Source organism: Rhagoletis zephyria, unplaced genomic scaffold, assembly GCF_001687245.7.
Source record: "Rhagoletis zephyria isolate East Lansing unplaced genomic scaffold, Rhagoletis_zephyria_1.1 Rzeph_scaffold_00368, whole genome shotgun sequence".
Lineage (NCBI taxonomy): Eukaryota > Metazoa > Arthropoda > Insecta > Diptera > Tephritidae > Rhagoletis > Rhagoletis zephyria.
Genome location: NW_016157452.1, coordinates 165,564 through 237,652, shown reverse-complemented (window position 1 = coordinate 237,652; position 72,089 = coordinate 165,564). Strand labels below are relative to the sequence as shown.

Sequence of the window (72,089 nt, the reverse complement as noted above, 5' to 3'; positions counted from 1 at the left end):
TCCCCAAATCGAATGGATACGTACAACGAGAATGCTGCAATGAAACCGCCCCCCATAAATAAGCCTACTGAGCCATTCCAAACCTATTTGCGTCCCGACGTCAATAGCGTTAGTGCGGAAGATCCCTTTGGGCAATATCTTAGAAATACGGATCCACTTCTGTTGAACGACATGGACGCCAAACAATCATTGGATTCTATGAAACAACAAACCAGCACGCTGGAGACAGTTAGTTACCCCAGTGTTGGTGATACTGGCTATCCCAACGATCATTATGGACCGAAAAGGAAGAAAGATACTGAAAATGATGATATCGTAGATGCACGAAAACTGAGTAACAACATGTCTGCTGAGGAGAAAAAGACTGCAAACATGCGCAAAAATATACGTGAAGTCTTTGACGAAAACCAATTGGATACGAATACCCTAGCTGCCCAGCGGGAGGAATCTGAGCGTTTGGCTCGCGTTGCGGAACAACAGAAAATCATACGTGAAACTCAACGTCAAGCGGCAGTAAACAGAAGTTTTGTGCGCACCCAAAATAAAGTACTTTCCCTACTACAAAGTGGCACAACTTTCGCAAAGGTCACCAGTGAAACCCCATTCGAAGAAATTGATACACCTTCAACTGAGTCTGAACTAAATGCCAGCTCACAATCTTTATCAAACAGCGTTGGCGATAAACTGACTAATAAGTTGGAAACTGAGACAGTTTCAAGCAAGGAAATTGCACCAATATCAACAACACCAATTGATGATGAAGATGCTGTGAAGCCTGCGGAGGAACAGGTCATCAGTGATGTAGTTACAATAGAAGATAGCTCATCTGAGGATGATTGCATTATGTTATCCGACGATGAAGAGGACCTGGAAGATGAAGAGGAGGCAGATGATCCAGGCAATAGTGGTTTGCACGTAAAAGATGCGTACAATATTCCCGATGAGCAAGGACGCGTCTTGGTCAACATCGGACATCCAGAAGGTGAAGATGACATTTTCGTGGCACCACAAATAGCCCGAACTATAAAACCACATCAAATTGGGGGTGTACGATTTCTCTTCGACAACATTATTGAATCAACAAAACGTTTCAAGAGTTCCAGCGGATTCGGTTGTATTCTATCACATTCAATGGGTTTGGGAAAGACGCTTCAAGTGATTTGTTTCTGTGATATCTTCCTGCGGCATACACCCTCCAAAACAGTCCTCTGTGTGATGCCTATTAATACTTTGCAAAATTGGGTATCTGAATTTAACATGTGGTTACCGAAATACTCCGACAATCCCGAAAATGTACGACCCCGCCAATTCGATGTTTTCATACTCAACGATCAACATAAAACTTTGACCGCTCGCGCTAAAGTTATCCTTAAATGGGCCGAGGAGGGTGGCGTACTTCTAATCGGTTATGAATTGTTCAGACTGCTTGCATTGAAATTAATGACAACACGTAAGCGTCGCAGCAATAAAGCGGTTAATTGCGAGAGGAATGGCAGCGAAATGAATAGACGATTAATGGAAAGTGTACATCAGGCACTTGTCAAACCAGGACCGGATTTGGTTATATGTGATGAAGGACATCGCATTAAGAATGCACATGCTGGCATATCACTCGCACTTAAACAAATACGTACACGACGTAGAATTGTATTAACTGGTTATCCATTGCAAAATAACTTACTCGAATATTGGTGTATGGTTGATTTTGTGCGTCCAAATTATCTTGGTACACGCAATGAGTTTTGCAACATGTTTGAGCGTCCCATACAGAATGGGCAATGTATTGACTCAACGCCCGAGGATCACAAATTAATGCGTTATCGCGCCCATGTGCTACATTCATTGCTGCTCGGTTTTGTGCAGCGGCGTTCTCATGTCGTACTGCAACAAACACTACCTAAGAAGTTAGAATATGTAGTACTAACGCGAATGACATCGTTTCAGCGTCAACTTTACGATACATTCATGAATGACATAGTGCGCACCAAGTCTGTTCCTAATCCGTTGAAAGCATTTGCAGTTTGTTGTAAAATATGGAATCATCCAGACGTTTTGTATAGTTTCTTAAAACGAAAAGAAATTGATTTAGAATTAGAAATGGAGGAGACTGACGTTATTGGCGAGCCGCCTATTGTCCCGCCTGTACTTCCAGTCGCGGTGCCAGGCGAAGCAGAAAAATCAATACTGCCACAAGAGGATAAATCAATTGAATCTGCTAGTACTGACCAAATGGGTCCAGATATCATGCCAAAAGAACACACATCCTCGGAAGCTAATTCGCCAGCACCTGAGTGTAAGATGTCAGGACAGCAATCACCAGCAGCGTGTGAGGTGGCGCCACACGAAATCCAGGCTTTAGTGGTGAACAAACCGAACACTGTATTTTCCAATTTGATGAAGAGGTAAGTGGTCACACTGTTTATAGAATGACTAAATAAATTTATTAAATCAAGTGTCGCTCATTTGTTGGAGAACCAGCATAATAAAACAATAAACAAAACTTAGTTTAGTATGCGGAAATTTTCTTTTGTTCTAAATGATATCTATCAATTGGGTCTGATATAACAGGAAAACTTTTCTTTCTCACAGCTATTATATTTTCCGCTAAAAAGCAATCACCATTTGATGAAAAAAGATACCTAAGTAAAATTTGATTACAAATTTAGCCTTTGGATTAAATTGTATTATTAATTTTGTTTTTGATATGGTAGCAGCAGGATAACACTACTCTTCACAGAGGTGGTTGAGCCTTGGAACGGGAAGTGCGTCGCATGGTTTGTCTTCGTCGAAGGCTTTGGAAAGGCTAACCTCGACGAGGACTGTCCTGTCATAGTATTTGTTGTATGTTATAATTTTTTAGGTATTTATGATTGCTCAATGAGGAAAACATAACCAGAATCTTCAAAATCCCTTTTATAGCATTTTGATTTTTTGAGTTATGGCGATCTTTCAGCAAAGGAGCGATATGAAAGTTTATGCATTATCTCTAAAGGGTTAGCATGCGTTTTATTACAAAAAAAAAGAAGAAGTAATAACTGAAAACTTGCATACTCCTTTCAAACTAAAGGTTTAAATAAAAGTTATTCGCGAATAATTTCTTTTCACTTTTACATTTTGGCAATATTTATTGCATATCGTCGGTGATACTGCAAAACAGTCTATGTCTATTAATACTCTTGACACTTGGATGGTCTCTTACTTGCACCGGAATGCATCTGCAAATCGTTACACCATAATAAACAAATGACAAAACTGTTTACCTTTGGCTGATGAAGATGAACGATTGCCAGAAGCGATCAGATACAGATAACAGATCAATTAAGCACCAGAGGTAATAAGTGACATAGAACGTTTTGCAGTATCACCGACGATATCACGTATTCTTACAGTTGCATTATGTTGCTGAGGGGAAACTAATATTTTGTCTTTCTCCAGCTCACTTTTATCAGATCCATACAATCAGCAGCAAAACGATGACCCTTCATACTTGGGTGGACATGGCAATCATTATTGGCAAGAATCTAATGTTAACTATTTTCCCTATCAATCTGTTACCGATAATATTGAATCCTTGTCAAAGCCCAATTACGTTGGCATGGTACCGCAACGAGCTGAGGAAACGCCGAACGAAACAAATGAAGGCGGTGGCTCCTCGCAAATTGTAGATTTGGATACGAAGGAAATAAAAACTGTAGAGACGGACATCGACATGACACTTTGTCCGGTCATTAAAAATGAGGCACTGCAAGGAGATAACAATTCATTGTTAACAAATACAAGTAGTGATGGAACAGGTATTACCAGTGCAGATTCTTTGATAGAAGATGTTAAATTGTTGACTAGCGCAAGTACATTGGGCAATGAGAAGGATGCCGGAAAAGGAAAAGCTGATGACGCTACATTGCATGAATGGGCTATGGACTTAATGAAAAAATACCGACCCGGTTTGGTGGAAAATTCACCAAAAATGGAAATATTCTTTTGCATTCTAAATGAGAGTGTCAGGCTTGGCGACCGAGTGCTCTTGTTTAGTCAAAGTCTCCTAACATTGAATTTGATAGAGACATTTTTGCAAATGACGCGTATGCCGGATTCGGATATGTTTTGGGGACGCGGGCTGTCCTACTTTCGTAAGTAATAAATGTTATAAAATTTATGTAGTAATAAGTAATTGTTTAGTTAAACTTAAAATATATTTTAATTAACTTAAACAAGTGAATCTTGAGTCACCTTATCAATGAATTACCGATCCTTTTCTTCAGGTTTAGACGGTTCCACAACTTCACAAGAACGTGAAAGACTCGTAAATGAGTTCAATTCAAATGCTAGCATCAAATTGTTCTTGATATCAACCAGAGCTGGATCACTGGGTATTAATCTTGTCGGCGCCAATCGCGTTATAGTTTTCGATGCTAGCTGGAATCCCTGTCACGACACACAAGCAGTATATAGAATTTATCGGTATGCCTTCACCCTTTTCAACTCAGAAATCCATTAGACTCGAACTTTTTATTTTTTTCCATTTTTTAGATATGGTCAAAGAAAGCCGTGTTTCGTTTATAGAATAGTAATGGATAAGTGTTTAGAAAAGAAAATTTATGATAGACAAATTAAAAAGCAAGGAATGTCCGATAGAGTTGTCGATGAATGCAATCCGGATGCACATCTATCCATACGAGATATAACCAATCTCTGTCATGATTACGATGATGATGAAAAAATTCAATCGGAAGTGCCAGAATTCACAACACCGCTCGAATCATTTGAGGATGTTCTAATACGCAAAATTGTCGTTGAGCACAAAACTAGTTTATCCAAGGAACCATTCTTCCATGAAAGTCTGTTGATTGATCGAAAAGAGAAGAAATTGTCACAGGCTGAGAAAAGGCAAGCTCATCGTGGCTATGAGATGGAGAAAAAGGCCAGCGTTAAGCAAGCATTTTGTGCACCCGTTAAGAATCAGTATCGCATTGTGCGTAACGATGGCAGTATTGTAACGCGTCCTGTGGCATCGGTAAATATTAATTTCATATATGTACATATATACTTATGTCCATATGTACGCATAAATGAATGAAAGCTACTTTTCTTTAATAAAATAATGTGATACATATTTATTTTCCAGATACGACCAATGCAAACAACCAAAACTATGCCTGCAACAAAAAGTGGCGGCATACGGACAACACGTTGGATACCAGCTGAAGTTTGGCAGCGACAAGGCATGACTGCACAAGAAATGACTTTGCCGCTAGGTATGTATAATTTTACCATTGCCTTTTCAACCCAAAAAAAAAAACAACTACCTTTTTCTATATTTTAGACGTCGTCATACCCACTCATTCGAATGACAAATCGAATATTATATTGAAATCCGGTCAGCGCGTTATGGTATTAAAATCAGCGAAAGGAATATATATGCAATTGGAAAGTGGGAAAATAATTGCAATACGAACGTCCAGTAAAGCGACAGAGGTAAATAATAAGACGGATAAAGATGAAGTTATTGATATAACAAATGAGGGCGATACCACATCTGAAAAGAAGAGCGAAGAAACAAAGACGGATAATGCAAATCAGAAGGAAAACGACAACACAGCAAAAGGTAAGTGAACTTTTTATTTATTTATTTCACATTCATCATTTCATTGCTTTGAAATATTTGTGGCCAATATGTACATATTAGCATTGCAGCAATAGAATTGTATGAGTTACATATAAGCAGCTTTCATTGAAAACTTTTCAAGCCTTCAACTTGCAATGAAAGCTACCAAAATTACAAATGTATGTGGTGATGACCAGAGCCGCCAGGTCGGCACTAGTGCGTTAATTCGAATTTGGAGGCGATCGGTACAATTTCTTTCAAGGCGCTTATGGCTGTTGCACCAAAAATGTTAAAATAATAAGATTACAACACATAAGCATTCTGTTGTTAATGGCCTATTATTTATGTTATCAATGATTTCATTGGATATTGTTGTCATTACATTCTTATCGTTTTTAATTGTCGGTATTGTGTTACAGTTTAATGCTCTTAAAGCATAAAATATTCATAGCATAGCCAATTTTTTGGGGTATAAAAAGTTGTGTACGTATGTATGTATTTTAAAGAGACTTCTATTAATCTTAATACTTGATGCTTTTTGAAAGAAGCTACATATATTTATTAAATATTTTTCGAAAAACGCAAACACAACAGTTATGCTTAAAAGCGGTTTGATTTTAAAACAAAAATGGGCGCACGTACTTTATAACAAATTTGTTTTGGCAAATACCAACAAAGGAACAGCCGACTGTCAAATATGTAAGTGTGAATGCTTCGCTTTAAGCATCGTTTTGTAGCTCAATTACATGTTCTAGGGAAAAAAAAAAAAATGCCCACCACTGCTCTAAAAGTTTGAAAGGTGTCAAAATCTATGTTATCATCACATAAGGGCACTGCATATTTTTAGATGGATCTGTTTTTATAGGGAATGGTTAAATCTGACTGTGGTTTAAACTTAGTTAAAACGCTCGAGCAAACTGGTTTAAACTAAGGTTAGTGTAGATAATATGGGAAGCACGATGCCGCCGGTACCGGTGAAATTTCTTCACACAAACTCCATTGCACTGTCATGTTCTAGCTCTTACATAAGAGTTATGTACGTTTTTTTTTAACAAAAGGCAATTTAATTTAAATTATTCATTCTTCATAAGGATCTCAAAACAGTTGTACTGAAGTCACCGAAAAATCAACTGGTGGCTTTGACAAATGCACAGCCGACACTAATGCAAAGAAATCACTGGAATCAAGCTCAGCTAAAAGCAAGGAATTCCCGCAGGCAAATCAATATAAGGCAGATTTGCAAATGCCAAAGGATGATATCAATACTAAATTTGATAGCTTGAAAAAGGTTGAGCATAAACCGAACCCGATCAGCATCGAAAAGGCTTATGCATCACATATAAACGATAATACCACCAAGCAAGAGTTTGCAAATACAGCGAGAGGTAGCCAAAAATTACTAGCACCGAAGCCACAACAGCAGCAGCAGCAACAACAAAACCAACAGCAAATAGAAGAAAGTGTTGCTTTGAAAAAGAATGAGGGAAATCATCATCAGCAGGATCAACATCATGAGTTGGAGCAGGGAAAGAAAGAAGCAGTTTATCCTTTAAAACACAGCCTTGATAAGAATAACCCACCACAGACATCACTTATGAATCAAGTAAGTGTTGCTTTGAATTATTTGCTCGAACAAAATATCTTATAAAAAAATTGTATTCACTTCAAACTCTGCCGCAGAAATGTCTACCACAATATACTAATAAACCAATGGCTGAACCAGCACCATATCCCTACAAACAAATGGGTAATTATCCACCATTTTGTGGTCTCACGCCTCCCGATCTTTCGAAATACACGAATCAAAGAGGTGAGAAAACCCAAAGGCCTTGCCTAGATTCATATACATACTTATAATATTATATTATTAATGATGAAAAACTTTACTCATATCCCTCCTAGGCGACATGATGACACCGACTGAGTCTTTTCAGACTTGTAATTATAATAAACGAAAACTACAAAAAGAGATGCCAATATCTACTGATTATACACCTTCGCCCTCATCATCATCTTCGACAGCAGCCGCCGCAGCGGCAGTAGCAGCCAGCGCAACTGCCACAGCGGCAGCATCATCGTCATCTTCTGCATCGTCCTCATCACAAAGTCAAGCACTGAAACACAGTCATTTAAATGCTGCACATTCATCACCATACGCACCATCGCCCTATTCATCACTATTCCATCAACAGCAGCAGCCAAAACTACACCTGTACGGATCAAATTATAATATAGACAATGAACATTATAGTAATTTAACGCAAAATTCCCCTCATAGTACACAAAATTTAAATCAAAATCATAGTCTTATCGGCGATACATTCGGTGCGGTGCAAGATAATAGCAGCACAGGCCTTATGCATGCAGGCGGTGGCCAAAATGTGCCCGCGCCGTGTGATTATTCGACACATTTTCCCGACTATGCTGCCTATAGTTCATACAACCATCCGCATTATTTTTCACCTTTTGCCAATTCGTATGGCAATGGTTCGTCTGCGCCAATCGGTACGAATCCCTACCAAATGCATTGGTCTCCATTGATTGGACCAACATCTATAAATGAGCAATGTAATCCGGTACACTCGTCCGTTTATCCTCAGAATGGTGCACAACATAATCAATGGCATCACAAATTATAAATATTGTAGTTATTATAAGAAAAATGTAATATCATCGTACAGCCACAGAAAGGTTTTAAATTAATTAATTTAATTGCATGGTATTATCCGTAAATTTGAAATATAGAAATATGCTAAAAACAATTAAACTAAATAATATGCATGGAGTTTTATTTCAGTAGTGTTAGGTTAGGTTTAAAAGGTGCGTGTTGCGACTTCATACTTTCACTCGGAACGCCTTCTGTAAGCGAGAGCCATAAACTGGGCGGAGTAAACTATACAACTTTTTATTACTAACTTGCTGTTTTTTTTTAATCTGGTATTACTTAGAGGTTAGACAGACTTAAACTTTTTTTACGTGTAATTAATTTCTTTTATAATACATTTTTTTACTAATCCGTGAATAAACCACATTTTTTTTATATTAAATAAAATATGCAATTATAAATTGCCAAATTTATCTTTCAAATTTCCTAATTAGTCTGTTCTATGGGAGGTTGCAAAAATTTTGATTAACTAAAAATTTTTTAGTTTTTCAATAATTATTTTAACTAGATACTACTTTTTTTCTATTTTAATAGATATTAGTACCAAACAAAAAATGAATACAATTTTTTATGGGTCTATACATGAAATAAGCTAACACGTATTCAATGATTTTTTTTTCTTTTTTTGTCTTCGGAGATATGATCTGTCAAAGTTCGTATTTTTTGTGATTCTGACTAATCATGTACTTCCGCTCATCGTAGAGACTTTATCTTAACGTCGTTTTAAAGTTAAAGAAACGGTCTTAACATTCCTATATATAAGATGATTGTCCTAAAGCTAACATAGCTGTTAACAGTTTATTTTTTTAAATTTTCATAGTGGGGAGACCAGTTAATTAGGGATCTAAAATTACACTATTAATTCTTGTTTAATTCTTTATAAAAAACATGTTTCAGAAAAATGAGCGTTTTTCTAGAACTAGTTTTATATTTTTTTTATGACGAGATGGTTTATTTTGTGAGAATCGACAATTTTTTGTAATTGGTTTTCGAAAACTTATGATGATACATACATATTTAGCATAGTGTTAAAAATCGGGGTTTTGCAAAACTTTAAATTTTATTGCTTTGATTGCAGGACTAATGTTAACAAAACGCAGATTTTATTGAGGATTTCGGCAGAATATCTATATTAATTATTGTCGTAGTACGGCGCTTACCACACCTTCAGAAACCCGATAATTAACAAAATTAAAAAAAAAAATCGCTTAACTTGGAATGTCACATAGCACATATTTTGGCCTAGTTTGGCAATAAAAAACTGTATACTCAAAATCCCAAATATAGCTGCCCTCAAAATTTGGATTTAGGATCAAAAACCCGTTTTCGGGGGTCTCATTGTATTTTTGCCCATAAAAAATTACAGCCGCACAACTTTTTGACAAGTTTTAACATAATTTTTTTTTTTTTTGATATTTAATATTGGTTAATTTTTTATTATATTTCGGCAGGCAATGGCAAATCTCCGAGTGTGTAAGCGCCAATCTATTATTATTATTAATTTTATTTTTTTTTTTTTTTAATATAGTTTATTCTTCAACAAAACCCGTGTAAATCCAAGTTTCAAACTTTATGCCATATTAAAAAGAAATCAAACTTTTGTAGAAATTTCGAGCTTTTTTTATAAGATTTACTAGAAAGATTGTGAGTATTCAGTTTTTTAGCCCATTGAACTCAGTACTAGTTTCAAATGGCTAAAAAATACGGTTGATTTTTTAGAATTAGATTTTAGAAAAATCAACGGAATTTTGTAGCCGTTTGAAACTTGCACATCATTAGACTAAAATTGTATGGGCTATAAAACTGCATACCCACAAATGTTCTAAAGATTCAGATTTGAAATTTTGATGGAAAATTGCTGAATTTTCTTAAATTTTTTATAAAGTTTGAAACTGTGATTTATATGCTTTTGGTTAAAGCTTGGATAATATTTTTATAGAAAAATAACATAACAGAAAAATATTATGGATATTTAAAAAAGGTCAACACGGTGTCATTTGTTTTAGTGCCTGTATATAAAGACTAATATATACACCACCACATCCTAGAATTTCGCCCTTCTATCCGTACATATTAGCTTAAAAAATAAAAATAATAATAAAAAGGGGATTTACCATTAGTCCTTGTCACCCAAAAAAAAATATATATATTTTTTTTAATTTCTACAGACTTATCTTTCATTTGGTGCCTCTATTGGCATTTTACATAGCATTTTTTAAATAATTTTTTTAATAAATCATATCTTTGAAAATTCAAAATTCTTTTAAAAATCTACTGACGTCAGAGAGAAAAACTAAAAACGCAGTTTTCCTATATTTGGGCCATCGTTTTTTTGATTGTTTCGTGTGTTTTGAAACTTTTTGATTTAAAATTTTTCTAAAAGTCTGGATTGTATATAGAAAAGTAATTTCTTAGGTTTCCCAGGTTGGCGATTTTAAGTGTTTTTCTTTTTTCATATGAAGTTAATCGTCGCAAAGTAGCATTTAAAAAAATTTAAATGGATTCAAAAGGCCCTGAGAATTTAATTTTCTACTTACAAACGTATGTACCCTTGTGGTCAGCTTATTAAGTTAAGTGTGGCAAATTACATAACCAGCATCACACAAATCGACATTTCAAACTTCGAACAAAATTTATGAAAATTAAACAAACTAACAATTACACCCAAAAATTTTGAGCTTTTTATTAAAAATTTAGCACCGTCAGCAAAAAAAAAATAAAAAATCATCGCGATTTTCTAGCGATTTAAAATTTGTACTTTAACCTACTAAAATTTAATGGGCTATTAAACTGCATACCTAAATTTTTTTACAAAAATTTGAATAAAAAGTTTAAAATTTTTTGGTTTAATTATTAAAGTTCGTTGAATTTTTATAATTTTTGTACGAAGTTTGAAATTTTGATTTATGTGGTGCTGTTTATGTAATGTGCTAGACTTTAACAAAAAAAAAATATTAAACATGAGATAAACAAAAGAAAAGTAACCAAAACTGGACAAAATGTCACTTAACTTAATCAGCTGACCACAAGTTTACATATAATATAGACTTTCAGAAAAACTTTGTTTCACAATTTTAATGATCGAATTTTCCTAAGTTTTGCACAAAGTTTGCAGATTTTATTTTTATGTTTTTTGTTGTAGTATGAACAATATTTACCGAAAAAAACTTTGCGAAAAGAAATTAGAATAAAAAACTTTGCACACATTGCGAAAAATTTTCTGTGCCAATACTTTTGTTCGTCACTGTATGTATGTAGATATAACAAAAGTACCGAAAAAAGTTCATACTGTCATACTGTACCCAATAATAGCCTACAATTAAAAATACGTTACAAAGAGTTGAAATGTTTTTAGCAGACTTCCAAAAAATTTAGGAGGGGTTATGATTCATCGGAATATTTTTGTTTATGTATGTTGTGAACCACATTAACCGATTCCAAAAAAAATTTTTTAAGGGAAAGGTGGTACCTGAATTAAATTTTTATATGAGAATTGAAGTCGGTTTGGGTTTTTGCTTAGGAATTACTTGTTTTTTTTTTAATAAAATATAAGATTTTTACCGCCTTTCTTAAGAAAAATTAAATTTTCTTATGAGTTGCATTCTGATTTGAGAAATTTTGATAGAAAAAAATTTATTTTCTATTTCTTCTGTATCATTTTATATGAATTTTTANCTGAAGAAGCAAATTTACGCGCATTTTTTTCTTATGAGTTGCATTCTGATTTGAGAAATTTTGATAGAAAAAAATTTATTTTCTATTTCTTCTGTATCATTTTATATGAATTTTTAGTTGTTTTTTGAGAGCTGCAGACAGGCCTTTAATAAATAAGTTGTTATACATAGCTAAAGTAATTGGTGTCATAGAGCCGATTAACTCTGCTTCAATATATTTATAAAACTTAATTTTTTTAATGAATATCTAGCGTATTTTTATCATAAATTTCCCACAATACGTTAACATCGGTCTTTAACCCTACAATGCATCGCATTTTTCATGCGGAAATTCACCTACGAATACAACCCTGCATTGACATGCGCTCACCACTAGTTCCATTATTATGTACATGCTCTCGAATTGGTACATTGCGAAGTTAGTATCCTATTCTGATTGGATGTATTATATTGATACACATTAGATTAAAAAAATATATATATGTATTTAGATATAAATTTCTTTTTTGTGGTCAATTGAATAAGCTGTGCTGTATAATGTACAATTAATTTATCCTATATGCATATTTGTGATTTGAAATAGTTTATGTGAAAAGGTGCAATACTGAAAGAAATATATGTACATAGTAGTGTGCACATATGAAAACAAAGAATTGGCAAAAATGTAAGGCAATGCAACGTCTTTCATTTGTTGGGAGATCGTCGTCGTCGGTACCATTTCAATAGGTACGTTGTTGTGTTCGTATTCGTAAATTTTTTAATCGGAACTGTGAAAAGAAAGTGAAAAGGAATTTTTAGCAAGTAGATTTGCATAGTACACCTAACGAAGGAACCGAGGTCCAACGCACAAACATGGCGGATTTGGAAGCTGTGCTGGCGGACGTCAGCTATCTGATGGCCATGGAGAAATCCAAATGTACACCAGCAGCCAGAGCTAGCAAAAGGCTTGTTTTGCCCGACCCCAGGTACGTATGTGTGCACACACAAACATGCCTACTATTCCATGTATATATGTATGTATGTATGTCATAGGTATTCATTTGCGATATGAATGAATGTATGTCAGTTGGTGCAGGTTGTATTCCCCCAAAAACGCCCAATTCTGCATGGCAAGATTTTTATGTTTTTTTTGTTTTCTTTTTATTTATTTAAGCCAAACAAAATATGTATGCGTATTGCTGACTAACTAATCGAAAATTTCAATTACATACACACTTACCTACTCTTTTGTGTTTCACTTTTTTATTTACTTTTTTTCCATTTTCTAGTGTGTTTTGCTTTGAATTGCTATCTTGCAATTAAAGTTCTATCTCTGTTTTGTATTGTGTACGAACAGTTGGAATGTACGTATGTCCATATGTATGTACATATGCACGTAGGAAAATGTAAAAATAGATATGTATACAATTGTCCAGTAGTTGATAATCGAAAACTTCAGAAGTTCAATGGTGTGTAAAATGAAAAAAAATATATATATGTATATACATATATACGGATGCGCATACATACACAGGGCTACCAACTATCCTTAGCTACGAAGTGCCATATTGAGAATAAAAAGTGCCAAAATGTGCCAAATAGAAAATAAAAGTGCCATCCTTTTTAATTCCTTCCATTTAGCATTACAATCAGTGTTGCCAAGCATGAGCTTTTCCTACCTAGGTTGGTAGGCTAGATTGGATTTTGGTAGGTTCCGCGACAATAAAAGTTATTTGCGAAAAATATAAAATATGTACAGTATTGACCAATACAATAGCACCCCCATTTCAAAGTTATATGGTTTCCCAATCATGTTTATTTATTTTTAGGAATTTTAACGAAACCCATATTAATCCAAGTTTAAAACTTTGTAGAAGAAATTTTCACTAAAATTTCAAACTTTTTCCTCAGAAGTGTTAGAATTTTTTTGAGTACACAGTTGTATAGCCTATTCAATTTTAGTCTAACAATGTGCAAGTTTCAAGCGGCTAAAAATCACCGCTGATTTTTTAGAATTTTTTTGCGGCTTTCTTCCATACAAAAATCGTATTAACTCGTTATATGGAAGCAAGTGTGACAAGAAAAACTTCTAAATAATCAACGGTAATTTTTAGCCAATTGAAGCTTGCACATTGTTAGGCTAAAATTGAATGGGCTATAAAACTGCGTACTCAAAAAAATTCTAACACTTCTGAGGAAAAAGTTTAAAATTTAGGTGAAAATTCGTCGACTTTTTTGTAGTCTTTTACAAAGTTCAAAACTTGGGTTTACATATATGGAATTTGTTTGAGAATGAACTGTATTTTAATCGAAAATTCCCAAAAATTAATACTTAAACATATGTAAGTGGCAATATCACTTTGAAATGGGGGTGCTATAGATATGACCAATACTGTATATCCAAACATTTTAGAAACCTTGTTTACACGAATATTTTACTGGAGTGTTCGTATAGCGGCGACCGTAAAGATGTAAATATACATACCTGATTCGTAAGTAAAATATTACCGATATACAATATGTACATCCAAGGTATATGTATACTTTATGTGCCTAGAACTTCAATCGAACTCAACTAGAAACTACATATCTATGTACATACATATATGTCCTGTCCACCTGACAGAGACTTCATGGTAAGACTTGGGGGGAATATGACCAAAACTAACCTAATCGTCTTTCAATACGGTAGTAAGAGCCTGATGGCCAAAAGCTAAGCAAGTAAAGGTGTGTGCCACCTTGAGCAAGCTGCGCCGACTGGTCAGTGTAGCCGTCGCAGGCGACATGGCTACCTGTCCAACGGATGCACTTTATGTCAATACAGGCATTCATCCTTTGTTCATTCTCAGAATTCCTCAAAAGGACTGCTGTGAAGTGATAACAACTATGATTGACGAAGGGTCCCAAGTATGGTGTACCGACGGATTAAAGATGGACGACGAGTGTACTGGGGCAGCCGTATTTGGACCATGAATCATAAAAAGTCTGCCCATTTCCACATACCCAACTATATCCCAGGCTGAAGTCTTCGCAAACGAGCTCTGTGTAGAAGGACAAATGGGGCCAAAATAAATATAATGTCGGATATTCAGGCATGTTAAAGGCCTTAGACTCTTAAAATGGCATCATGCTTGTGGACAGCGTTGTACAGCTTGAAAGCCCATAATAGCGTAATGCTGGGGTCGGTTCCGGGACATGAAGGGTTTGAAGGCATCGATAGGACTGACTGTCTCCAAAGGCTGGAAACCCCAGAGCATATTCTATGTGACTGCCCACGTCTCATAAATAGCAGACTGATACACCTTACGGAACGATTCTCTTCTTCAACCAAAATTTGAAATAGCCTAAGGTTGGAGTGATTACAAATAGGGTTAAGCACAATAGATCTTATTAGATCGCAGCGCGAGTATCCCCGACGTCGGATGTAAAAGTATGATATATCGATGTTCTTGTCTCGGGGAATAAGTTCATTGACTGCAAGTAACCCGTTCTAGTACTTACCCACCAGATCTCAAATTCTTTCACACCCTAACGTACCACGCTAATATCCGTAAGTTAAAGGTCGCCAAAAGTCACTAAACTTTTGCTAAAGAAGTATTTTAGTTCGAAGGCAATTACAATTTTTTTACGCACGTGTAATAATAATAATAATATGTATGGATATGTAAAGAGACAAACATGTGTGTAAGTCGGTACAGTAAAATTAATTGTTATACTTAGTTAAGTTGTTTGTTATGTTATCTACATTTTTAATAATCTTGGAATTGGATAAACAATTTAAATACTTTAAAAATTTTTGGTAGGTTTTGGTTGGTCTTGGTAGGGAAAAAAAAAACTAGTTCGTGGCAACACTGATTACAATTAGAAACACTTTCCTAAAACCAAAGTCTAACGCAAAATAAGATAAACCAATATAGAAATTGGAAAATTTTAGTTGAGTAAAAGAAGTACAAGCAAAGGATTTCACAAAAATGTATTGAAATATTACTATTTTTCAAAAGTACCATTTTAGAACTTTGTGCCAAATTGAAAAATTAAGTGCCATTAGAAGTAAAATAGGGCCAAAAATGGCACGGTTTGAGCCAAGTTGGTAGCCCCATACATACATATGTACATTATGTATGCATTCATTTGTATATATGTATGTATGTACATGCAATGCCTATGCACATATTTGCATTGTGTTGTAGGTGGTCCAGAAGTGTGTATGTTCATATAAACATTGTTATTGCATTAAGTTGCAGCATTCATAACAAAATATCCTCATTGCACTTCTCATAATCCACATACAGACACAAGTACATAAGTACATGTATAGACCCTGCAGGAAATGGGACTAGTTTGTAGCTAACTATTAACTAACTAGCAGTCGATTAGTGGTAACTATTTATTAACTATTTCTTTTGGCCGTGACTAAATACTTTTGAAGGGCAATGGCCGAAAAATATTGAGAACTGTTTCCTCTGCATTAGATTTCAACTATCTTATAGCTAACTACTTTTGGACATAAACTATCAATAAAAAAAAACAAAAGAGTTTTTAATTTTTTTGTATTTTTATTTATTTACTTATTTTATTTAACATTACATATTTGCTTATTTGTTTACATGTTCATACTTAAATTCGATCAGACATAACATCAGTAGATAATATAAAATTTCGACCTTTATTTTATCTGTCCTAATTACGAAAAAGAATCTGCGAAGTGCAGAAAAAAGTGTATGGAAAGTAATTTTTGTATGAGGATATTTAAATAGAAGCTTGTAAAGAAAACAAACTCCCGATAACGTCTGCATGGCTCCTGCACGACTTTACAACTAACTCAAAGTTAGTTTTGTCATAGATAATTAAAAGTTAGTTATTTATCGGAATCCCGCAAAAAAGCTAACTAGAAGTTAGCAGTTTTTGAATTTTTCAAAAATACCGTTATATAGGAGATGTGCGTGCTTATGATTCAATTTTGCCCATTTTCAATACCAACATACATATGCAGATCATACCCCTGCATGAGGGGAAACCTGCATACAATTTGTCGTTTGCACGGAAAGACAGACATGGCTAATCGATATCTCTTTTAATTCTGGGCATTTTGGTATAAATATTTATGTCTATAACTGCATGCATTGTATGTATCTCGATGCCTTTAGGGCATTGTGAACAAGTACGCTTTGGTATAAAAATGTCTATGTTATAGATCACAGAACTATATTCCCACGTTTGATCTAAAGTAAATACAGGCGGAAAAATATTTGTATATTTCCGTGATTTGAGTTGAAACGGACACTGGCGAAAACAAATTTAATTCTTCATTATTTATGTAGTTATGCCAAAAGATTAAAAAAAAATTCGATATCTGAAAAAAAAGAATACAAAATTTGTATATGTCCTTTTCGAAAACAAATGGAATATATGTACATATGTATTTATATCGACTATACCCAGTAGAACTTGGGAGCATCGTACGATTGCTCGGTGAGTACTCCCTTGGGAGTATACGAATACTCCCCATTGCTCCCTATGCTTCTGTGTATAAGCATGTAATTTTGTATACTCCCTTTAACNCACGTACATACATGCATACATTCACCATTTTCAACTCTGCATGCCGCTCTGTGGCCTTAAGGGCATTTTCAGCCCCATACATGGGCATGGGTACGGGATCAGGATTGGTTGTTGTTATCCACATCCACATACTCCCATACATACATATATAGAAAATATTTGCAATGTATACCTCCTGGCATGCACTTTTGTGGCTTATCAATAAAGCTATTTTTACACACAGAATTATTGGTGTGCTTGTGTGTACATATGTATGTATACATATATGTTAGGGTAGTCAAAAACTTTTTCCAGCCACCCCCAGAATTGAACAATATCGAAAATACGGAAACCCGTATTTTTTTATTTTGAAATCGGTTAATATTTAACCGTTCCGCCGGGGCTTTAAAATTTTCCATATAAGTTGGTGGAAAAATAAAAAGGGACACATTTTAACAAATTTTCCTTTTTCTTTTATTTATTTTATTTTTATAATTTTTTTTATAAAAGTATAGCTCACTATCGTAACAAACACCATTTAAATTCATATTTCAAACTGTGTGCAAAAATTATAAAAATTCTGCAAAATGGCATCTCAATTTTCAACCTCTGATTAGGTTTTAGAATTTTCTTGTGTATGCGGATTTGAAGCAAATTAAATTTTTGGTAGAATGAAGCGTAAGTTTTGAATTTTGGCAATTTTTTTTTAACGCGTATGAACATTCAGTATAAAAATTATCAAAAATTAACGCAATTTTTTAGAAACTTCAAACTTGCACCTTATTGCACTAAAATTTAATGGAAATTTTGCAGAATTTTTATAATTTCTGCACAAAGTTTAAAATATTTGTTAGATAATGGGCTATACTTTTATAAAAAAAATAATGAATATTAAATAAATTAAAGAAAAACGGGAAAAATTTGTTAAAATGTTGTGTCCCAATTCATACATAAATCTTTTAACGTAAAATTGCTATAAAATCGTTAAGATTAAATAATTTTTGATGGAATAAATCATTTCACTTTAGAAGTCTTCAATCAGTTACAATTAGGATGGACATTTAACTTTGAAATTTTACTATTTTTTCATAAGCGAAAATCTCTTCTCTGATGTACAAGATTTATGTGTTCGCAAGCAAGAAAAATATGTATACAAAATGGATTTTCCTGTGTATTTTTTTGGACCACCCTAAAGTATATACATATTTACGTACGTACATATGTGCATTGGTATTTATGAATTTGTAAATAGGATGCGCACTCGCGTATGTGCTTGTAAATCATACATACATGCTATATCTGTATTTATGGAAGATTTTCAATAATTTTAAACACGATTGATTGAATGTGTAAATAAATATCCATTGCTAGATAATTGCACTTTTTTGCATATTGAAATGCATGTACATTAGGAAAATCCAATATAACTGACCTAACGAATTTATGGCCTTAAAAGGACTTATTTATTGAGAAGAAAATTCTCCCATTTGGAAAAATGTGCGTGTCGCGCAGGGATCAAAATTCAGATTACCCTACGAAGACGTCTTATAGTAGTATCGATGTTAAGTATTAAAAAAAAAATAATTTTTTGAGTCTCCATAGAGGCATCTGACCTTTGCCCCTTTTGCGACACGCCTTAACCGACTCCATCGGGACCAAAATTGGATATTAAATGAAAAAACATTAATTTTAATTTTTTGAGTATCTATGCAAGAATCTGAACTTTGCCCCCCCTGTGCACACCTCTTAACCGTCTCCTCTTGGGACGAAAATTTATATGTGATATTAATGACCTTGGTATTACCGATTGAGGAGTGAGACCGAAAAAAATCGTTCATTTGACTTTATATATATATATACATGTGAGGCATTCGGCATATCGGACATATCGGGTATATCGGACACCAAATTTGGTTTCACACTTTTGATTGGTTTCAAATAGGCTTTATGGATTGTATACATGTAATAAGTTGACGTGTTTTTGAGGAAGTTTTTTAGTTCTTTTCGAAGAATCTTCTAGAAATGGGCGTGGCAATATTAAAGTCAATATTAAAACCAAATTTCAAAAATATGCCAGAATATGTATATGGATTGAAAAAGTTGTGAAACCAATGTTGTTCACGAAGAGATATTCAGCCGAATTCCGCAACAAAATCTGCATCTTGCTAACTTTAGTCCTACAATTGACACACCGATTTCTAGGGGTTTGTCCCGATTTTTAACACTATGCTAAATATGTATATCGCATTTTTCGACAAGAAATTACAAAAGATTGTTGACTCTCACAAAATAAACCATCTCGTCATAAAAAAAAAAAAAAAATTTTAAAAATAGTTCCTGGAAAACGCCCATTTTTTTGAAGCATGTTTTCTATAGAGAATTAAACAGAGATTATAGTGGTGTAGTGGTAAGCAGTGCGCGCTTCCACTCCGCAACGCCTGGGTTCAAGCCCTGGTCAAAGCAACATCGCAAAAAATGTAGAAAAAGGTTTTTTCTTAACAGCGGTCGTCCCTCGGCAGGCAATGGCAAACCGTCGAGTGTATTTCTGCCATGAAAACCAGCTTCTCATAAAAATACAATCGCCGTTCGGAGTCGGCGTAAAACTGTAGGTCCCCCCGCTTTGTGTGACAACATCAAGGCGCACGCCACAACTCGGAGGAGAAGCTCGGCCAAACACTAACATATGTGTAAGCGCCAAACTATTATTATTATTATTATTAATTTTAAATCCCTATTTTACTGGTTTTCTCTATGCAAATCAACTTCGAGAAGTTCAACTATTTGTCATACAACAGGGCGAACGGCGATTGTATTTTGATGAGAAGCATTAATTTCATGGCAGAAATAAGCTCGGAGGTTTGCCATTGCCTGCTGTGAGGCGACCGCTGTTAAGAAAAAAAACTTTTTTTATTTTTTTTGCGATGTTGCTTTGACCAGGGCTTGAAGCCAGGCCGTACGGATTGGAAGCGCGCAATGCTTACCACTACACCACGTCCTCTTAAATTGGTTACGCTAGTTGTTTTGGATCACCCTAATGTACATATGTTTATCGTTTGTTGCTCTTAATAGTGCAATATTTTTCATTCAAACAAAAATGCATGTCATACCACCTCTCGAAACCTTAACAAACAATGCCAAATTATGTAGATGTGTGTACGTATCATGGTTACTCGAATTTTGAAATTTAGTTGATTTTTTTTTTTTTAAATCTGGTACTCTTATTATCGTACGAGTATTATAAAAATAACTGCGTACTTTCACGAAAAATATTGTTTTCATTAAATTTATTACTTTTTTTCGTTACAAAAAATGTAAAAATAGTAGACTAGGTAACTCAAATTTTAAAATTTTGATGCACTTTTACGCTTTCATTTATTATTTTATTTTTACTTTTAATGTGCTTTTACGAAAATATAATTTTGTCTTTTTATTAGTTTCCTTTTAAATTTAAGTCTATATTAATGTCATATAAATATTTCATCCCATCTTCTTGTTCTTAAATGTAATGTGCGTGTGTGCGTATTAGTTAAAAAAATGTGTTATGAGCTTTAACGCAATTTATTTATTAATTGATTAATTTTCATGAAATTATATTAACTAGCGTCCGGAGTGTTATGTATAAATATTTGGAAAAGGAGAGCGAACTGAATTTCCACAAAATATTCAACCAAATATTGGGTACGTATACAAATTTTATTTTTTCATATTGATTGGATGAAAAGCTTAAAATTTTTATTGTTTCTAAGGTTATTTGCTGTTCAAAGACTTTTGCGAAAATGATTCAGAAGAACCCATACAGCAGCTTAAATTTTACGAACAGGTGATTTAATCTTGTAAAACCTTTTTTTAACTGAAAAAATCGTTTTATGATTTCTTATTGAAGTTCAGTTAGGTTAAGTTACGTTAAGTCTTCACTGATTACTTCTTTAAGAGACTAATTTATGATACTTTTTTTTGGAAAATATAGACTTTTGCTTTCGCGTGCCATTAATTAAGAAAAATTTCGTTCATATGATTTTCTTTTGTTCGGAATTGGAACTGGAATTTATTTTTATTTGCTGTAAATTTTTAAGTTTTCAGGCATATCAACTGCTGCCAGGGACCGAACATAACAGTTATTGGTGAACACTGTCATGGAAAAATTCACTATGAAGGAAATGTTCTACAACTAAGTGATACATACCAATCGATTTTTTTTTTTTCACCGAGACTCAAATTTGAACATAAATATTTATTTTTATGCAAAATGAAATAAATAACAATTATTTTTGATTTTTTTATTATAAATCCAAAATAACCATTATTTTGATTTTTATATTATATGTCTTAGATAATAGTTATTGAAGACTTTTATTTATAAATCAGTCAGTGACTTTTACTTTTAAAAGTCATCAATATAAATCAGTCACCGACATTTATTTTTAAAATCATTCGTGTAAAAGTCATTAACATTTTTCGCTGCTAAAAAGGTGTTGGGAACCAAAGTTTACTACAACTTATTGAAATGACTGTTATAAGTATGATTTAAAAAATAAAACTCAGTGACTGATTTTTATTTATGACTTTTATAAATAAGTCTTCGATAACTGTTATCTAAGACATATAATTTAAAAATCACAAATAACTGTCATTTGCGTTTTTTTTATATAAAAATCAAAAATAATCGTTATTTTCGATTTATAAAATAAAAGTCAGAAATAACGGTTATTTAAAGAGTAATTAAATAAAAGTTGTAACTGTCACGGTCCCTGCCTGCTGCGATTGTGAAATCGGAAGCCTTCATACGCTACTAATCGGAATACTTAAACGGATTAACTATATATGTAGGTCAACCACAAGGTTAACGTTATGAAACAATAAGTCGCTAGCTTAGAGTAAAAAGTTGCTATTACCACTTTTTATGATAAAAATTATGAAACTACCTTTCCTTTCGTAGCCTGGTTTTTATGCCGGTTTTTATCAAACAAAATGAAAAGTGTGCTTAAATTTCAAATAGTTACAAAAACAAATTATACAGTGGCTAATTTAGAAAAAAAAGTCAAACTTTATTAATTTACATGAAAACCTAAAAACTCTTAATTTCCTAATTAGTTGGCTGAAAAGTTAGAAGGAGCAGCCTTTACAGCAACAAAATTGCAAATAGCCTTTTGTATCCTCTCCTCGTAGAGTTCTCACCCTCCAAATGGTAAATAGTTCACTGCTGACCGTATAAAAAATAGCTACAAAAAAAATCCATTTACTCAGGAAACACCAAAAATCGCACATGAAATTGACAGATTAAACTCAAAACTCTTCATTTTACACGTTTTTGATAGTCTAAACACGGCCAAATGCGGCCAACATTTTAAAATGTTTTTTAAATATCACTTAGAAAAAAAATTATATGCGACAACGATTTTTACCACCTGCTAAGCAGTTGTCGTTGCTTTTTACAAATACAAAAGCTAACGTTATTTGGTTTCAGAGTTTTTTTATCAAATACTAAGGGCAAAAAGTTTATTTTTATAAGCACAAAATGACTTTTGGTCACATAAACTGATCAAATTACCGATAGTCCAATGTATGGAAAAAACCTTGCCTGCAAGACTTTTAATAAAAAAGGCCTTTCAAAGGACAGCTCGTTCCTTGCCGCATTTATCGCCGAAAGGAAAGACTGTCAATCGAATTAACAAGAACAACAAACTAAACAAAACTAAAGTTTTTCGCCTGTAAAACCACCACTCTCTAACAAACATTTGAGGCGTACAAAAATCCTGTCGCGACTCTTAACGCTGTGCATTTATTAATGTCCTTATTTGAAATTTTTTGACCGCAAAAGCTTAGAGCCATCTGAATATTCTATGTTATGCGAACACTCACGCTTTTCTTTAAACAATAAAAAATTGGTATCGTAATGGACCTACTGTCATTTACCTGCAGCCGTTTTGTTTTAGTTCCGTTTTATTATTTCATATTCTTTTCGCACGATGCTGTCCGTCCAGTTCAGCTATCCCCTATATTTGCAAGTCTTTTAATTTGATTCCCTATGTACCTACTTTAGTGAACCGGAGTGTATAATGTAATAGTACAAAAATAATTATGCTCAAAGAAGGGGTACAAATTATTTATTTACTTCTTTATACAGATAAAAAATTTTGAGAAAACCGAAAGCTATGAAGAGCGCAAAGAATTAGCTCGAGAAATATATGACAATTTTATTATGGAAGAAATGCTCTCTCACACATACGTAAGTGATGAATTTTGTTTAACTATAATGAATTTTGAACGCTATATATGCATATGCATTAGCGTGCATCATCGTAATTATAAAATTTATTATATTTTAATACTTCCTACAAAACATTTCAGAATTTTAAAATACCACCAAAAATCTCATTATTTTGTTTCCGTTGATAAAATTTTGTAACTTTTTATGCTGACCTTTTAAGTTTAAACTCTTCTAAGTATCATCTGAGGTGATTTTTTTTTAGAAAAAAATATTTTTAAAAACTAATTTTATTAAAGAAAACTCGGTTTTAGATGTGTTTTCAGATTGGTGCAGTTCACGTAAATTTCGATATTTTTAGGAAATATATTGGCGGGAGTCTTAAAGTATAATACATTTTATAATTCTGGTAGAAAACCAAGAACTTTTTTTAGTGAGACACCCTAATATACATACATACATACATATGTATGTACATAAATATTTTGTATTCATTTAGGAATATTCCAAAGAAGCTGTAGCCAGTGTACAGAAATATCTTTTAAAAAATGAAGTACCCGTTAATTTGTTTGAGGTAAGTCTAATTGACTGTAATTCAGATTGCTTTTATACCAATATAAATATGTACATATGGATATGGAGCATTATATGTACAATATTTCATTTTCAATTCAATTCTGCAAATCGTGTTATAGCCTTATATCGAGGAGATATTTAACCACCTGAAAGGAAAGCCATTCAAAAAGTTCTTGGAGAGGTAAGTGTCCTAGAATAAAAATAAATGAAAGACAAGCTCTGATTTGTTTCTTCAAATTCTAGCGATAAATTCACACGATTTTGCCAATGGAAGAACCTAGAACTTAATATACAGGTATGTCAAACAAAATTTACTTTATAAGCCCTTAAACATATTTATTTAATGTTTCTTTTTTTTTTTAGTTAACCATGAACGACTTCAGTGTTCACCGAATCATTGGCCGTGGGGGCTTTGGCGAAGTGTATGGCTGTCGAAAAGCTGACACTGGCAAAATGTATGCCATGAAATGTTTGGATAAAAAGCGCATCAAAATGAAACAAGGCGAAATGTTGGCGCTAAACGAAAGAACTATGTTGCAAGCTGTGAGCACAGGGGTAAGTATCTGAAATTCTTTTTTCCACTTACATAGTACTTACCAACATTTTACTTTGCTATACTTTTACATTTTTTTCGCAGATGGACTGTCCTTTCATTGTTTGCATGACCTATGCATTTCATACACCTGACAAGCTGTGCTTCATACTTGATCTAATGAATGGCGGTGATCTGCATTATCATCTATCACAACATGGTGTCTTCAACGAGGATGAGATGAAGTTCTATGCCGCTGAGGTAATGTCGTTTGACGACATTTTACCCCGTATAAAAAAAACCACAGAAATTTTCATTGGTCTCGTTTTAGGTAATTTTGGGCTTAGAACACATGCACAAACGCTTCATAGTCTATAGGGACTTAAAACCGGCAAACATTTTACTCGATGAGAATGGACACATACGCATATCGGACTTGGGTTTGGCATGCGATTTTTCGCGAAAAAAGCCGCATGCCTCAGTGGGCACACACGGCTATATGGCGCCAGAAGTGCTTTCTAAAGGCACTGCATATGACTCATGCGCCGATTGGTTTAGTTTCGGCTGTATGCTTTATAAATTGCTTAAGGGTCATTCACCGTTCAGACAACACAAAACAAAAGATAAACACGAAATCGATCGAATGACTTTGACTATGGTGAGTTTATGAAGGGGTGGAAAAAAGATTATGACTGGTTTATAAACTATTTAATTTTTTTCAGAACGTTGAATTACCGGACTGTTTTACGCCCGAATTAAGAAGCCTTTTGGATTCATTGTTACAGAGAGAGGTAGATAAACGACTGGGATGCATGGGAAATGGGTAAATAGTCTGAATTAAATATATATGTTTAGTGTTTAATAACGTTAAAACTTATTTTGAAATAAAAATCAAAAAAGTGCGGACGAAGTGAAGATGCATCCATTCTTTTCGGGCATAGATTGGCACCAGGTCTATGTTCAAAAATATACACCACCATTAATACCACCGAGAGGCGAGGTTAATGCCGCTGATGCATTCGACATTGGCTCCTTTGATGAAGAGGATACGAAAGGCATTAAGCTAACAGATAGTGATCAGGAACTATACAAATTCTTTCCACTTACAATTTCCGAGAGGTGAATATACATACAAATGTATAACTGAATTCTGTGATAACATATGGAATATGGGTAGAATTAGACGTATATGCATACTATATATTTTTTCTTCCTATAGGTGGCAACAAGAAATCGCCGAAACAGTATTCGAAAGCGTTAACATTGAAACAGATAAAATAGAACAGAAGAAAAAGGCCAAACAAAAGCAGCATTTCGATGCAGACGAAAAGGAGTCGGACTGCATATTACATGGTTATATAAAAAAATTAGGTGGCTCCTTTGCATCACTCTGGCAAACCAAATATGCTAAGCTTTATCCAAATCGGTAAGAAGTGATCTTATATGTAAGTCAGTGACGATCAGGGAGGGCTTTTACTCCGAGCGTTTAGATATCTATATCGGTGATGGGCACAGCCTTGCCCGCGAGCAAAGCTCTTTTAAGCTTCCTATATAGTATGTATGTATTTATGTATACACTGACGAACAAAAGTATTGGCACATAAACTTTTTCGCAATATATGCAACATTTATTATTCTAGTTTCTTTTCGCTATATAAAAATATATGTAGTTCATACTATAACAAAAAACATGAAAATAAAATCTCTAAACTTTGTGCATAACTCGGAAAAATTCAATAAACGGAACTTTCTAGTCAGAAAAATTCTAGGTACACAGTTTTATACCGCATACAATTTTATTATAACAAAGTGCAAATTTGAAGTTGCTAAAAAAACCGCCTTGATTTTTGGCATTTTTTTCGCGCAGTTTCTTCCACTCTTTCTTCTATTTTTTTGTATGGAAGAAAATAATACATAACACCGTCCGCTAAAAAAATTACCGAAATCCAGTTCAAAGAGATGTAAGCAGTTTTTAGTTTGAAAATACCTTTGAAGATGGTTGCCACCTTTTGAAAGGTCGAGTTTAGTTACCGTAAAAGTTACAAGTCAAATTAAATATTGAAATATGAGTGTCAAACGAAAGAGTTTTAGGAAAGCTTTGGTTTGAAAATATTTTTAAATAGGGTGATATCTATCTTGGTTATTATGCACAACATGTATGTATATATAATACGCGAAGGCAATTTCAAATTCAAGGGCTCGGCCTTTAGATGGACGACTAACATTTTCAATATTTTTAGGTGTTTGAAGAGTACCTATTGCCCCTGTTTAAAATATAAATAAAATTTTGGCGTTTTAACGCCATACGCCATGATTTATTCGAACAAAAATAACTAAACAAAAACTCGCTTACAGATTAGAGATGTATTCGGAGAGCGGAAGCAATAAGCCAGAGCTAATATTTATGGACCAAATTGAGGATATTTCCTCGGATTTCGTACATTACAAAGGAGAACAATGCATACAAATTCGCGTTAATGATGGATCTCGTGATGGCAGAATAATCCTAACAAATTCAGTACGTATAAGAGTTGATTAATTAAATTTTTGTACCTTTCATATGTTGTCTTTAATTTCATTTAAATTTGCAGGATGAAATCGGCTTAAAAGAATGGGCATTCTCTCTACGATCAGCCCATAAAAAGTCACAAGAGCTTTTGGGTTCTATGGCACGAAAAGCAGGAAAAATCTATGGCAGCGAACGTGATGCAAATAAATCTTTATATATTTTAACGGGAAGCAATCCAATTTCCAAAGTTTCCAACGGATCCAACTAGCAAATATACAAAGGACGCACTGAAAGCTTAGGGCAGATGATGCTGGTGATGATGTCGATGAAAAAGAAAAATCAAAAGCAGCATCAGCAGCAACAGAAACAGAAACAGATGCAGAGAAAGAAGCACCAGCACAAGCTCCAACTCGTATTTCGGTTTATTAAGCAAATGCTTTTTTATTATAATGTGTAACATTTTTTAGACTATTTTTACATGATTGGTTTAATATACTTTTCAAATGCATTTGCAGGAGTAAATAAATAGAAAGTACTAAAATTTAGCAAACATACACACATACATACATACAAACAAACATATGTTAGAGAATATATCGTAAAACAATAGGCATTGTTACAGCAAGATGTGCAGAGCAAATTGACGGATACTACGACTGCTATACGTGAGTAAAGCGTAAATGGAATCAACGTAATAGCGTAAAAACTGCAATTTGATTTGCAAGCCAAACACGCATACATACGAGTTCATTAGAAATGGGCATATCAAAGTGTAATTAATGCATTCATATAAATTGATTAAACACTTTAGTGATGCAGTTGGCCCAAAGTTGGTGCATACATATGTTTAAAACAAAGTACGAAGTCGCATTTGAAAAAAGAAGCAAATAAAAAAATCCAATTTTAGAACAATCACTGGTTAGAAGACCGCTGGTCGTGTAGTTTTATGTAGTCTCGAGCGGGTTTAATATCTGCTCTTATAGATACATGCATACATACATACACACGTACACACATACACATATGTACATATGTATATACATATGTACTGGGCTTAACAGCCGGTTGATGTGCAATTGCAATGTTATTCGAAATCACGCCTATCATAGAAGTAGTAGATGGTAAATACATAGTACATACATATGTAAACTTATCATTAATTTTGCTGTAAATCGTACATTTGTGTTTTAAGTTGTTGTTATTTTTATTGTATTTGTGTAATTATTTGTTAACTAAATGAAATTCTGCAAAGAATATGAGAAACTGGTTTTTGTTTGGTTGGATGATTAAAATTTAATCATTACCAATCAACGGGGTGTGTAAATGGAAAAAGAATTTGAGTTTTCGAAAGCTTTTTTTTACAGCGATGGAAGAATACAAACCACATTGTTAAACAACTACGAGTGGATTGCAGAAGCTTTTATTAACCAAGATTTTCACATTCATAATTTTTCGAGATACCTGCAAGAGCATGCATTTGAAGAGCAGAAGGATAAATTTTTTTCTAAATTGAGACTATTGCGTAACTATACTTCCAATGTACCATTAAATCCACAAAATCTTTCTTTTTTTTTTTGAATATGGGTGTAAGAGTTTTGAATGTAGTGAGAGGGAGTAATATCAGAAAAATCCTTTTAAGGCAAAGCGAAGCACGCCGGGTATTTGCTAGTATTAAAATAAAACTCGGGAGCTAAAAATTTAAAACTCCCGCGCGCTCTTTTACACGCAAGGATGAATTTTTATTATGAAACGAATTGATGTAATTTTTATTATGAAATACATATCTACGCAAAATTTTTTTTTATACAAATAATCTCATATTTTCTAAATTCGATTTGTTTGTGAAGGAATGAACGAGTATTTAATAGGATTTTTATAAGGGACCAAATGAAAACAAAATAATGATGCTAACACTATATACATACATACAACAATACAAACGGGCCCACGAATCCCGCTAGCAATTGTATCTCTAAACTTATCCGAGATAATATTGGGGATACGGTGGTGGAAAGTATCCGGGAAATGCGGGTGGTGTCGCTTGAACTGGAATGGTTGTGGTGATATAACTGGTGGCACGCGTCGGCACAACTGCGCTCGAGAAAATTGTGGTGTAGGCCGTTCGTGCGCCAAAGGTTAATTTTAAAACTTTACTATTTGTTTGAGTGGCAATCGTTTCGTGGACAAAACTCGAAGTTACCGTCTGGAATTGCTGCAATGGCAACAGGAAAGGATTAATAGAGGGCGCAATGGAGGGGAATGGTAGTGTGCTCTCAGGTGTAAACGCTGGAATGCTGGGCATATTCAGTGAGGGAAGTTGTTGTTGTGAACTTTGCAATTTCCAAAGCGCTATCCTTTGAATTTCCTCGGCAGTAAGGTTTGACGATTTGCCGAAGAGATCAGCTATATCTGATAATTTGACCCGAGTTGGCTTATCATCTTTGGAACTTTCTGTATTATCCTCATCGCCAAACTCTAATTCTAGATTTATTTCCGAGCCAGCCTCATCTAGATTAGCACCAAAATCGGTAAAGCTCCTCAACGGTATATCCGTCTCCAAAGGTGACAGTGTTTTCGTCACTGTTAGAAGACTTGTGATGTCATAGGTTTGTCTGAGTGTTATATACGATGTCTCATTGTTGACATCATATACAATGGGTAAAACTTGCGTGCGTAACTTCTTCAAGGTTGTGCTAAACGAGTCGACCACCGTTTCCAAACTCGGTGTTTCTGTATTCTCTGAAATGTGTAAAGCTTTGAGAGTTGTGACGCTAGGGTCGCGCATAAAGTTCGGCTCTGGTGTTGACGTTGCTAAAATGTTTTCGGTTAGAGGTCCATCTAGTATTTGTACTTCAGTTGGATCGGGCGTTAACGTCTTCTCTATTGTTGAAGTGACAGTTATGAAGCGGGTCTTTTTCAAACCACCGACCTGGAATATAACAATGCATTATTGTAAGCAAGGGTGGAAGCGAATGAATTAAAACATATGTATTTTCGAAATAAAACTCGGTTCTAAACTCGTTAACCCACTCAAAACTAATTACATGCCGTCAAAGTAACTATGATAAAAAATCCTATCCTATGAAACCTGAGAACATTTGAAGCTACTCATAAAAATGCATTTCGGTTGTCATTTACCTGAAAAGCGTATGGCGTTTTGATAGTCGCCAACTCATAGTAAGTATCCTTGAAGTCGGCTGGCGTTGAAATTTCCACATTCAAGGTCTCCACGAGATCCTGATAATTGCCACCTTGATCAATATTATTGACGACAGCACCATTTTGCGAACCAGAAGACTCCAAATCAGAATTTTCTGATATTATATTTAAGCTGGGATTGCCAGCAAAAGCATCTACGACTTTGGTGGTATTCCCTTCGGTACTCTTTCGTATTGATATTCTCGGTTTTGGTGTTGTTGTGTACTGCCATCTGCCGGGCGTACGATTCAATTTGAACATGTAAACGCTTGTCGAAACTTGTGTTTCTACATTTGAGGGTCTCACTTTTGAGCGGAATGTCTTGCGTGCCGGTTCGGCTGAGGATGCCAAAATAATTGCACCACTTTTGTGCGCAGCTGATGACCTATTATTTTTGCTTTTCCTGAAAGTAGAAGTAGAATTGGGTGTTTTTTTTTTTTGAGTACTCTGTTAATCTACATAAATTTTTAATATTTTATATACATCTTACCTTTTAGGCTTACTCCGTGGCGAATTTTTTTTATGACTTTGGCTAACTTGTGACGTTTCAACCACAGATTCGGTTATAGATACATGTTCATGCTCGTTTCCATGGTTGCGATTGCTCTTGCCATTCTGCCTACTATTCGATCCGGATAGCCGATTATTTTTCTGTTCTTGAGGGCTATTACTTGACTTAGGTAACGTAGGTGATGTAGTCTTCAGTACGCGCAGCGGTGCTGTTGATCTTATTTTCGGTTTTTTTCCTTTAGGTGCAGCGACAGGCGAGTGTGGTTTATTTTCCGGTGCCTGACTAGCTTTTAATCTATTTGCTGGTGTTTCATGCGCCACAGTGGCTTCGGATGATATGTCATGGGTCCGCCGCTGGTTGTGTCTGTTTCGCGGTTTATCTGAAGCTTTGTTGTTTATAACACGATAGGTTTCTTCGGCATATTCGGCTGGTTGGCGTGAGAGCAAATCATATTCGTAGACATTGTTTTCTATTTGAAGAGTTGGTGTCTCATCGACGGGTTCAGTTGGTGTTGGTGGCGTTTGTGGCGTTTGTGGCGTTTGTGCAGCAACAACTACTGAGCTACTCGCTGTAACTTTATTAATAATACTATTATTGTTGTTTTTATTCTTTTGAGCCTCAACAATATTGGATTTTAAGTTCTTTTTCTCCAACGGTTTGCTAGTCGGTATCTTAACGGAGTTCGTTGCTTTCGTAGGCTTAATACTTTCGTCTTCCGACGGTTTTGCAATAAAAGGCTTAGTTTCGATAATATTAGTAGGTATGTCAATTTTATCTGAAAAAAACAATAAAATTACTAAGTAAATAACATAAAAAAAAAACACTAGACACGCTATGTTGGATAACTGAAGAATTCAATTAACTCATTTAGGGGCCGAATTCTTTTAGGGGCGATTTACGAATGCGAATTTCGTTCCACAAAAACAATTAAAATTTTACCAACTTTTAACTATGCTGGTATGCGGGTTGAAATGAATTCTGCCCTAGGAAATCTTTGCTAATATCTATTAAATACGAAGACATGTGGAAACCACTTCTGCTTTCAAGTTTTCAAAATTTTTCTTTGGAAATATTAATAAAAAATTATTTGAGTGAAATTTAACTAAAAACTATGAATACATATTATATTATTTTGTTCAATTAAATATCATACATACCAATTGATGGAGCACTTTGTGGCGAAAATACCATTACTGTATTGCCTATCGTTGTTGTAAAATCCAAAAAGCCATAAACAGTCTGCGTAATGATGGAAGCATCACCACTATCCGATAGTGTGGGATTAACTGGAAGGTTTTAAATTATTATTTTTTATAGTATTTTTTAATGTTATTTCATTTTTTTCTAAATTACTTTGCAATTCTTCTATTTTACAAATGTAAATGTTAATTTTTTTTCAAATACTTTTTTAAAGTGTCCTTTTTATTTTTTGTTTGGATTTTTCGGTTTAAACATTCTAAGTTTTTACTTTTATTCCAGGCAGAATTCGGTGTTCCATTGGGATAAAACATATGTAAATACTCTTAAAGTAATGTAAGCGTTTCTTGGAGCTTAAGGTAAGTCAGTTGTTTTGCTACTTTAAAGTTAATACAAAAGTTGAATGTTAATGTTGACATAATTTTTAAATTTGTATAATGACAAATTAATTTTAAATGGCTTAGTAGATTTACGATTTTTTACGTAAACAATTAGGATATTCACAATGTATCATAAGCGTGTTAATGTCCTAAATTCGTAAATTTTTGTAATGTTAAATAACGTTCAAAGGCTTTTAAGGGATGTATGGTATAACAAAAGCTAATTCTATGATTTTTGTTGGCTGAAAACATTTTAGCATAGTCAAAAATCGCGTAATTTGAGATATTACGACGCTTACGACTACTTGTGAGCCCCCTTGTAAATTTTGCGTTTGAAATTTCAAAATTAATATTTTCTTAGATTTCGAAACCAACCGTAAGCCTTAGATAAAAGACCTGAATCTTTCGTTTACACTGGAAACTGAATTTTTATTTTATGCTATAAATTTTATTTTATATTTATAATATAATCTTAAAAAGAAAAGAAAAGTTTCTATATAAGAACTTACCATTCAAGATGAATGCAATCAGAAAATATCTATAATCCATATTTGGACGTTCTTAAAAAATGTCGTTTTAAAAGAAAAGAATTAGCTGAAATAATAAAAAATATTTTTTATGAATTAATTTCTTAAGCAGTGCAGGGAAATAACTTAAGGTTAAGATAAGGCTGAACTAACTAAATCAAAAATCTTTTTAGATGAGGACTTTTCAATCAATTTTTTTTTTCAACATAGCAGTTTTTTTTAAATAAGTGATCACTGTCAACACAATTGAAGTACATATAACCCGCGTAACTAATATTTTGTAATCGCTACTCTAGTTAAACCATATTTTCAAAATTGTTGTCTATTAGCCTGGTCAAGGTAGATTTTAAGGGTTGCAGTAACTCGCATGAAGCTGAAAATTGATACGAATGTTACGAACGTCATTATAAATGAAATGTGAAAAGTCCTTATCGATCCCATATCTGTAAAAAAAATTATTCAAGGTCAAAGGTCACATAAATTGATGTTTACAATGTTTCAGCTTCAGGATAGACAAAAGTGTAGATTATGCATTTATCTCCAAAACCCCTAAAACCCTTTTTTTTCCTAAGAGTCATCATTTGTGGAATATAACGACTCCATCGACATCCATTTTGTAATAATTCATTTAACTGATAAAATATTTAAAATTGAAGTTAATTTTTTAACAGGTGGTGGTATAAAAAATTCAGTCTGTATGGCAGGTGTCACGGCCCCTTTTCCAAGAACTCACATTTTTTCCATGAGTATAGTATTGATTTCGTATATCTCTATACCAAGTTCCAGTACTCTACCACAAATACTTCCATAGGTATGTAGTGTAATCGGGATAAAAGCTACCCTATCTTTTAAGTTGGGTTAAATGACTCCAAAATGTCCCCGTCTCAAACGTTTTCCGATAGGATAGAAAGGATATAAGGGATGATGGAAAAGCGTACCACAATGTTTGGTTTTCCAACCGATTTTAAAAATTCAAATAATTACGACCTTCCGCATAAACTTAAGAGGCCCTAATACAATTTTAACGCCATTTTACATAATTTTTACAAACAAGTTGTAGTAACATATACGAGCACATATGTAGCTGCATCCAAATGCAGATGTTATGGCTCCAAACATACATATACATACATCCATCCACCTGGCGCAAAAATGTTGCTATATATGCACATACATATACAAACATGAACATTTTAAAAATAAACTTTGCATTGCTATTAACCCGAACGCAAGTAGTTGTCTATGTTTACATGCGTGTGACTAAATTAAATATTAGTTTTTCAAGTGTTTATATACTTTTTATGGAAAACAAGTGTCATTTTAATTGATTGCGGCCATTGAACTCGTCTTATCCTTCGCGTACAGTGCAGCCAATCATAGTAGAAGTGATGCAAACTTTTATAGTTTTTGAAAAAAATCGAAATATGTAAATCGAAAAAAAAAAAAAATCAATTAATAGCATGTGGGGGGCTTATGAAAACAAGTTTTTATAAAAACGTTAACTTAAAAAAAAAATTAAATTTATTTTGCCGCTGAAATATTTTATTCGTTGAACAATGCAGTATTTTTTTTTTTTAATTATGCATATCGCTCACATTCTACAAAAGTGCATCAACTCATAATCTGTAATTTTTGATAAATAGGCACAGCGTGTATACAACCTGTGCATATGTATACCTTTTAGCAAAAGCTGAAGCCTTGTTTTGTTGTAATTTGCTGCGAAACAGTTTTTCTTCTTCATACGCTTAACACCCACCTTAGAAACAATAGTTTTGTGTTTTCTAACAAAAGGTAAATTTCGAGCTAATACATTTTTAAAGAACGCGTTCGATATGCGCAAACAAATAATTGAATGGCTTTTTACACATATATATGTACATACATGCATACATATGTAACTACCTACTATAATTTATTGTGATTTATTTCGCCCGCGTTAACTTCACTTCACTTCTCGTTTGCACGCCACAAAACCAGTCAGTCATCGAGTCTTCAACTCCATCCATTTCAAACGGACAAGAGTCGTCATTGAGTAAAACTCTCACGCACGGCCATAATAAAAATGCTGTAATTATTGCTGAGCAAAAGTTTATTACCGTAGGTAACGAGATCCAGTAGATAGTGTGTATCATATACATATATGTACTTACAGTGCTTATCATAACAATACGACGCCCATATATTGACAAGTTTTGACTGTTTTGTTTTTATAATTTAACTTTTATTATTTTTTTTTTATAAAAATATAGTTTTATATATTTATAGTTTGTTTTTATGCGGTTTTTAGAATTTTTTACATGGAGTATCTGAAATCATGTGGTTTTTGAAAATGCTGGAATGCATCCCCTGTTTTTTTTATGAAAGTAAAAAAAAAATTTTATGCGAATTTTTTATGCGGCTTTCTGAGGAACGCATGTACTAAATATTTATTTAAGCTTTAAAAGTTTACGACATACAACAATACGACAGTATACAACACCTTCTGAACTCAATAATTGCTCAGTTGAACAAAAATTTCAATAAGTTTTAGTTGAATAAAATTCTTCTGACATTTGTTATTTTATTTTGTATAAAATTGTAAATTTTTTAAAAAGTTACATTGAATTTTTCTTATTCAAATTCAAATTGCCAAAAATTAACGCTCACTTGAAACTTCCACTCAAATTGAATGGGCTATAAAAATGTATGCCCCAAAATTAAAAAAAAAATCTGAATGAAAAGTTTGAAGAAGTTTTGATGAAAATTTGTTAATTTTTTTTTTCTACAGAGGTTGAAATTTCTATGTAGTTGTTTTCTGTTATGGAATGAACTATATTTGTATAAGAAAATAATTTTAAAAATAGTAGTCAAAAGTTGTCAATACATATGTGGGTGGCGCATAGTTGTGATAAGCACTATATGTATGTATATAATTTTGTATTTCTATAAGATTACGTATTTCTGTGCTCGCTCTTAAAGATTTGGTATTATTTTGACAAAAGAAATTACCAAACGCATAGCTAATCGAGCTTCCGAGCGTTCGCAACCCAAAAAGAACTGTGTCGTTGGTGTTGCTGCTGCTGATGGGTGGAATGACTGAATTAAATCAGCATATGTATACATATTGCTCGTTTACTGGAAGAACGTCATAACTAAAAAAAAAAAATAAAAATAAAAAAATGAGTTGAACAAAAATAAATAATAGGTTAGGTTAGGTGACAACCCCGAGAAATGCTCATTTCTTATGTTGTGCATTGTGTTACTTAATTGATATTGTTTCGGAACGTTAACTGCAAGTAATCCATATATCTACTCCAGAGAGTTCCGCGGGAGCGTTGGTGAAATACTTGTCGAGATGGAAACTTTAGTCTAGCGAAAGCAGGGCTGCTAAGAAGGAAATGATGAAATGAATCCACCTCGTCTTCCTTTTAAAGGGCCAATTTCAGTTGAGCAATTTAAGTATCGATTGATGATTAAACCAGTGATTTTTAAGCAACAAAACACCACCGACTTCAATTCTCATAAACATTAAAGAGTACATGCCTTTAATTTCTTCATGATCCAATGATCAAATTAGTATGAGACCACCTCTGAGGTCCGAAGTTAAGCGATAACATAAATAAATAAAATATTTCGGCGAATTGATAACCTCACCCTGTTTTTGAAGTCGATTAAAAAAATATTACGGCGAATACCCGCCTAGCCAATTCACAGGCATAAATTTTCCTGCAACGTTACTAAATAATGGGTCCCGATTTTCAAGTAGTCGAAGGTCATTCCTCCAGCAGTGATTAATTGTATCACGAACGATTTTAGAACCCTGATTGCCGCTAGGCTATCAGATAAGATATTTACCCTTCTTAATACACTGGTGTGAATCCAATCTATCGGCCGCCTTCTTTATAGCGGTAACCTCTATCTGAAATCAGCTGGTCTAAACCCAAAATTTTAAGAGAGTCGTCCTACTTAGGACTCAGCCGTGAGGATTTAAATTGGGCTTATATTCCACAAACTGTTACACTCTCATGCACTCTTATGTATGATATGGATGTAGAGACGGATTATTTTGGACCCAACCACAGTTTGCAAGGATCCGTTTCCTCAGTTGGAAGTTTCTTAAGATTGTCGACTGCTCACACGTGCGGTTAATAGAGAAGCCAGTGCTTCTCAGACTGATGTCGGAACGAACTGCGGCTTCATTATTATGCTTTCATATATGCAATATGTTGCTTTTGGAGATATACGCTATCACTTTCACGTTTTTACCGCAGTATAGCGCACATGATGCCCTTTTTTTTTTTGGGTACAAGGCGGGCTCTGTGTTTCCAGGATTAATAGCAGACCTACTTCTCACTAAGTTTAAGCACCCTTGCATAAGGTTATACAGAGTGCCCAGAAACTTTCCTCACGCGTTAAGTGCCACGTCGTCAGCGTAAGCGAGGACGTCGTTTACCACGACTATCCAGGTAAAAGGTGAGAGAGCTATGCTGGTCATAAAAACAACAACTAAAAAAAGCATTTTTGCCATGGCAGAAATACACTCGGACGTTTGCCATTGCCTGCTCTTAACAAAAATTTATATTTTTAGATGTTGACCGAACCAGGGACTGAGCCTAGCTAGGTTCATCGAGTGGAAATACTCACTTCTAACCACTCGGTTACAGTGGCATGCATAATTAACTTGTGTTATTCTTCCAGCAAACGAATGCGATATGTATATGTAAATGCGTTCATAAATATCTATGTTGGTGTCGATATTTGCATTTGGCGTTTAGTTTGGCAAAGTCAAAATAAAAACAAAAACAAGCAAATGCGCAATAATGTTTTCAAAACAAAAACAAAAATCTCGAACAGAAACAGCATTGAGAAAGTAAAAGCGATCATGGCTAACAACATTCAGGCCAATAAGATTACATATGTAAAAACATATATTTGTAGCTTTATGTGACTGTTTATACATAGTATATACAGAGGGAATTGAGCCCCGCTGAAATGGTTCACCGGCTTATTTTAACGAATAACTAACTATTCAATGGAGCGAGGCCCAACTAATTGGTTACCCGGAAAATATATGAAAAACTGGTTCATTCTTTCATGCGCAATTAAGCGGATGATACTGTATATGCTTACATATGTACATGTATATGTATGTATGTGCATATGTACATAAGACTTGAGATTTGTTGCAGGCATTTGAGAAGTAAAAAAAAAACAGCAAAAGCACAGCGTGAGGCCAAGCCAATGCTGCTCCATTAATAGTTTGTATTATGTTATGTATTTTTGCGCATACATATTTATGTATGTAAGTACATTAGAACGCGCCACCTTAAATGTAAATAAAAAAAAATTGCAGTACATCCCTTAGTCTAGAGTTGTACATATTTGCAAGCGAATTCCGATTTTTTTTTTTTTTTTGTTGGTCGAACTTAAGGGTCACCCTTTTTAAAATTTCGGTGACACCTACATTCGGGAATGAAATTTTTTTGTTATGTTTCTACTGGAATAACCAATATACTGCCCTGGCAAAATTTTAATAATTTTGGAGAACTTTAATTTACTGGCATTAGGGTGGTACGTTAGCGTGATAAAAACTGAAGCCTGGTGGGTAAGTACTCTCTAGAACGGAGTACTGAACTTTAGAATAAAAAAAATTCGCCTCGAAACAAGAATATCGAAATATCATACCTTGAGATGCGATTATAAATGCTGAAGATGTGGCGAAAAATCGAAATAGCCTTCCAAAAATACTTTAGAGACTCAGGGATGTACAGCCGACGTTTTTTCTGGTACGATCTAATGTACATACATAGATACATACATATGTGTGTGTGAGGCTCGGTATTTATGTTATGCAGGAATACGAATTTAACAGCGGCTTCGAGCACCATTCACTTTTGTAACGTGGAAAAGTCGCAGTAGCAGTGGCCGCAGCGCTAACCAAATTCGATCAAGAAAACTGGCACAAAATTACCAGCACTATGATTGCTATGCTATGTTATGTACATACATACATACATACATAAGCACAAGTAAACGTAACAAGCTCAACTTGTAAAACAAACAGATGCGAAAAAATCACAAGCGTTTGCGCATGCGCGATAGGACACCTAACCAGCCAACTAGCCAGCTCACCGCATATAGCGCACTCAGTCAACCCACAGTTATGTATGTAGCTCGGGCTTACAGCTTGCTCGGGCGTTGCATTTGTGCCACTTTATTGCACATTGTTCAACACTTTCAACTTATTCGATATTTTTCAGTATTCAGTGCACATTAATTAAATACTTTGATTTATCAGCAAATTTTTTCGCAAATTATAACATTTGAAAAAACATTGCATATATACACACACATTTCGATATGTCTATACATACATACATACATATGTATACACAAATTTCTGGGGTTGTACGTGTCGGGTTTTTAAAATAACTCCATAAAATTGTGTGGCACAGAAAAAAAAACAAAAACAAAAAACTCTAGATTATGCAGATATTACAAGGTTAAATACATTAAACGCGTTTGAAATTGAAATGAATGTACTGACGTAGACATTTGTTTATTTAGTTAGTAACACATTTGGCAAAATAGCCAGCACGCGTCCAATGCACTTTTTGATAAATTGCCTAAAGAGGCCTTAGAAACACCGTTTCTTCGCATAAAACACGACAGCACTACGCGATACCTTTCCGCATTTTAGGGTTTACGCGGGTATATTTTTGCTATTTAAAACTTTTTAATTAAATTTTTTTATTAAATACACTAATTTTCTTTAACTTATTTTAGTTAATATTTTTTTTTGCATTGTGCTTGTAAAAGTTGTTGCTTACCCAACACACAGAATTTTACTAAAAATAAATTTAGAAATGTAATTAAAGGAGAACAAATTACTGTTTTGTCAACTAATTAAATGTACAATAGATAGATACTAGCTGGCAGTAGGTACTCGCGCTCAAGGTGAGCAATTGCAGAAACCATTTCAAGCACAAGAAGTCAAATACGAACTGAAAGCTCAAATACGAATATGCAGCAGTTATTACGAAAAAACAACAATAGCCCGCCTCTACCAGTCTGGCTCAAAGCAGCAAGCATACAAACATACATACACATATACCAATACATACATACATATGTACATACCCCCTGAGTTACATACGCCAATTCCCAGGCTAACATAACTTACTCCCTACTTGAATATATACAACATAGCTATACATAAATAAATCTTACACTCATACACAGCCAAACACACTGCCCGTAAAACGGCGGCGCAAAGCCAAGCCACCTAGCTGACGATATTTTTTTACACAACCAACAAGAGAGCGCCAAACCGTCAACAGCAACAGAAACTAAGCAGCAACAAAACCGGGCTCAAAGCAGCTGAGCGAAAACTTTGTTGTATAATCTTACGAACGAAGCTAAAGAATGAGACACAGCATAATACGGATCCGTGGAGTTGTAAGCAAAGTTTCGAAAGCGCAACGTAAGCGAATGTAGTGGAGTTGTTAGTAGGAAATTTTTTTTGAAGATGAAGATGAAACTTAAAAAAATTTGCAAATTTTAATAAAAAAAAAATAAGGAGAAAAAATTAAATAAATAGTAAGTATGTACATTAGACCGTAGTAGGAAAAAAGTTCGAATCTAAAGTATCTTTGCAAGGCAATTTCGAACAAAAAAAATTGTGTCGCATGTAGGAGGCGTCTTTATAGTCGGATCTTAATTAATTAATTTTTTTGTTCTAAGGTTCATTGACCTCAAGTACCCCGTTCTATCCACCAAATTTCACTTCTTATCACCCTATTGCCTGTTAAATAAAGCTCGCCAAAAAACAATACAATTTTGCTAAGGAAATGGTTTGATGATTCCAATGGAACCATTAAAAAAAATAGTAGGTACCACCGAAAAATATAAAAAGGCAAAAAAAAAAAATTCGGCAAAAAAAAATTGCCTTGAAAAAAATACTTTAAACTCCGGGGTGTAAAAAAAGCAAAGGAAAGAACCTACTCAAAAAAAGTTTTAAATAAAAATTGAATAGAAGAAATTAAAACAAAAAAATGCAATTAAAAAAAAATAAAGTGTAGAAAATTATAAAGGTAAAAAATACGGGTACGCTTGTTAAAGTAAAAAATAATTCGGTAGCCGTTTCGAAAACGCCCTATCTCAGAAAATGGCTCAAGAACGCCCTACTTCAGAACTTGGTTAGAGCACGACCTATTTCAGAATTTGATTGAAAACACCCTATCCCAGAACTTGGTTGAAGAAGTAGTAATAAAACTAAAGAACAAAAATTAAGTACAAAGGCCTCATTATAACGGCCCCTAATAATAATATTTTGGCGCTTAGATTTTTGCTAATTGTTTGACCGAGCTTCTTCTTCAGTTTATGGTGTACGTCTCAATGTTGTTACACAAATGGAGGAGCCTACAATTTATACCGCCACCGAACGGCAAATCGTCAATGTTTTTGAAAAACCGCCCATCGACCAATTGGAAAACCGCGTAAATCGCCGTTGTGGCAAAAATGGGATTTGGTAGCCCTGAACTCCAAGCATCGAGATTTATGCATACCAATCGTAAAATCGTTATTAAAACAACAGATTTGTAAAATAACAGCTAAAGAAAATACCGGATATCAAGACAATGCTTTCAAAGAAAAACCTGTAAAGTTTGGATGCCGTAAGATAGGCTGTTTTGCAATTGGTCGATGGGCGGTTTTGCAAAAACATCGACGAAGTGTTGGATGTTTGCCATTATTTGCCATTGTCTGCCGAGAAGGACCGTTGTTAGAAACAACTTTTTCTAATTTAGATGTTGTTCGGATCAGGGATCAAACGCAAGCCTTGCTTGGCAGTAGTAAGCACCGATGACCACTCAGCGACAGCGGCCGGCTAAAATATAAAAACACCGTTTGCGATTGGTACTAATAAAAGTCGAAGCCCTTCTGGCACTGTGACCAAATGGCTGATTACGAAGTTATTCTTTGTGATCAAAAAGTAGGTCAACCAACATACTTAAACCGAAACTATTTGGCTATTTCCAAAGAGAAATGTGAACATCGTCCTTCTGATTTCAAGTTAAAGCGCTTACACATATCGAGCCCTAACCGGCAAAATAACGTAAGCGAAATTTTTTTGTCAACATTTTCATTTTGATACGGAAATATTCCTAAAGAATCTAGATACATTTTTTTTTAGCGGTTAGGGCTCGATATGTTAGTATTTGGCCGAGCTTCTCCTCCGATTTGCGACGTGCAAGAAGCTGTTTTTTCATGGCGGAAGTACATTGCCTGCCTAGGGACGGCCGCTATTAGAAAAAAACTTTGTTTTTTATTTTTTGATGTTGGTTGAACCGGACTTGAACCCATACCCTGCGGAACGGTAGCGCACACTGCTAACCACTCCACCACATCAGCAAGTTACTTTACATACACTATAACAGACTAAGGCTTTAAAGAGGCTTGAAGGCCTTATGATCAAAGTGAGATTCCTATATAAAGCTGTGTATCCAGAATTGCTCTTAAAACTTTTTTTCTGAAAAATCTAAGTCAGAGCTCCTTTAAAAGTAAAAGCAACGAACCACATACGATTAGGTTAGGCGAAAAACTAAACGCCCAAGGTGCAGCTAAGTGCGAAATTCAGTTTTTTTTTGCAAACATTTTGCATTATGTAGCTTATAGCTATGCATACCTTGCAGTGCACTGCATTGAATGCCATTTTGACGTAGACTGCTGTGCGGAAGATCGACCTATCTCGGCAGCCAGTTCGAAAATGCTCTATCTCAAGAAACTTTTGAAGAACGCCCTGTTTCAGAATTTTGTTGAAGAAAGCCCTATTTTAGAATTTGGTTCAAAAACGCCCTATCTCAGCATATTTTCAATACAGATTCAAATGAGATAGAATATTTTTGGATCGAGTTCTGTGATAGAGCGTTCATCAACCAAATTCTGAGATGGGGTATTTTTCAATAAAATTCTAAAATATGGCGTTCTTGAAAAATTTTTTGAGTTGGGTCGTTTTTGAACTGTCGATATGTAATGCTGTGCGTTGGGTAACCGCATACACGCAAGACTCATTTAACAGATTCCTTATGTGACAACTCTCATGCGATGCCAAGTATGCATAACTGAGCCTTCACAGTTTTGCAGCTAGTCCCCAGCGTGCTTTATTAAATGCGGCCAAAATTGCTTACGCGGTTACAGTGCCAAATAAGACGAAGAAGCAGGCAGAAAAAAATAGTTCTAGGTAAAATCAGTCCATCCTCAGAGTCTCTTGCGTGGAACTCTCAATGCCACATTTATTCGTGGGAGTCATTGCTTTCGTTATGCATGCATACATATGTGGCGAATCGAAAAATCTTTTTCTTCTATATTAATGATAATTCTCTAAAATGGCCTTCTCATTCCAACCTTCCGTATAGTTTTTAGCAAATCCGCCTGTCTAATAGAGTAGACTTCTTTCATCTTTCCTAGCATGTCTTTATTAAATTTTATTACCTAAATATGTACCTACATACAGACATATACATAGTATATGTATGTGCATAGTTAAGTACCGACACCCACATGCGTGGCTCAATCACTTGATAAGAGTATTTCTCCAATGACTTCGCGACCGTTAGATGAACTTACAATTAATCTGTGGGCAAGTGTCCGATTGCAGCTCCTTAACTTTTTCGCGGAGCGTACTTTATGATTGTTTTTCTTATTGATCGGAGTCAAAGAACCGGTTTCGTTGCTTTAACTGCATACATGCATACATATGTATGTACGTACAATTTATAAACACAAATGCCACCAAACGGAAATGTAGCCAACTTTTGTAACAGAGCTTCGGAGAGTTGTTGCGCATAGTGGAGACTCGCATGGCGGATTTTGCGTTGAAACAATTGAGGGATTCACAATGCTGTAGTAAGTGTCGTATTGTTGTATGTCGTAAACTTTAAAAGCTTAAATAAATGTTTAGAGAACTTAAAACCACAACCAACTATTTCTTAACACTGGGAAAATTCATAACATGACTTTGATGGTACTTTGCTTAAAGTTTACGTCATACAATAATACCATACATACGACACCGTTGTGAATACCCCAGATGTTAAATATGTACATATGTATTGACATTCACATACAACAGATATACGATCTAAAAGGTGCAAGCGTTTGAATTCCACCGATTTTACACAAAATAAATACATACATATGTATCTACGTACACATACATATGTGCAACGCTCAGACAGAAGCTAAGCTCAACACTAAACAGCAGTCGGATATACCCTGCAGGAAATGTATCTAACTGTAAGCAAACTTTAAGTTGACAAGGACGGAGCTAAAAGTCACTATTATCTGTTTTTTTTTTTTTTTGACGAAAGCTAACTGTGTTTTTATGGCGATGGCCGCGAAATAGTCAAGGGTGGTTCCTCTGCATTAGATTTAGTCACGGGTGGTTACCTCTGCATTTGATGTAACTAACTTGTAGCCAACTACTTTTGGACATAAGATATCAGTAGGAAAAACAAACTACTTTTTTATTTTTTATTTACCTACTTTATTTATTTTATTACATTTCATATTTGTTTACATATTCTGCTATAGGTTGTCCCATATCCGAGCTCCGTCAGACATAACTTCAAAATGATAATATCGTCGTTTAAAGTACAAAACCGCGTATTAACGAAATGCAAACCGCGTATGTGAATTATGTAAATTATTTTCTACAGAGTAAACCCACTCATATTTCAAAATGGTTATCTTTTTTATAAAGCAATCGCTATTCTGGCTATTATATTTCAGGACGAATGAATAAGGATTAAGCCAAGAGCTTGTGTGAGCAAATCCAATTTTTTGCCGGCAAATTTCAGTTACGCGGTTTTGCAGAATGACGATGCGCGGTTTTGTACTGTAAAAGAAAATATGAAATTTCGATCTTCTTTTATTTGTCCCCAATTCGAGAAAGTATTTGCGAAGTGCAGATATTTGAATAGAAACGCGTTTAAAGAAAACAATCTCCTGCATTAGTGCTGCATTACTTGTCAACTAGTTTCAAGTTAGCTCTTTGTAGCTAACTACAAGCTAACTATAAGTGGCTTATATTTTATCAATTGATAATTTTTTTCTGCAGGGTAATTTATACATGCATATGTATGTTCATGTATGTATATGTATATACATTTGTGTAAGCAAAAACTCTCAAGTTATGTATCACGGTCAAATATGTTATTAAATAATAAATAATTTTTGGCAATTAACCATGGCAACAACAGTAAGAGTAACCAGCAATTGAAAGATCAACGATGACAACAACAACAACAACAACAGCCAAACAGCAAACAAAATGAATTGAATTGGTGAGGGAAAAAATTTTTTCTTTGTTTTTCAATGCTCGTAACAAATTTTCTTTGCAACAAAAAAGAAAAAAAATACATACTTAATTAATTATCTCCGGGGTTTTTATGTATGTTTACATGTTGGCATGTGGTTAAAACGCTTTTAAAAAGATTTTTAACTTACTTTCGTATAAACTTATTATTTGAATTCATACTTACTTAAATACATATGTACATACATACATATTGTGGTTACTTGTATGTTTGTTTCAATACAAACACATATTAAGTACATATGTACGAGTATGTATAACTTATCTAACAGTTAAGTGCATATATGTAGCTAAAAACAATGGTTTCTAAATATACACTGTGGTGTATGTACATATGTATGCATATAGATTTGGATTTATATATATATATGTATGTATATACACATATATATCTTTTAACCGTTAACATTAATAAATGTCTCTGGCTACCAAAGACCGCCGAAAAAAGAACATTAATCTACATCGTTACAAATGAAAAAAAAAAATACTGATTTATTAGTCAGTTAGAATTTGCATTCGTATACCACCAGTAATATTTGTACCACGCAAAAAAATATTTCAGAAGCGCTTCTTTGTATTTGTTCTTAATAAAAAAGTTAAAATAAAGAACGACTTTTTTTCAAATAGATGTGTACTTTTTTAATAGCTACACATAATAAGTATACGTTACTTTCCCAAAAATGATGAGGAATAAGCCGCCATAAATATGGTGGCGGTAATTTATTTCTTGGCAATTGAATAAACAGTTCCCACAACTTTTGGCTCCGTGCAAATTGGGTAGAAGCTCTACTCACCTGCTTGCAACCTTCTTCAGTCTGATGTTGAAAAGCGTAATAAGAGCTTTCAATCAGAGTCACAACTGTGCCATATACAGCAAAACCACGATGCTATTGACATCATCGGCCTAAGACTCAGGGACGTCAGCGCAGCATTTTCAGCTTATAAAACGAAGCGAAATGGTGATAAGACTTTGTCTACCTACAATCCAGCATAAACACCACCAATAACGTCTGACTGAAGATCAATCAAAGAATGGCACTTACCAACAGATTCTACTTTGCACTCGGTACGCAATTGAAAGCAGAGCCCTTTCTCGATGACCTAAGATAACTTTCGACAAATTTCTCATCATGCGCGTCCTTTTAAATGGCGCAAAGCATGGACGAGCAAAAATTTAAGCGTACTTCTGCAATAATTAAAATTGTTCAAAAACTACTTGGCTTAAAGTTTGCGTGTCAAATGTTTAATTGGATTCCTACTCGTACTTCCCGGAAAGTGTTTGTGTGTGTAAAGATCTTGTTAATTATACACTTGGCATCAAAGATGAGTAATCTCTTGGACATTTGATGATCAACTAACAATTACTTTCATATACGTACAGTGTATATACATATGTATATACATTAGAGTGGTCCAATTTTTGTATGGGGGGCAAAATGTCATCGTAGAAAACAGGGCATCCCCTTATTTTTTTCTTTTTGGTATTGGTAATATCTATACCAACTTAAAATTTTTTATTGCTACCAATACTGGGTGCTCAATGACCTTGAAATGCGCTACATAATGCCTTTCAGCTGACAAAAATATTTACGATTTTTATAAAAAGCTAGTGTTGCCATGACAACTGCAGCTGGTAATATATTTTCAGCTTATTTAAATTTGAAATAGTCTTAGGTTGCTTAACTAATTATTTGGTTAATATATAGTCGCAAGTATTCCAGAAACGTGATTGTGTAAAAATTAAAATTTTGGGAAATCAAGTTTGAAAGGTTTTTTTTTCGAGACTTAGGTAACTCTACATTTAATGCAATTGAAATTGTAAAATATGTGCTTTCCGTGTACGCATGGTATTCTGGATTTTGGTATAACATAGAACATCCAAAGGTTAATTAAGTCAACATAATAACTCAAAACTGATAAATTTGTACATTCATGTACAATAATACTTCTGTAGTAAAATATAAACATTTCATGAGCATCCTCTATATTTATACTTAGAAATGTAAAGTTTGGTTCCAGCACCCCTTTCGGTAAAATTTTTGAAGGAGACCCCGAACTCTATCTCGGAAAACTTTAGTTTGGACCACTCTAGTATACATATACATATAACTGTTGTACATTTGCATTATTCAAAGAAACGGTCTTATTGAAAAAGCCCTTCCTGAAAGCGTTCATTTAGGTATTCTTACTTTGCAGAATGGGATGGGTATACACTGTACCAGAAAAAAAGCTCGCCGTACACCTTCGAATCTAAAGTATTTTTGCAAGGCAATTGGGGGAAAAAAATGGTTTTGATGCCGAACGTACGGGCTGTCTTTTTGCCTCATATCTTCCGAATTTACCGTTGGCATTTTAAGTATAGTATTTCGGTGCTCTTGTTTCGAGGAGAAAGTTCCAAAGTTCATTGACTCCAAGTTCCCCACCAAATCTCAGCTCTGATTGCCCTAACGTACCAGCATAATGTCCGTACATTAAAGCTCACCAAAAATCAGTAAATTTTTGCTAAAGAAGTATTTCAATATTCCAGCAGAGCTATACAAAAATGTAGGTGTCACCGAAAAATGTAAAATGTCGATCCATTCGGCATTTTTTTTTTTTTTTCAAATTGCTTGTAACTAAGGTAGTACGATCTAGTGTACACTCACACAGTGACACTAAACATTTAATTATTTTTCCGTACTCATAAATTATAATGATAATTATGCAATAGGTATTTCTGCATAACGCTTCACTTTGAACAACGACAGTGATCTACACACCCATATGTTGCCGTTTTAACACACCTTATACAGCTTTAAACAATTAAAGAATAATAACATAATTTACTTAAGTACAATTAGGCGGAGATACCGTGGGCGATTTGCTCAACATCACTTCCTGTTCTGTTTTGTTTTGTTTTGTTTTGTGATTTAATATGATTGATTGATACATGGCTTTATGTAAACATAAATATAAAATTTGTACAAATACATTCATATTTATGTGTTTATGTGGCTGTGGTCTAAGAACTTTGAGCTATTCGACGGCTCACCAATCTAGAATCAGTAGATATTATCGAAAAAAAGTTAACTAATGAACAATAGAAACTGTTTGAATTAGATGATTATGAGGTACAGTCCAAAACGGTTAATTAAAACACCATATTTTCGGTCTTCGAATTGTTTAATTGCAACAATGGTTTCTAGGTGAACCTTGCAAAACTCTCAATTGGTATTACCATTTCCTTCATTATCGACTGACATCTTTGTTTATGGAAAACTTTTTCCACATTCATTATCTTTTTTCGTTTATAGCCTTTAAAGGGCCAAATAATTCCTTGGTGTAACAACGGAGTTAGGAAGTTTGTAGTTTCAAACTGATATTGGGTCATATGTAGTATGAAATTGAGCCAAGCTAATTATTGCAATTAACTGTATTTTCAATTAAACGGTTTCGAATGTACATATGTATATACATACTTATCTAAAATTTTTGTACAGGTTAGTAGTTATAAAAACTAAAGTTCATAAGCTGGAAATTTCTTAAAAATTTTGGGATTTAATAAACAAGCTATATATATCTGTCAAAAAATGTTTCTTGCGCTTGCATCTATAAGGGTGAAAACTGATCAAATAATTGGGGAATTCACACTTGCCTGGTTATTAGGTTACAACAACAAAATGCAATTAATAATAATAGTTTTAACCTAGATAACCTGATAATCAGGTAGGTGTGAATAACGTAAATATTTTACTGTTGCGATAAGTTCAAGTTTTTTGCCGATATCCTATAAAATAGCAATGAAATAATTTTTTCCTAAACTCAAAATATGTGTCAGAGCGAAGGTTTAATGTAAAGAATCTGTATCGGGTACCGAAAAAGAAGTATTGGGTATTGACAATTCCGAACATCACTAGTACTGCTGCTGAAGCCGAATGGTTAGAGATGCGTTCTAACACAAGGTATGATTTATGGTTCGAGCAGCATCCAAATATAGAAAGAGTTTTTCGAAAATCCCTAAAGCAAAGAAAAATGTGAATAATTTTTACAGAATTTTCTTTTTAAAATCGTACAGAACTTTTTAAACGAGTTCGTGTCAACCACTTTATTTGATTTTCTTTGAAGATTCGTAAAGCAATCGTTACGGAGACTACTAACTCCCTGAAAATGGCGGAGGCATGTGTCTTTCCATCCGTTTTTTCTGTATACCAACTATGTATTTATTTATCTACTTGCAATGACTCAAATAAATGACCACGTGTTGTTTTTTTTTTTAAATATCCGTAATATTTTTTTTTCAGCTACATTTTCTTTGTTATTTTTATATAAAAATATCGCGCTGATTTTTGATAATTTCTATTGGAGGTTTTTTAATACAAAAAGCGCAATTTACAAAAACTTGCGTTAATATTTTGAAATTTAATTGCTGACGGTCTTCCGCGTTTTATTTCATAAGATATTCATACTTATATGAAAAAAGTGCAAAAATCCGTCACTAAAAGAATCTCAAAATCAAGCGATTTTTTAGACGTTTAAGCTTGCACTTCATTGTAGGGGGTATACAACTGCATACCCAAAAATTTTCTAAAAACTCAGAATAAAAAGTTGAAAATTTGTTGAATTTTCCAAAATTTTGTATAAAGTTTGAAGCTGTGATTTACACGGTTTTGGTTAAAGCTTAGCTCGAAAAACATTACGAATATTTGAAGAAAATCAACACATGGTCATTTGTTTGAGTCACTGTATATGAATTTATCAAGCTTTGATTCCGTTTTCACACAAAATTTTTAAATAATTCTCTTTATTATTAAATAAACGTGCAATATCCGAAAACAATGAACGTATCGATAATTTGAACCTTTTTTTACTTTTGATTTTTTTTTTTGTGGAAAACATATGAAAATATGTAAATACCAGAACTGTTTAATACCAATTTTTCCAGCAACGCGTTGCAACGAAACTAATTGTTTGGCAATATTTTTTCTGTAATGAACACTTTTTATAATCTCTGAAAGAGTCTATAAAGTGCTTAATACTTCCGTCAAAAGCATTACATCAAAACAATGACAAAACCTTTGCTGCGCTTTATTGTAATTAACGTTTGCACAGATTTACATAATAGTGGTGTAATTTTTCATACACAGTTTTATCTTTAAATAAGTTATAAAGTCATGCATTACACTGTTGACTGTAATTTCTTTAAGAAAGAAACCACTTTATAATTTTAAATGTAATGTAATTTTTTTAGAGCCATTAGGCAATCTTATTCAATCGCGTATCGTAGCACTTTTCTGCTCACTTAATCTTATTCTTCACTAAGCTGGCACAAAACTAAGCATTCAACAATTTGTTTGGCCATTGTTTCCCTATTTTTGCTTTGCATTTTTGACCTCCAAATTCATGTCTTTGTTTTTGTTACTTTGTGAATGGGCACTCAAATCAACGCTGGATAGACAGCAACACCTAAGCTTAGCTTGCCGCTAAAAAAAGACAAAGTAAACTTAATTGTATGTTTTTGTTTGTAAAAAATTTACACTTTGAAGGTGGCAAATACACATACATACGTACTTATGTACATACATACATATGTAAGCAAGCCAAGAACGACTTTTCTCCGGTAACACGATAGATGTTTGATCAGCAGTTGATCATCTTGGCTTCGCACACAATTTGTAGTATCTGAATAATAAAGAGTTCAAATAGCGACTTAAATATTACAATGATTAATCATAAAAGTAGTGCTAATACATACAAATAATCTAAGAGAGCACATTGCAGCTTGTAAAACAGAAACAAATTTACCTTACAATTAAATGTACACACACGTACAATTGAAAACATTGGATGTGTGCCTAAAAGTATGCCATCTCGTCTTACACAGCAATTTAAAATCCAAGTATGTATTCTACCAACACAGTTAACATATGTACATACGTAAGTAGTTAATTAGAGTGTACCATCTTACGCAAACAAAACAAAGTTCGTCGTACACCCCTGAGTCTAAAGAAGCTTTGCAAGAGTATTAAAAAAAAAAATTTGTCCGAACCAGGGGGTCGGTGGCCTTTTTACATTTTTCGGTGACACCTACATTCGGAGATATTTTTTTTAATAGTTCTACTGGAGTAATCAGAAGAATTTGTACAGCAGAAATCTTCGCCAATCGCTCCCTAATGCGCCGGAAGTAAATTAGGTGCAGTCGGTGGGCTCGCTAGATGAGCTGGTCGAAGTTTTCAGCTCTGCGTGCAGAGATGCTCTTCAAAGCGCATGTCCGCTGAGATTTCAGAAAGGCAGAGTGGGCGGTGGTGCTCTCTAAGTTATCTTCTGATTGGGAATGTTATTATTCGACGAATCAAAAAATCTGAGCTAAGAAAGGCGAAAAGAGTTTCATGGTTTTTCTGCGAAAACGGTGAAGGGTGTTCTCGCCAGGAATTCCGCTCCGCTGGGCTACTTGAGGGATGAGGCAGAACACTGGAATATGAGTAGCAAGGAGTCACTTAGCCTGCTTCTGGATACTCACTTTCCTTCCAATCCTTCCCAGGAGGAAATTTCCTTAAGGGAAGTGTGTGGAGACTGCGCTGCTTTCTCTGATCTTCTGGATGATCGCCGCCTGACGTGGGCGATAAATTCGTTCAAACCATTCAGATCCTCAGGACCTGATGGCATCATACCTTCGCAACTGCAAAAATCCCCAATCTACGCGAACTGCGTAAGATACGGGTATATTCCCAAGGGTTCGAGGGTCGTCAAGTTGGTGTTCATCCCGAAGGCCGGAAGGAGCTCTCATGTTGCCCCAAGGACTTCAGGGCAATCAGTCTCTCATAGCTTCTACTGAAAACGTTGGAGAGGCTGGTTGACACGCATATAAGGAATTTGATTCCTCGGGATCGTCTAACAAGAGCTCAGCTTGAGCTCGGTAGAAACCGCTCTACATACAATTGTCAGGTGGATAGAAGAAGCCTTTACTCACAAGGACTCTGCCGTAGGAGTAGTTAAGTCATAAGTAAGTAAGTCTCATTCGGCTCATCCAAAACTTGTTGCGTGGCGGAACTGTCATGGCCATTTGGGGCTGCGCTTGTTTGCATCGCACGGTGAACAGGGGCACCCCACAGGGAGGTGTTCTCTCACCCTTGCTCTTGGTCGTCGTGGTGAACGATCTACTAGAGGAGCTGAAGAAACACGGCTATCGGGTAATTGCCTATGTAGACTATGTTGCACTTAGAGTTGAAGGTAAATACCTAAACTCGTTGTATGAACAATATCTTAACATAGTTACTAACTGGGCAGTCAAAAGCGGCCACACCGTCAGTCACAGAACTGGTCTTATTCACTAGGTGGTATAAAGTCCCCGTCGCTGTTCTTCTCTTAGTTGGAGGTCTGCGCTTACAGCTGTCTGACAGGGTCAAGTACTAGGCCCAACATCGAGTAAAGGCCAACGAAGGCATCAGTGGCCTTATATTGCAGTAGGGGAGCTATTGGTAAGATATGGGATATTTCGCCATAAGTTGTATATTGGCTCTACGAGACCTAGTCAAGTGAATTATATTTTATGGCACCCTAATCTGGTGGAACTCACTGGAAAAGGCTACACTAGCTAAGCAGTATTGGTATTAGTGGGGCACTGAACGTAATTCTGACGTTACAGGCAGAATTGCACACCCAAAGCAACAGCTGTGAGAGCTGGTGGGGGTTTTAACGGGTCACTGTTCAATCGGTATTCACGCAGTAAGGCTGAACATACTACGGGACCCCGTATGTCGCAGGTGCCTGGAAGATGACGAGGTGGAATCACCTCAACGTAGTATTCTTCTTAGGTGCCCAGCGTTTTCGAGGCTAAGGTTGAAGTACTTTGGCTCTCACATCCCGAGGAGCTCTGGGGCAGTGAATCCATAAATACATAATCGGCTCGGGTCGTTTTACCGATAAAGTATAAAGTGCCCTTCAGATTTGTGGTATCACAAAGGATAATCTCAAATTCGCTAAGTAAGCTACGGTTTCACGGGGCTGCCACCTAACCTAACCCAATTAAAATGGCACTTAGCTGCTACTTAAAAGTCACGTTTTTCACGAAAATTTTTATATCCCAAAATTTTTTCCCCAGAAGATAGAAAAATGTAATTATGTTCGAAATAATATCGCTACCTAAAGGTGAAAAGGTGCCAAGTCCAGTTTTTTCCAAAGTTTAGCTCTTGATGCAGAATGACAGATAATGAGACACTACATCGATTTTTCTTCTCTTCTGCATAATTTCAAAAAATGTACTTGGCACCTTCTCACCTTTAAATAACGATGTGTACATTTTTGATACAATTTTGTAATGCAATTTTTATGCATTTTTACGCATTTGAAAAATCAACCCATAAAAATTTTAGAAAAGGTTTTCCAATGTCAAGGTGAAAATTTCTAACGTGTTTACATGCTTTTTAACCGAACTCAATAAAGGAGAAGGTTATCAATTCGTCGGAAAATTGTTTTCATCGGAAAGGTGGTACCTTAAGGGTGGTCCCATACTAATTTTGTTTAGATCGGATAATTGGATCTTGAAGAAATTAACGGTGCACCTAAATTTGTTTCTGAGAATTGAAGTCGGTTGTGTTGTTTGCTTAAAAGTTACTTGTTACAAGCTTGCTCTGTATGTATGTTTGTTAGGTGCAAATCTTGCAATCAATTTTTGTAGAGACTTGAAACTTCACAGTTGGCTCAGAACTTAGAAGATAAGCAATTACCAGGCACCAGGGCAAAGCGGAAAGCACACCACCCTGAGGGCAGCCTATGTTAACTGCGCATTCTGGCAACCAGATTTCGCAAAGCCGTCTCAAGGGATATGCCCGCCTGATAGTCCTGTTGATGCAAAGACAGAGAATGTGATGAGAGCACCTCCCTGCGAATGAGCAACTCTACCAATCTTTCCAGACATTTTAGCATGCAAGATGTCATGCTAATAGGCCTGTAGCTTCTGGGGCCAGTATAGTCATCCTTACCAAGCTAAGGTATAAAGGCGACATCAACCAGCCTCCAAGGTACATATGTAGGTGGTATGTAAGCAAGTGCAAGCGACGCTGTGAAAATCTTTATCAAGGTCGACAACAAATGCTCAACACCTTCTTTAAGTGCAATAGGTAGGATGCCATCCGGGACGTGCGATTTGAAACTGTCAAAATACTCAATAGCATATGTTATGGCATCTTCATTCGCCACAGTTCTAGCAGCAAACCAGTTGTACCTTGACACAGTGGTTCTCGCATTTCCTCCCTCTCCAGTCGAGGGAGAGGAACCATCGCCTGATTTCCAAGAAATTGAGTCTCTAGAAGAACAGAGATAGTGTCAACTCTAGTCTCCGTTAAGGAGCCATCAGGCCTCTTGAATGAACCCAGCTTTGTGGTTTGGTCCTTTTTCAGATCTTTTGCTAGCCTAGCCGTTTGACCCAAAGTTTCTATCCCGCTGCAGTATTCTTCAAAAAAGGCCCTCTTCGCAGAGCGAATTTGCCTCTTATAATCTCCTTGCGTCCAGCGATAGCGTTCCGAGTCCATCTGAAAGTTAGTTTTGAGGACCCGGTTTAGAAGTTTTCTCGACTCACTCCTCAACTTATGAAGCTGCTTGTTCCACCGGGGAAGAGGCATAAGGCTAAGAGGTGGACAAGATGGACAAGCCTTATCCAAACTGTGATTACCAAGCTCTTCCCTAAAACACGGCCATTCCGTTTTTTTTTTCAAGTTTCGCATTGGCGCAGAGCAAATAGCGTCCTTGCCAAGTTGAAACTCGATGTATATGTGGTCGTAGCTCTACCTCTTGCAAATACAGTATAACATCTTCTAACGGACACCTTTATTAGACGGACACTTCTCAAGGCTTAGGTACAATTTTCTTTTTTTTACTTGGGCGGACAAACTTTGGCTGACCGGGAGTGTCCGCTCAAGGAATGCTTTACTGTACATACATATGTACATATATCTATACTTTTATATGTATGTATGTTTGCAAGTGTTTTCCACATAATCGAGTAATCGTTAGTTGCAGTTCATTCAACTAGAATTAAAATATGTTGTAGTGTTTTTGTCTTCTTCTTGCTTCGATTTCCCCACCAACTGCCAGTTATTGAAATGAAAACAAATTACCCTTTGCAGCTACTGCGGCAAGTGTTAGACCCACCTGCTCTGCAATTAACAGAGAGAGCGTGCCAACGCATTGCAATGTATAGAAAGGGGTGGCTTGACTTACATTTTCGTTGGCACCTAAATACATAGGTATTACTATGCCTTATGCTCTCTTTGATCACATTTTTGTATTGCCGAAACACCAAAACAAACAAAAAAAAAACGTCTGACTCGTGGCCAGATCTTAAAGCGACATAATCAGAGAGAATTTAATTGTTGATCGTTATGTCCAAAGGGGAAATGAACATATGAACATAAAACACGCTCAAGGGTGGTTCTCATCTATATATATATGGAAGCAAATACATGTACTTCATACTAAATTAAAACAAAATACTGGTAGTAAATACTATGTTTGAACCATAGGCGTCATACAAAAAAATGCAAGGTTGGATCAAAATTATTTTGATTAATCAATTAATCGAAACCTGATTAATTAGCTGACCAAAGAATAATAATTTTTTATTAATCAAAGTGATTAATTTCTCGACCACCTACACTTTAATCAATCAGAATCCAACTAATTTTATTAAGCAGAAAACTGATTAATCATAACTTGATTAGTCAAAAACCCTAAATAATTGCTGATATATTATATTTTTTAACTTATACACATACATATGTATGTACATGTATAAATTTTTGCTTTCAATTAGCAACATAGTAAGGTGGGCGTTTAGCATTATTTTTTGTTAATAAGAAAAATATTGTATTTATTAGGGCTGTGCGATTATTCGATTACTCGAGCAAGTTGGTTAATCAATTATTCGGTTAATCAATTACTCGAGTAATCAAGATTTTGATTGCTCAAAACGATGATTAATCGAGTTACTTGAAATATGATTACTCAAAAAAAATAATTTTACTCGTTAAAAGAGTTTGCTTTGGAAAAGGCTTATTTCCTTTTTTACATTCTGTATACGAAACAAATTTTTTGTTTTAACTTTTTGAAAACAGAAACGTTGTTTTCAAAGTATCAAGGAACTTTAACTACTTTATACATATGTAAAGAGTTGAAATGTTGATTACTCATTTTACTCGAAATTTTGATTAATCATAATGCAGCTTACTCAAATATTTTTGTTTTTGGTTAATCAAAAATCTTGATTACTCGAGTAACTGAACTTTTGAGTAATCATAAATTCCAATTAATCGAATAATTTAGTTATTTACTTTATGATTAATTAAAATTTTGAGTAATCAATTAATCGCACAGCCCTAGTATTTATTACAAAAAAAAACTCCATTTGCTTTGGAAGCAAGATCGAAAGATATGAGGAAATTTACTCAGATTTCAATTAATTTTTTAAGAGTAAAGAGTGATTAACCATAATCTGATTAATCACGTGTTTTGATTATTTCTTGATTTTTGATTTCTGGCGGTAAAAATTTAGCGAGCGTAGCTGTTTGATTGAAAAATTTCAACTTCTTGTATTTTTATGAAGCTTATGAAAAACCTTTCTATAATAACAAGTATAACTTAGTTTCTGTAATACATTTGTCAAATTTCAAGTCAGAATTTTATCGAAATATTCAAATTTCTTCAAGCCCTGGGAGCGACCCCTAAAAGTTTGTTTAAAAGTTTTAAAATTGTGTGGGTGCTCCACACAAAATTTAGATGTTGATATATTAAAGAACACCCTTAAATACATAGAGTTTACATATCGTTACCTTAATATAGAATGGCCCTGTCTCACAACGTCGCCTACATACAAAAAAGCCATAACTAATTAAAATTTTGTATTGCATGAAACGAAATGGGGGACTTATAATTCGATGAAATGCGTCATAAACAATCAACAAGTGAATTTTGGATTTTTATTTAGTTACAGCTTCTTGTATTTAAGCGACGATGTTAGATAGGGCCTTTCTATATTAAGGTAACGATATGTGTGTATTATTAAACATTTCCATTTTTGAATTTCATATTTGACGCTTATGCTTTTGCTAAGTGTTTGACCGAGTTTTTTTTTTAATTTGTAGTGTGGTTTTGATGTAGTTACAGGAGGCCTACACTTTTATGCCGCCTTCGAGCGGCAAATGGATTTTATGAGAAGGTTTTCATGGCTGTTAGAGAAAAATTTTACTAATTATACGTTGCCCTTTCTCAAATAGAACTCAGGTCCGGTGGTAGTACGCACCTCTAAAAACTCGGCTACAGCGGCCGTTTTCAATGGAATATCGGTTTAAAAAAAGCTGCGACTAACTTAAGAATCAACTTAATTTCGGAGATGAATATACCCCACTGAATTTTTCATTTTTCCTTGAAAAAAAAAATTTAAATGCATGCATATGTACATATCTACGGAGCTCAAGAGGTTGTGTAATCGTAGTCATCCTGAAAATAAATATTTTATTACCATTTTTAATGACTTAGCCATTTCTTTGGTCGATTTCACTTTCAATGTATTCACGAAAATTTACTTACATTCTTCCACTTTTCATTTTTTTAGGGAAATTTATCCCTTTCCAAAAAATAAAACAAGAATTTTAACAATCAAATTAGTTCAAATGTCCGCTGCTCGTCTTTCTATTATGCATGCAATTTTTACTTAAGTCAATCTATGAATCACCAAAAAAATTGTGTTCCCATTTACGTGATTTTTATTTACTTAATTTTTTTCTCATATCTTGCTCGTAAAATGCATACACAAATGTCAAGTGTTTTTTTTTTTGAAAAATGTTTATGTACTTGCGATCTTTTCTGCGCACAGTAAAACACAATGCTGATATTGCACTTTCATATACTTATGTACATACATACAAACATATACGCATTTAAGCCCGTTAGCAAATAGAAAAGAATGCAAGAAGGAGATTATTTACATTTGCTGAAATAAATTTACTGCATTCATACTAATATTAAAAGTCAGCCATACAAATCTTCACGCTCGCTTCTTCCCATACACTGCTCCGCAATGGCATTTGTCCATCCGCCTTGTATATGACAATATACATACCTAATGTATCGCACATTTAGTAGAACAAGATGCGATATAAACGGAACCGCTAACGACCCGATATACAGTGCCGGCCACTTGAATAGAGCCACCATTGGATTCTGAGTATTCAGATATTTTCTCGACGGCCCTGGTTATATTGAAGAAAATGCGTCGTAACACCCTCGACAAAAAAAATATCAAAAATCAACGGTCGTTTTTACTCACCCAAAGTCTGTACCAGATGCTTCACGATTTTCAGGTTTTTACATGAAGCTGTTTCCGGTCGCCACCTTCCATAAGGTGCTATTGTAAATCCTGTAAAATCTGCACATCGTGAAGTACCTGAAACAGGGCTTTTATTGTACTAAAATTGAATGGGCTATAAAACTGCACACCCAAAAGAATTAAAACTTGGAAAGTTTAATTTTTATAAATTTTTTATAAAGTTTGAAAATCGGATTTACATGTTTTTGTTATAGAATATGCTATATTTCTGTGTTCGTATGGAAAAGTAGCTTATGTCGAAAGGCTGGCTTTAGTATAAATCGGCATTCGCAGCATACGATTGCGAATGACTCACAGGTGCTGAGCTGTTGTAGAACTTTTGGCAAATAAACGTGCAAGAAGTAGTTCCGATACTAGCAAGTCAGTATTCTTATTCAGTCTCATCAAAAAATTCCTTGCCGTTTAAAGAGTAAAGGGAATGCCGCATTATACTAAAGCCAGCCTTTCGACATAAGCTACTTTTCCATATGAACACAGATTTTTATACAAAATTCATGAATATTGAATAAACAAATGAAAAACTGTCAATACTGAGGATCAAAAGCGGGCGCTTATTCAGGTTCCCGGCACTGTACATCTACTATACGAAAATGTATATTTTGAATTATCCTCTCAGTCATTTGGTGGACACGACATGGCACAGCCAACGCACGCTCTGGTGGTATACTCGTACATACATACCACATAGTGTGGTGTTCTGTGGCATATGCCTTCTATTTGGCGCATACTAAGTTTTTTGTAGTAAATACTCATATGTATATTCAACAGTTTCAACAGTTGAGCAGCCAAACGGAACGGGACGTACCGTCCAACCAACCGACTCTCTCTTTGTTTATAAAAAAAAAAAACGTTTTTGTTGTTCTTTTTGTATATCATTTTATTTTTCTTTTGGCTATAACCATTAGACTATCTAGACTATATTGCATACAAGACTTTCCATGTGCGCATAATTTTCATTTCTGTATATCTAGTCGCTCAGTTTAATTTTGCCTTAGTTGCGGGAAATACGTAAATATTACGTATGGTGGTGGGTTCTCGTTTTCATTTCATTTTATTTAATTTTATTTTCGGTATTGACAAGGGGACCTTTCGCCTCTACTTACATACATACATACTACATTTACCGAATACATCGCATTTAAATAAAATTGTTGTTTGTTTTAATAGTTAAAGTTATTAAAAAAACAGCAATAAAATATGAATTGGTTACTCTGTATCGCGTCGGTTTTGTCGGTTTTAACGGTTGTTTTGTATAAAGGTAAGAAAATCATCGCAGGATTTGGTGATCTCAATAACGATCAAATTTGTCTGTGGATAGTGAACAGTGCCTTATTGGTCAATACAAAAGTTGTTCGTAAATGTGTACATTAGGGTGGTTAAATGTAGGGAGCAAAGTTTTACATCAGCTTTCCTAAGCGCCAACCCCTACGTCGATGCTGCTATAGTCGAAGATATCACATATAAATTTTGGTCCCGATTGGAGACGGTTAAGACGTGTCGCACAGGGGTCAAAGTTCAGTCTACCCTATGACGACGTTTTAACCGACTACAGTCGGAACTAAAATTTATATGTGACATCTTCGCCTTTAGTAGTATCGATTTAGGGCATTAAATTAAAAAAAAAAACATATTGTTAATTTTTAGAGCCCTTAGAGGCGTCAGGCCTTCGACCCCTTTGCGACACGCCTTAATCGACTCTAATCGGGACCAAAATTTATACGTGATATCTTCGACTATGGTAGCTTCCATTTTGGGTATTAGATGAAAAGAAAATTAATTTTAATTTTTTTGAGTCTCCATAGAGGAATCTGAACTTTGCCCCTTGTGCGAGACGCCTTAAGCGTCTCCAATCAGGACCAAAACTTATATGTGACATCTGCGATAGTGGTGTTATCGATTGAAGGGGTGGGACTGGAAAAAATCGTTCATTTGATTTTTTAAGGACCACCCTAGTGTACATAAATATGTAAATGTGTGATGCTAAAAAACTATTTTTAAAAATTGTAGCTCAAGGTCAGATGAAAATTCCATATCGCTTGTATAAATGAAGTAAGCTTTTTTCTATATAACTACATATTTAGTACGATATCAAAATGGCTTAAAGTTAAAAGTGATATGTGTGTATTAACAGCTTAAAAGGATAAAAAAAAATCGTGTATATATGTATGTATGTATGTTTAAGTATGTAAATGCATACAGACAAGTGCACCTGTTTCGCTAATGTACAACAAATTTATATGAGAGCGCTTTTTGATCTGAAAATTTTTTTATTTTTAATAAAAAATATGTTTGATCGCTATGAAAAACTATCGATGAAAAACTATATATATGTACATATAGTTGTTTTCAACACAGGAAATCCATCGAATGTACCGAATGAAAGTATGGTATACAGCAATATATACATACATATTTACATGCACACATGTATGTAAAACATGAATATGCGAAAGAAAAACATATTCCAAAATCCAATTCCATCATTTTTAAATATAATACTTGATGTATATACATACCTACATATGTATGCATGGAAATACATACATATATTCACTTTCCACGCTCTCTATTGGTTGATGGTCGTTTTGTTATCAGAGAGAGTGGCGCCTGATGTCGTTCACTTTTCGCCTGCTGCAAAATTAAAAAGTTATCGATCAGAGTGGGAGAATGTATAATATTTAGCGAGCAAAAAAGTTAATTTGTTTATACTTATGTATTTACATATGGGTTTACTAGGTACATATATACATATGCATGGATGTTGGGGTGGTCCTTAAAATGCCAACATCTAAATTTTGTTCTACGTACCAAATAAAGACATCCACGAAATTTTCAAAATTTTAAACAAAAGTTGGGCTCGCTACCATGGTTTGAAAAAAATTTAATTTTTTCAAATCGCGAGAATTAGAGCTGATTAAAGTCAAATTTTTGTGGTTTAAAAACAAAAAAAAAACACAATTTTTGTATGCCCTCGTAGCGACTCCTAAATTTTCTTTATTTCGTGCGTACTTAGAACAAAAGGTTGCGTCCCATGATATTGACATTTAAGGGACCACCCTAATGCATGTGCATACGTACATACATACATATGTATTATGTCTAACATAAACGAAATTTAATTATTCCAAATTTTACATTCTCTTACTTCTACTAAAATGTCTTAGCTTGAAAGATTGCAGTGGACATCCAAAAATGTTTGAACTGTGCCTGGTTATTCTCGCTTGTACAGCTCCTGTGGTGCAATTTGAAGTACTACGAGTATTTTGACAGTATATTCATTTAAGAAACCGGCTCAAGACTTATGCGACAGTTGCGGAAAGGATGTCCTTTATACTTGTTGACATTCAATTCCAAGTTTTCCAGTCAAAAAAGCTTCAAAATTTCGTAAACCGTGGAGCCATCAAAATGAAAGCTTTAAAACCCATGAACTTCGATTTATTCCCCATGACCCCCAAGTATTGCTTACAAACTTACAACGCAGATTTCGTGCGCGGCTTTGATGTTTCTTTAGATAGATGGAAAAAAAAATAGGAAAAGTACCGCGACCAGTAGGCCTATTGCGCCCTCAGCCGAGCACAACATTGCATCGAGTCCTAAAGACTATACATTTTAGGAATAGATCCCGTCGGTAGTGAGTGTGTATGTACTTCTCTTAGCCATAGATGTCCTATGCATCTCTTCCTTCTCCGTGAAATGGTTTCACACTCCAAGTAGAGATGCAATGGTGTCCCTTTCGCGGAGTCACAAAAGCGACATAAATAGATTTCTTGACAAGATTCCCAGCTTATGCAAGTGGCCTCTTAACTTACAATGACCCCACAAAATACCTGTAAAAATCATACGCCTCTACCTCTTTAGATTATACCCCCCTAGTAAACCCTCAGCTTGACGAAACCCTTCGTGAGCACTTCCTTTATCGTGCTGTAACAACACCGCAAGGAAACGCTCAGGTCCTATCGGGGTCGAGAAAGCTGACGTTATGGCTAGTGATGGGCAAAAAATCACTATCGGCGACTTTTTCACAGCGATTTTCAAGTCACCGTTTATCACAGTGATTAAAAATATTAAATCACCGTTTTCCTATTTTTTCATTCTACCACGTGTGGCATCACTATTACTGTTGAACCATTCACAATTGCATCAATCGCTGTAACTGGTAAACAGTACTGCCGTAAAGTTTTAAATTAAGATCTTCATTAAAAGGGCAAAAGCATGCTTGATACAACTACTATCTTCGCGAAGTTTTGTCTCATGTATTTTATGTACATATTATATTTACATTTTCAGCAACACAGAAACTTGTCACTTTTTATTTAAAAATGTAATAATATGAAACTAATATACATTTAAAGCTTTACGAATTGCATTTTAATAACGGTATTATAAAATTATGGAGTGCTTATTGCGTTGGCTTTTTTAATGGCTGTATCAAGCTGTACTATCGAAAATTCACATAATTCTAAAATAGTGATTCGAATCACCGATTAAAGTCACTGCTTTCAGGAAATCACAGTAACAGTTTTCACAGTGATTGTAAAATCACCGTTTTGCCCATCTCTAGTTATGGCTAAAGGCCCGTTTACATACAACTTTGGCGTTGCGTTGGCGTTGGCGTCGCTTCGACAGCTGACTATGAATACATGTATTTATATGAAAGTCTCCATATAACCAAAGTTGGGCAACGCCAACGCCAACACAACGCAGGAAGATGTCCAACTCTCAACTTTTCGCGCGCGTCGTTCGTCAGCTGTTCTAAATAATCAAAATTATGTGATTTAATTTTAATTTTTAATCAAATGCGGGCAAGAAATATAGTTTTTAATGCAATTATTGATGTAAAAATTTTGATTTATCAGCCGCTAGTATGTTAATTTAGTGACCAAAGTATTCTGTGCTAAGCGTTCATTGTAGCAAGCACGGGCGTTACGCGCGCCGCTGTCAAAGCGACGCCAGCGCCAACGCAACGCCAAAGTTGTATGTGGACGGGCCTTAACTGGTCGGCCTTCTCATTTACTTTAACTGACATGTACCGTGGCACCCATATCAGTTGGACAGCATTTTTCTCAGCACGGACATTAAGCTTCTCTACGCACTCTGCAGGCGACCGCTATAAAAAAAACAATTATCTTTGATATTTCTCGGACCTGGGATCGGACCCTGAACCTACCGACTTTTGTTTGGGGAATTTTTATGCTGTTACAATAATCAGTTTATAAAGAACGATAAGTGAAAGACTGACTCCGACAGTACATAAATGGAGTTTCTGTGAATGTTATGAACTGACCTTATTTGTGAGTGTAGTCTTAAAAGAAGTGTTATAGTGTTAAGTGTCTGTAATGCAGTGGCGAACCAACTCGTGTCACTACAGCAGCTTATTGTTACCCGATCATATGGCCCTCCCTACGACATCGCAATGTAAATTTTACCACAGGCTTTAAATGCGTTTCGGTTAATTTTGGAGTACTCTTAACCTTTCGGGAATATTCTTTACATGCGTTCATGAAGTAGTAGCAATATAATAGCAATAAAATCCCGACTTTTATGAAATTACTTTGTATTTTTTCAGAAAGCAGCTGCTTGATATTGACTGAAATCGAAGGACCATCTTTGGTGGTAATAGATGATGAAAATGTGGACCCAATACCATTGAATTGCCATTTTAAGGTTGAGCAGGAAACCCACTCTCTGGTTGTGAAATGGACTAAGGATAATAATGTGATTTTCCAATACATCAAAGGACATGGAACCTCCGTAATTGTAAGAGAACATAAAAAGTATTATTTTTAACCGACTTCCAAAAAAGGAGCAGGTTATCAGTTCGTCGGAATATATATATATATATATTTTTTTTTTTGCAACGTCAACCGTCGATAATTCTTTTTGCATCGGAAAGGTAGTGAGGTGGTCCCATACTAATCTGGTTAAGATCCGTTCAGTGGATCATGAGATATATATATATATATATACATTTTTATATGAGAGTTGAAGTCGTTTTTTTTGCTAAAAATTACTTGTTTTTCTTTTAATTAATATGATGACTTGTTTTATCATTTGCTTTGTGAAATTTTAGCCGGAGTACAAAAACGAAATAGCAGCTCTATCCTCCGAACCGGATGACGAACAAACAGGTATACTTCTGATCAATCCGTCGATCGAATCGTCAGGAATATACAGGTGCCATGTTCAAACTGATGTCCAAACGAGATCCATGGATAAGGAGTTGCATATTATTGATATACAAAACTACACATATACGCTTCTTCCGCAACGAATTCAAAACGAAACCCATTTGGAATGTAACATTGAGAATGTGTTTCCAGAGCCAGCGCTAGCTATTATTCAGTGAGTAGAAATCGATCTCAATTTGTAGTGAAACTATCTCTAAAAAAAATATGCTAACATCCGTATTCTTACAAAGTCATAAAGCATGGCTCATCACTGCTGTGCTTTCTACATCGCCTCAAAGTTTGCTGCTGCAACAAATATGCCGTTACAACACAATTTTTTAAGTGTTTGTGTATTTTTCTAGCACTTAAAATCGAATTTTTTGTGGCACATTTTGAAGCGCACTAGAAATCACAACTGTGATAAGCTAAGTTTAGTGACTCTGTTAGAATGGAGGGGTAAGTATAATTAGAACTAATTAAAATTTTCCATACGCAGAGCCTTTGATGGAGAATCAATACCAATTGTGTCAACGAATTCGACGCAGTTTAGCAATGGCAAGTTTAGCGCAAGTGCAATAGCTGTTATAAGAACGGATGACGAAAGCGCAGTAGAATATCAATGTATTACAACATTTGACGGTTTGTCATTTAACTTAACAACGAATGCTGAGTCAGGTAGTATGTCTTTTAGGAGACCTGAATGGAGCTATCTTTTATGGACTTCTTTATTAGCACTTGTTACTTATGAAAAACTTAGATTTTAGGGTTTTATGTCTTTACGCTGACTAACTAATTTATTTGTTGGATTTGTAAATATTTTTTTTGTAAATTTGTAGATAAAAATATATATTTATGTATATTTGTAAATAAAAAGAAAAAACTAATTATGAAAGTGCTTTTATGCAGCTTTTTTTTAATAAGGACCAGTTTTTCAGTGCCAGTTTAAACTTAGATTAAGTAAACCGAGTTTAAATTGAACAGCTGGCTGACATTCGATTGGCTGATCTTAGTTTAAACCAGCCAGATCGGGCGGTTAAACTGAGTTTAAACCACGGGCCGTTATACATTTTCAGTTGCGATCCTGTACGAGTCCGAACTTGCAACTAACATACATTCTAGGATGCCCATCGAAAATGTTTTTTTTTTTTAGGAAATTTTAAGATCCTACCCGCTAGTTTTATTTGTTTTTATGAGAAATATTATTGCATGTTGTACTATCCAAAATGAAATCTATTTTTAAATAAACTGCTAGCTCATTTATTGCACTCGCATAAAAATTGTCGAAGTTAGGCGACTTCCTACATACGTTCTTGAATTTATTTTGTTTATTTACCATACTTTCAGATCTTTTTAGCAGTGTGGCTAAGGAATTCATCAATATTTATAAAATGGGGCTGGCACCGCCCACTTATATGATATATGCGAGTTATGATGTGATAAAAAATGGCTTACGGCTAGACACCTAATATTTTAGATGTTGTATAACTTTTGCGAATTTTATTTATTTTTTTAATTCCTAGCGATTTGACATAATTAAAAGGTATTTCTACATTATACACAGTTGATATCAAAATAGAAAAAAAATAATAATAATTTTCATTAAAATAGCTTGGAAAGGAATAAATGTTTTACGTAATGTTTAACGTAAAGTGAAAATTGAAAAATTAATTATTACTGTATTGCTAACGAACAAACGTTAAAAATGGACGAACAGTAAAGAACAATCGACGATCTATCGGTTGCAATACACAAATCTTAATATTTATATTAATGAAGTGCTAACGTCGGTTGGGTCATTTTCAGGCTTTTCCCAAAAAAATTCTAGTTCAAGTTCTTACGTATCACCCTGTGGCGATTTCTCAACTTGTTTCTGTCATCATTTAAAAACTGTGTTATCATTAAATGCACCAGTTTACCATTGTTTTTATGGAAGTTTAAAATAAAGCACTGTGAAATATGGTTGGTAGGATTAAATAATTTTAAGAGTTGTCTTAAACTAAGTTTCAAATGGCAACAAATTGATCTTGAAAAAATCAATACTAACCAACGCTGAAAGCCGCACACATTTCCGGTCATTCTTTCATACATACTAATACAGTTTAATTTATTAAAATGACTTGTTATCGTCCGCGAGGAACCCTTGCGCGGGCCATCTTTCAAAAATTCCACAATGATCGCTCTTTGGAAGAACTGGATACTAGGCTTGTAAGTGCAATGTACTTCCTTTTGTTAAAACTGCTTTTATGGTTAAGTAAATATGTCTGAATGTATGTAGATGTGCAATGTATTTGTTTAGGTATCGTAAAAGAAAAATAATAAAATAAATATTGTATTAGCAGGAAGTTAAAAGAAAACATAGAAATTATGTAAGCATATTTGCATTTCTATACACAAAGTTCTTTCGAGAAAATATTGCTTCTCTACATTATTTAAAATTGATTGTTCTAAAAAAATTAATGCGAATTGCCTATTAAACATTATTGCTAACGACTATGTAAATGTATGTACAATTCCCGGGAAATCAAATATGTTATTTACAAAACATTATTTTATTAAGTCGTTAAAAAATTTATAAGGAGGATGAACCACTTGTTTGGTTTGCAATTGATACGCGTGTAAATGATTCAATTAAAGCTAAAGCCAAGCACTCGCATTTGTACGTTCCCACGACAGTCGGGTCTACGTAACCGGAACGACCCAGATTTATATCTGGCCAAGGACTGTCACTCTAGCAACACTCCCCAAAAACCCTTTGGGAAACTTGTATGCTGCTACAACAACAACAATTCGCATTTGTACGTGCGTAAATTGAATGCGTCAATTAACCCGCATCCATCGTTTGTAAAAAGTTGATGCAAATTTCGAAAACATTAAAATATTAAGAAAAATGGTTAATGTTTTGAATTGGTTTTTTGCGACAAATGCGTATAGATCTTTCAAGCATTTTTATTTATTTTGGAAAATGAATAAACACATTTTGGTCATTAATAAAAAGGTAAAAAAAAAACAACAACTAGGGTCTTCTTCCATATGTATCAAATTGATGCACTTTGTGTTACAAAAAATTTCCGATGGATGCGTGTTAAATTAAGTCAGGTATACACTTTGGTTGCATTTCTTTATTCATTCTGAACGATTAGAATGAACTTTTTTGTTTACTTATTCTTTAGAACGTTTCTGATGATATGTTAACGTATATTTCAAACGCATTCTGTTTATTCTGGCTGTGAAATGTGATTATCTGGAATGTATAAAGAAACGCAGCCTTTCTTTCATTTCTATAGGTAAATTCATTTTTTACATCTCGGCAAAATTTAAGGGCTTTTCTTTGGAAAAGTAATAATGCTTGTTCATTTTTACAAGACTACTCCAGCAAAAAAAAATACCGAAATATATTTTTTCAAAAAATTTCTTATACATACACTGCCGGAACAAAGTATTGGCACAGCATGTTTTTCACAATATATGCAACAATTTTCATTCTAATATTTTTCCGCTAGCTTCGTATAAAAATATGGTTTATTCTACAACAAAAAACATAAAAATATAACTCCTAAACTTTGTGCAAAACTCGCGAAAATTCAGCAAATTTTCATCAAAACTTTCAACTTTTTAATCAGATTTTTTAGAATTTTTTTTGAGAATGCAATTTTGAAGCCCATTATATTCTAGTAAAAAAATTGTAAGTTCGGATTTAGTTAAAAATCGCGTTGATTTTTGAGAATTTTTTTTTTTGTTGAAGGTAGTTTGCTTTTTTCCATATATAGTATTTTCGAAAAAAAAAAATTTTTGTATGGAAAAGACTGCGTGAAAAAAAAAATTGCCAAAAATCACCGGTAATTCCTGGAATGAATTTATAAAATATATTAGGGGCTGGGCTCTTGCCCCTGAAAAAGCTTAAAAAGTTTTAGCGAAATGTTGGGCCAGAAAGTGAAATTGGGAAAGCAAATCCGACTTCAATTCTGATAAAAAAATTTAAGTGTAACCGTTAAAAAAATATTCCAACAATTTGATAATTAAATTAAGTGTGTTATTTATTGTACTAACTAGTATATGTATTTTCAGTGGTATACAACCAATCATGAACTACCTCCCAAATTCCAAACCAAGTTTGTACCATTGCTCCAGCCAGACGAATCGACAACGCGTTGGCTAGAACGTGCCAAAGTACTATCAACAAATATTTGGCTTCACATCTGGCATGCTGTAGCTCGCGTAGTTTTACAATTTTTTATGACGCAGACTGATATTAATGGATATCTAAATCGTGGTTCTATGTTTATACTATCGGAACAACAATTTGGAAAACTGCTTAAATGTGGTGGTTTTGACTTCAAATCATATGATACTGTAATTATAAAACGGTTAACCTATCTTTATCCAATATTTAAAAAATTAAGCTTTTACAGATACACTGCTTAGATATTGGCGCCGGAGATGGTGAAATTACTATACGTTTGCTAAGATCGATTCAGGATTTACATCCAAATAGCAAAATTCATACATTTGCCACAGAAACCAGTTGGACAATGCGTGAGCGTTTAAAAAATAGAAACTTTAGTATTCTTGAACGGATAAGTGAGGTACAAAATGTCCAATTGATATCATGCTTGAACGTGCTGGACCGATGCATCGATCCAATAGATCTTTTGGAAGAAATTTATAAAGCGTTAGCCCCAAACGGACGTGTTTTATTGGCACTGGTTTTACCTTATGTACATTATGTGGAAATGAATTCATCCCACATGCCACTACGTCCTCTACTAAAACATTGGCCAGAACGTTCTCAGCAAATGAGTTTCGAAGCAGAGGCAGTTGCATTTTTTGAATTACTAGATCAAATGGGTTTCCGTATTGAAGCTTGGACTAAAGCACCTTATTTATGTGAAGGCGATTTAAGGCAATCATTTTATTGGCTAGTAGACATTGTAGTAGTATTGTCAAAAAAACCCTTAGGTAATAAAGTTTAAATATTTATACTAATGAATGTAAAATGTATGTATGTTATTTAAATGCATGCGACAAATGTAAATCTATTGTTCTTAAATGTGCCGGAAAGAAAAAAGGCACTAATGCTAGTAAATATTTTTTGTATTGCAGATTTAGTTATATCCTATGGTATATTTGTAATCTATTGACCTTTGTATTTGTGGTATTTGTGTACAATGGTATTACTTATAGTTTGTAGTTTGTAAATGTAGATGATTTTGCTTAGAACAATTGTAAATTGAATTTAAAAACAGCATCAAGAGTAAATTATAATTTCAAAGCATATTTTGTTCACTTTTATTATGTACTTTTACTGCATATCAGCTTGGTAAAGTGTAAAAAATGCCATGTTAAACCATGTGTTTGTACGCTTTTAATTATAAAATTAACATCTAATTAGTAATGCTGTGACTAACAAAGAACTCTTTGTTAGCATCAAGACGATATGTTTGGGTAATCCATCTGCTAAACAACCCTGTCACGGATATAAACGAGTTTGTTCTGGTAGCATAGGTGAATCGTTGTTGGGAAAGCGGGGTTTTCGTCTGAATTTTTTATATGGATTTGTTATTGTTGATGCAACCGCATATAAATCACGAAATTTTGTCTAAAAAACGGTCCTTACAAATATGTTTTTTTTTTCTGTTACGTCGCACTGTGCGTAATTTGGCGATCAAGGGGAAGGAATATCAAAAATCGAAGTTGGTAAAAAAAAGTTCAGGTACGATATATGTGCGTATGGATGTCTGATATAATAGAAAATCGGTCCCCAGTTGTTCGAAAATAAGGTAGAAGAATGTTGATCTTGTACAAACATGCCTGTTTTGACGAACGATAATCGTCAATTGTCCGGCCTTTATCAATCAGTGGTCGTATTTGTCTCATTTCCTTACGAGATTACAGTCTGAGTATACTTTTCGTTTTACACATTGTAAACTTAAGTAAATACAATTGCGCTCCTTTAAATTTGAAAAAAAAAAATGCGATTTCACTTTTTTCATATGAGGATATAAATTGCTTGTCAGCGTGTATAAATCGGATCTATTCAGGAATCTTTAATCGATCATCTGTCCAATAGGGCCAATAGTGCGACTTTGCACAAAATTGCACAATTTAAAAAAAAAAGTCGATTTAAAGTCAACCTTTAGTAAAGAAATCGCATTTTTTGTGTATTTTTGGTGACAAAAATTTAGTTATTGTGATTTTTTTCATGTCGGGTTCCTGGTGGGAACGACCAAATTTTCTGCAACATAGATATATCACTTTTAATTTTTGACTATAAAGACCTTCCCCTGGAAATGCCCATATAAAATATTGTACTTATGGAATCATGTATGTACATCCTTTGAAACCGTAATCATACAGTCTATTAGAAGTACATAACTAAAAAAAATAATTTTTAGAGTCAAAATTGTGGGCGCTATGATTAATAATAAGGGAGAGAAGAAAAATTCCAAACTATCTTATTTCAAAATTTTCGTTTCAAAGTTTGTATAAGTTAGCCGAATGTCACCTGCCGGGATAGCGATACCATATATTAGGAGTGTACTCGCACGCCCAACTATGTAAAGTTTTAGAAAACTTTTACTGGTTTTGAGTTCTCGTACCCAAAAAACTTGCAAAGTAGGGGAAATTGAGAGAGCAAAATGTGAAAGAGAGCTGCAAATTTCTGCTGGAAAAATTTTTCCCAGCTAAAACTTGCAAGTTAGAAAATCAGATGATCACAAACACATGTTTGTAAATAAACAAAAGAAAATATGGCCTTTTTGAGTTATTTATTGCAAATTTTATTATTAATGCTAGTATACAACGAAAAAGTGAGTAAATTTAATATGCACAACGTTTGTTGTGCTTATTTTTCGCTAATTTGCTATTAATCTCCAGTTTGTTTACTTTAGTGTGTGCTGACTATGGTTGCCGTATGACATTTTTCGTTTGTACCATAATTTACCTTTAAATATACCAAAATAGATTTAAATGCAGCATGCTGAAATGTTGTTTTGCTGAAGTTTCGGTTTTGGTACGTTGATTGTTGAACTGAAAATTTTATAATTTTAAAGCTACATCTGTGCTATATCTATTACATTGTTTTTGGATCAATGATGGGTGTTTGGAGGAGATA

General features: G+C 34.4%; 5 protein-coding genes across 17 annotated transcripts in view; 4 read left to right on the top strand and 1 right to left on the bottom strand.

Moving 5' to 3' along the window:
• Positions 1-8,377, top strand: part of LOC108359281 (helicase ARIP4) — a 9,522-nt gene extending 1,145 nt beyond the window's left edge. For all 6 annotated transcript variants that reach the window (XM_017611076.1, XM_017611073.1, XM_017611072.1 and 3 more), the window contains 9 exons: positions 1-2,402; positions 3,436-4,130; positions 4,263-4,461; positions 4,531-5,014; positions 5,126-5,255; positions 5,324-5,605; positions 6,697-7,208; positions 7,286-7,415; positions 7,508-8,377. The exon at positions 1-2,402 is cut by the window's left edge and continues 15 nt beyond it. In XM_017611076.1, coding sequence (XP_017466565.1) covers positions 1-2,402; positions 3,436-4,130; positions 4,263-4,461; positions 4,531-5,014; positions 5,126-5,255; positions 5,324-5,605; positions 6,697-7,208; positions 7,286-7,415; positions 7,508-8,244 — 5,571 coding nt within the window. In that variant the 3' untranslated portion in view covers positions 8,245-8,377. The remainder of the gene's footprint in view (positions 2,403-3,435; positions 4,131-4,262; positions 4,462-4,530; positions 5,015-5,125; positions 5,256-5,323; positions 5,606-6,696; positions 7,209-7,285; positions 7,416-7,507) is intronic.
• Positions 8,378-12,336: 3,959 nt separating this feature from the next.
• On the top strand, positions 12,337-28,542 carry Gprk1 (G protein-coupled receptor kinase 1). The gene is made up of 16 exons (XM_017611060.1): positions 12,337-12,670; positions 12,743-12,909; positions 21,066-21,142; positions 21,211-21,284; positions 23,589-23,690; positions 24,169-24,243; positions 24,365-24,426; positions 24,489-24,540; positions 24,609-24,800; positions 24,883-25,038; positions 25,109-25,435; positions 25,500-25,600; positions 25,678-25,896; positions 25,997-26,203; positions 27,133-27,295; positions 27,369-28,542. Exons 2-16 carry the CDS (start codon positions 12,797-12,799, stop codon positions 27,552-27,554), a joined length of 2,106 nt encoding a protein of 701 aa, XP_017466549.1. The 5' UTR covers positions 12,337-12,670; positions 12,743-12,796; the 3' UTR covers positions 27,555-28,542.
• Positions 28,543-28,977: 435 nt separating this feature from the next.
• LOC108359275 (uncharacterized protein DDB_G0289357) lies at positions 28,978-62,790 on the bottom strand. Of its 7 annotated transcripts, none has more exons than XM_017611055.1 (7): positions 61,957-62,790; positions 61,328-61,442; positions 33,082-33,166; positions 32,153-32,281; positions 30,975-31,770; positions 30,425-30,887; positions 28,978-30,215 (listed from the first exon to the last, which is right to left on the bottom strand). In XM_017611055.1, the coding sequence occupies exons 3-7, from the start codon at positions 33,119-33,121 to the stop codon at positions 29,265-29,267; spliced, it is 2,379 nt and encodes a 792-aa protein (XP_017466544.1). In that variant the 5' UTR covers positions 33,122-33,166; positions 61,328-61,442; positions 61,957-62,790; the 3' UTR covers positions 28,978-29,264. The 7 variants fall into 7 exon arrangements, with proteins under 7 accessions (XP_017466544.1, XP_017466545.1, XP_017466546.1 ...); XM_017611056.1 differs by lacking the exons at positions 61,328-61,442; positions 61,957-62,790 and adding exons at positions 39,909-39,926; positions 40,008-40,177; XM_017611057.1 differs by lacking the exons at positions 61,328-61,442; positions 61,957-62,790 and adding an exon at positions 40,309-40,560.
• On the top strand, positions 59,338-65,845 carry LOC108359280 (uncharacterized). Its single transcript, XM_017611071.1, has 5 exons — positions 59,338-59,838; positions 59,979-60,069; positions 64,378-64,568; positions 64,882-65,153; positions 65,475-65,845. Exons 2-5 carry the CDS (start codon positions 60,009-60,011, stop codon positions 65,740-65,742), a joined length of 792 nt encoding a protein of 263 aa, XP_017466560.1. The 5' UTR covers positions 59,338-59,838; positions 59,979-60,008; the 3' UTR covers positions 65,743-65,845.
• Positions 65,846-66,347: 502 nt separating this feature from the next.
• LOC108359279 (methyltransferase-like protein 9) lies at positions 66,348-70,901 on the top strand. 2 transcript variants are annotated; one of them, XM_017611068.1, is made up of 3 exons: positions 66,348-67,183; positions 69,044-69,328; positions 69,379-70,901. In XM_017611068.1, exons 1-3 carry the CDS (start codon positions 67,091-67,093, stop codon positions 69,946-69,948), a joined length of 948 nt encoding a protein of 315 aa, XP_017466557.1. In that variant the 5' UTR covers positions 66,348-67,090; the 3' UTR covers positions 69,949-70,901. The 2 variants fall into 2 exon arrangements, with proteins under 2 accessions (XP_017466557.1, XP_017466558.1); XM_017611069.1 differs by having other exon boundaries at positions 66,525-67,183; positions 69,388-70,894.
• The last annotated feature ends 1,188 nt before the right edge of the window (positions 70,902-72,089 follow it).

What these genes read in the sequence shown, in the direction of transcription:
- Gprk1 (XM_017611060.1), top strand. Translation starts at nt 12,797, where the DNA reads ATGGCGGATTTGGAAGCTGTGCTGGCGGACGTCAGCTATCTGATGGCC. An exon ending in TGCAAGCTGTGAGCACAGGG is followed by an intron (nt 24,801 to 24,882) that starts GTAAGTATCTGA and finishes TTTTTTTCGCAG; the next exon opens with ATGGACTGTCCTTTCATTGT. An exon ending in CTGGGATGCATGGGAAATGG is followed by an intron (nt 25,601 to 25,677) that starts GTAAATAGTCTG and finishes AAATCAAAAAAG; the next exon opens with TGCGGACGAAGTGAAGATGC.
- LOC108359275 (XM_017611055.1), bottom strand. Translation starts at nt 33,121, where the DNA reads ATGGATTATAGATATTTTCTGATTGCATTCATCTTGAATG. An exon ending in GATTGCATTCATCTTGAATG is followed by an intron (nt 32,282 to 33,081) that starts GTAAGTTCTTAT and finishes AAAACCTTCCAG; the next exon opens with TTAATCCCACACTATCGGAT. An exon ending in AAACGCCATACGCTTTTCAG is followed by an intron (nt 30,216 to 30,424) that starts GTAAATGACAAC and finishes GTTATATTCCAG; the next exon opens with GTCGGTGGTTTGAAAAAGAC.
- LOC108359280 (XM_017611071.1), top strand. Translation starts at nt 60,009, where the DNA reads ATGAATTGGTTACTCTGTATCGCGTCGGTTTTGTCGGTTTTAACGGTT. An exon ending in AACGGTTGTTTTGTATAAAG is followed by an intron (nt 60,070 to 64,377) that starts GTAAGAAAATCA and finishes GTATTTTTTCAG; the next exon opens with AAAGCAGCTGCTTGATATTG. An exon ending in GACATGGAACCTCCGTAATT is followed by an intron (nt 64,569 to 64,881) that starts GTAAGAGAACAT and finishes GTGAAATTTTAG; the next exon opens with CCGGAGTACAAAAACGAAAT.
- LOC108359279 (XM_017611068.1), top strand. Translation starts at nt 67,091, where the DNA reads ATGACTTGTTATCGTCCGCGAGGAACCCTTGCGCGGGCCATCTTTCAA. An exon ending in AAGAACTGGATACTAGGCTT is followed by an intron (nt 67,184 to 69,043) that starts GTAAGTGCAATG and finishes ATGTATTTTCAG; the next exon opens with TGGTATACAACCAATCATGA. An exon ending in ACTTCAAATCATATGATACT is followed by an intron (nt 69,329 to 69,378) that starts GTAATTATAAAA and finishes TAAAAAATTAAG; the next exon opens with CTTTTACAGATACACTGCTT.